Source organism: Manis pentadactyla, chromosome 7 (genome assembly GCF_030020395.1).
Source record: "Manis pentadactyla isolate mManPen7 chromosome 7, mManPen7.hap1, whole genome shotgun sequence".
NCBI classification, from domain to species: domain Eukaryota; kingdom Metazoa; phylum Chordata; class Mammalia; order Pholidota; family Manidae; genus Manis; species Manis pentadactyla.
In genome coordinates, this window is record NC_080025.1 from 109,578,806 (window position 1) to 109,650,894 (window position 72,089).

At 35.0% G+C, this 72,089-nt stretch overlaps 1 long non-coding RNA gene across 1 annotated transcript; it reads left to right on the forward strand.

Moving 5' to 3' along the window:
- Nucleotides 1-24,827: 24,827 nt before the first annotated feature.
- LOC118918563 (uncharacterized) lies at nucleotides 24,828-40,676 on the forward strand. The gene is made up of 3 exons (XR_005027186.2): nucleotides 24,828-24,946; nucleotides 28,659-28,822; nucleotides 36,379-40,676. It is a non-coding gene; the product is annotated as an uncharacterized LOC118918563 (long non-coding RNA).
- The last annotated feature ends 31,413 nt before the right edge of the window (nucleotides 40,677-72,089 follow it).

A 72,089-nucleotide genomic window follows, 5' to 3' on the forward strand; every position in this document is an offset into this window, starting at 1 on the left:
CATTTTTAAGTTGGTCCTCCCAAACATTTGATTCATTGTGTAGGGATGAATTATTTATGTCAGTTTTCAAATGGCACTTGTGACAAGTGCAAGGTCATAAAACTATTTAGCAGAAGCACTTAGTAAAGATGTTATTGTATGATGCCAAACTGAATCTAAAAAATAGTCCTGTGAGAAGTGGGAGGCAGTTCATATCAAATTATTTTTTAGTTTACCTCAAAGTCTACATAACTAGCAGTTGAAAATGAGTGCTGATGAAATGAAGATGCATTTCGTTTCTTTTTCCCGAGTCTTGGAGAGCTTCTTTTTCATTGTGAAATTTTAAAACATGTGACTTCTGGACAAATACTTGAATGCAATCTAAAGAAAAAGGAACAAGAAGAGGACTTTGTGTAGGATGAGAGAGGAAAATGCTAGTATAACATTTTATAAGGAAAAAACAAACTTACAGGAGAAAGAAAAAAGTAAAGTAATATTGAGAGATGTTTATTCCATGAGAATTGTAACTAAAAATGGTCCTATCTGTACTCAAGGCTTATTCCAACATAGTGTGATGGTCAGGATGAATAAACATCACATTCTACCTCTCACACCCCAGTAAGCCTCTCTGATATCTGGTGGCAGGACCTAAGTGAGATGCTATCAGTCAACCTGTGAGGAGGGAGGAATAACGATGAGGGCCGTAAAAATTATTTGGTGGTCTCTTCCATAGCAACTTTGCTACTCAACAGGCGCGGGGTCCCGAGGGAGCGGTGAGCCTCTGCTCGTCCGCAGCGTGACTCTGGCCTGGTTCTGGCTGCCCTGGTCAGCCCTGGAGCCTTAGGGTAGAGGATCCCTTAGGTCCAAGAGTGAACATCCAGGAAAGAGAAAGGATGTTGCTGCTTTCCGTAGTTTGACTCTAAAGAGAACAACAAGTACATTTAAAAAAAAGTAATTTTTTTTCTTATGGTGTTTATTATTCCCCTCAAAACAGGCAGATTATAAAAATAGATTCAGAAATGTTTCAACTACATTTATGTTAGATGCATATTGATTGTTAAGAGAATCTAGCATGTTTGAAAGGTTTGGAATCTGAATTAAGAGCAGCTCTCAGGGTACCTCCCCTAAGCTCCTGGATGCCACAGGCAGAAATGCTGAATTGGGCTGTGTGGAGCCTTTAATTGCTATATGGAAAATGGGTAGAAGATTAACAAAAGGGAAAAAAGGAAGAAAATAAATGTTCATTTAACATCCAATATGTGGTGGATTCCAGGTTGTTCTGGAGCCAGCTGGCCCTGGCTCACTCAAAGGAGTCCATTGTTAAATTTTCAAGAATTTTTTGAGCCAGTTGTTAAAAACATCCATTATTAAAAATTAAATTGTAAAAACCAACACTTAAATAAAATATTAAAAACAAAGATAATAAACACTCAAAGCTCATCACTTACAAATTATTTTCCTGCATTTTACTGTTATCTGTGCTGTTGAGGTTACTTATACCTATTGCATCTGTACAGCACAAATCCCATATAACAGTGTGCTAATTCACATCTCTTCTCACATCTTCATCATAGTGGTGGCTGGAATTAGCCACCATTGGGAAACGCAACAAATGAGGTATTGATTTATTGTTTTGTTGATTGTCTAATTTAGGAAATATTAATATGGCATATTAAAGTTGAAAGTGTTTTATGCAGTTACATTATGAATAGTATAAACTTGAGCAAGTACTCATTTGTTATTGGAGAACTGTTGAGCAAAGAAGTCATTCATGTCATGGATGCGCAAGTGAGGTTCTGACACATCTTGGTGGTTTCACTTTCCTCTTAACTCATTAAAGGAAACAAAAGTATCAGCCAGCATTCATGTCATATGTCAGATTTATTGATTATACATTTATTGGGGAAAGACATAGCAGATTGGGATCTGTAATTCCTGAGGGGAAATCCTGGGACAAAATACTTTTGAAACTGAAATCAGTCAAAGGGAGAAATAAAGTGGGAGAAACCCGTTTTATTGCCTACAAGCAGTTGCCCACTTCTGCTCTCCCGTGTTTCTCACAACCAAGATGCAGAAGAAGGGACCCCACCCAACCTCTCTGGTCCAGACATGCCCTCGCTAGCCCTGGTATTTACCTTTTGATACGGAGATGGACTACTTCTCTCCACTCCTTAGAAACACCTATTGATACGGAGATGCACTAAGGCCAGGTGAGAGATTCTGGAAATAATTGCAATTTTACCTACAGGATCCAACTCCATTTGTCAAATCCTGGCTAAATTGTAGCCATAATTTGGCTACTAATACAAGAGTTTGGAAAATATCAGTGGAAGCATTCTGTTAAAATCAATGGATTATGTGAATTTACAATAATAAGGATTTCTTATTGTTACTTATGTCATACGTCTTTTATGTCAGTAAAACTTATAATAAACTTATGTACAAATACCTGCATTTTTTTCCTTCAGAGTCCACTATTTAATGTTTGTTAGCATACTACTTTCAAGTACTGTAATTTTCTTTTCTTCTCTTATTTAATTCTATAACAATTTCTTTAAGTAGGTATTATCTTTGCTTTGTAGGTATGGAGAATGAGGTCCAAAAGCGTTTGGAAATAGTACCCATGACACAGAGCTGGCACAGAATGTGGTTGGGATGGGTTCTCAGGTCTATTCTGGCCAAGGCTGGGCTTTCTTATCACCACCACTCTGACACTGACATTACTAATTACTGTAAGATAAATTTTAGCGAAAATAAGCAGGCGAAGAGAGGCAACAAAGGGCCAGGTAATTTATTTGAATACTCCCGGGCGAGGTTCCGTGGCCTTCCTGTCACAGGCCAGGGAAGTCACACCCAGTCAGGGAGGTGGGGGGCTTATAAGGGATTAGGAGGGGGAGGAGTGGGCAAGCTATCCTAGGGGGTGTGGAAAGGTATGATTGGTGACATAATAGACAACTAGAAACTTTTTTTCCTTCTAAGAGGGAGGAGGCTGACATCCAGGTCTTAGTTGGCACATCAGAAGGATGGAATTCAGGGAGAGCTGTCCCCTTTCCATATAAGGCACGGACTTTGGGGTCTGGTCTGTTCTCCCCCTATGGCATCCATCTGTTCTGTTTGCATGTCCTTGTTTTTCCTTTCTCCAGCCTAACAATTACCAATTCAGTTCAATTGTTTGGGCTACACTATGGCCTCAGTATACTCCTTCATGAAAGGAGAACCATACTATCTATTCATTCTTCCTCAGAACTGTGGTGAGTATCAAATGTGAAAATAATTTGTAAAATTAAGGGACTAAAGTAATATGTAGTTTTTTTACTGAAGAGATAGATCACATTTTGCTTGAAGAGCTTTACCATCTTGAGTCTGACTCAGGTTCTTTGAAAATAAACTTTTCCATATACTGCCTGAAAACTGGAATGGCATTTCATTTTCTCTTGGAAATACTTTGTATTATAAATTGCTAGCTATTTTCCTGCTCTGGACTGCTTTGCAAATCTCCAACACCTTTTTATTTAAGGACTGTTAGTTTTTTCCAATAATAGATTGATAACTTCTTAGTGTTTGGCAACTCTGTATGCCCGAGTTTTTCTCAGCCTAGAGCATCCCTGGAGGTAGCATATAACCAGTGGATTCTGGGGAAGCAGCCAAAAGTTAGAAACCAATTTATAAGTGAAAAATAAGAAAAATGCATTAATTTTTTTGGAAAAACAATCAAGTTATTTGCATTAGAGTATTGTTACTAATAACCTGGATAATTTAAAGTTTTTGGAGACTGTAAGCACATTTTAATATCCTCTGTTACCTAGATATTAGACTGCTGTATGGATAATAGATCTTCTGGCTTATATTTGTCTCCATTGCCAAAGTACTTCCAGATGATGACATTATCTGTTGCAGTTTGGAGTGCTTATAGGCCTTGATTCTGCTAGGAAATTATAATATCTACCATGGTATTAAGGCTCAGTGCATGAGCTAATTCCATGATATGGAATAATCAAATTTGAATGAAAAGGTCATTAGAAAGTTAAGTGATTTCACTGATATTAGACTAGCACACCATAAGCAAGAATTATACTGCATTGTGATATAATAGATCCTGAAATTCAGTCATTAGTTACCTCACTAGGGATATTTAATTATTGATGTGGTTAAATACCTAAGCCCATTGACTACCTTTTACTTTTCAATTCCACTATTAATACTTTTAGCTCTTTGAAAATCTATTATGCAACATTCTTAACATATACTTATGCTTCACCTCAATTATTATTTCCTATGAGCTAACTATAAAAATAAAAATTATCTGATCAAATACCAACACATAGAAAACTCATATTTTATAGGGAATTTTGCATACATGTAAAGGGAAATTGTTCTTTTTATGGTAAAGTAGGTGAACTTCCTAATACATTAGAATCATATCCACTTTCTCAGGGGAGCCTTAATGACCTTCTGTGCCGCTATCCTTGACCAGAACAGACCAGATTAAGCCTCTGTGTAGAAAAGAGCTTTGAGGAATTCTGGGTAATTTGAGGCAAAGAAATGGTGCACAGTCACCTAATGCTGAATGTCCACTTTCTTTGGTAAGATAGTGATGTCATCTCCTTTAATTAAAGCTCTGTATCACAGAAAAATATTAATCTTGGTTTAGACAAGACCTCAGGGACACTAGTAGCTTCCAGTTAGATTATCTGCATAACATATATTCCCATGATTTCCTTGACTTCAAACAACAAGGTTGCATTTCTTGGATATGCCTCTGTCCCTTGTCAGTTAGCTGTAGTCTGTTGTATGTCTCCTCTGTAAGGAGCTAAAGCTGACAGAGGCTCCACTGTAACTTCCATGATCATCATGGTAGGGGGAAGCGCATGCAGTGAATTACACACTTAAAATTTCCCCAGAGTTATAATCTTACCATGTGCCTCAAAGGAACAGGACCACAATATTTGTGCCCAGCAATAATAACTCCGAGCCATCTTTACTAAAGACTTCAGTGAAGGGAACAAGAAAAGGGGCAGGTCTCACAAAACTGTTGAATCTTCTCTTGCTCTGTGTAGTCACCTCACTTCAGCTAAAATTCTGTAACCTTTCAACAGTATCAGGTGAATCAACTGAGCCTTTTGGGTGATGTATGTGTTCTTTTATTCTGTGTCATCTGTCATCCATCTAAGATGTTTCAGTCCTCCTGTTACATTCTCACTGCATTCTTCAGTTCTCATATAAAATTTATCAAAATAAAAATTTTATTTATTTGTATAATTATGAGGGAAGGGACTGTTATTGCAGCTTTTCTACAGCATTACACTCAGGGTCAAGCTCAGAGTAGTTGCAAAATAAATATAGGCTATGTGAACAAATTAATGAATGAGAAAATACAAATTCCAGCATATTGAAGGGGGTTGCAATAGAAAATATTTGATATTTATTTCTATTTTATTTCTGTTCTGATCTTTAAAATTTCTTCCTTCTATATTCTTTGGGCTTAATTTGTTATTTCATGTGTTTAAGCTTCTTAAAGTGGGAGCTTAGTTCTGTTTACTCCTATCTTTTCTAATATAAGCATTTTAAGTTACACATTTCCCTCTAATCATTTCTTTCCTTACATTCCAAATATATAGGTATGTCCTGTTTTCATTATTATAGAGTTCAAAATATTTTATATTTTCTGCTATATTTTGTTCTTTGATCTATGTGTTATTTAGAAGTTCTTGTTTGACAGGCAAATATTTGAGGACTTTTTGGATATCTGCAAATGAATATAATTTAAAATCATTATTTGATCATTATGAAGACATCTTCTGGCTGAGCATATGGTATCTTTGTGAATATTCCATGCACTTGAATTAGATGTGTATTGCTTAGTAGTTATTGTGTTCTATAATTTGCAGTTAGTCAAATTGATTGAGAGTGTTGTTCAGGTCTTTTTTATCTTTACTGGCTTTTTTCCTACTTGTTCTATCAACTAATGAGATATGGGTCTTGAAATATCCAAATATAAATACATCCTTCTCCATTAGTTCTGATTTTAGCATTTGTTTGTAAAATTTATAAACTTTTTTATTATGTTAGTTGTAAATGGTTTATTTTTTCCATTTCTCTTAATGCTCACTTAATTCTCTTCTCTCCTCACTCATAGTCTCTTGTCTCTCTTAAAAAGTATTTCTTGGTGCATTGAGTCACTTTTTTAAATCACTGTGTTATAAGCCATTTTGATCATTTTTTAAATGTTTAATTTGTCTTAAATTTTACCAATGGAAGTCCTTTCAGGTAATCTTCTGTATTGTTTAAATATGTTCCATTTTGTATTTGAACATATCTTTGATTTCTGATGCAGAAAATGTCTCAGGCTCACCTTTTAAGAGGCTCAGTGATATCAGTGATATCAAAACCTCAGATTCACCTGATAAGAGGCTCCCAAACCTCTTATCTCTTAGTTGGAAGTGACATTTAAAAACCAAGATCTGGGCATTATATTATATGTACTCATTGCTTTGGGTGGCATTTCTTCTGAACCCTTCAATAGAGAATTTGAAGGTGCATATTAATGCCTACACAGCTAAAAGTCATATAGAATAAATAAATGATACAGTGACTATAATTTGAATAATCCTAAAGAGAGAAGGAAAGGAAGGAAAGAGAGCTAAAAGCAATGCATAAATAGATGACAAATAACAAAATGTTAGACATAAGCCCAACCATATTTGTGCCTACTTTCAATTTAAATAAAGAAAAAGAGCAATTAGAAGGCAGAGATTACCAGAATGGGTAATAAAAGCATAGTTGAGCTATATGCTGTCTATAGTAGATACATATTAAATATAAAGATAAGGTACATTGAAAGTAAAAAGGATGACAAATTATATATTATGCTAAGAGTAAACATAAAAAAGCTGATATATCTATATTAATATCAGATAGGATAGACTTCAATACAAAGAGGATTGTTAAGGATAAACAAGTATTTCATTATGATAAAAGAATCATTTTATCAGTAAGGCAGAATGTCAAAGTACTTAATCAAAGGCCTTCAAAATACATGAAGCAAAAACAGGCAGAACAAAAGGGAGAAATAGACAGACTATGATAATATTTGGGAATTTTAATACCCATTTTTTAGTAATAGTTAGAAGTAGACAAAAAACCAGTAGGCATAAAAGATATGAACAAGAGTATCAGCCAACTTGATGCAATGAATATTTAGAGAAAATTATACCCAACAAATGAGCAAGGAATGTTCATCAGTGCAGGTCAGTGCCATGTATGGACCATTTAATTGGCTATTAAATAAGTCTTATGACTTTAGAAAAGACTGGAGTTATATAGAATATGTTGCTTTGCCACAATAAAATAATTAAATATTAGTAATTAAGTTAGAAGTTAATAAATATGTATAAATCCCCTAATATTTGAGGGAAAAATAACACAGTTCTATATAACCCAGGGGTTAATGTTGATATCAAATGAGAAAAACAGAGAATATTGAGAGCTGACTGGTAAAAAAATTCAATATATCAACATTATATAATAAAGCTACAGGATACTCAGGAAATTTATAGCTTTAATTAAAAGGAAAAGATTAAAAACCAATGTTCTAAGCAAGCTGTGACCTTAAGAAAACAGACAAAATAAGGAAAAAGTAATAATAAGAGAAGATCCATATGATACGAAATGAACAAAAAATAGGAAAAATTAGTCAAAACTGGTTCTTTGAAAGATTAATAAAATTGATAATCTTCAAAAAAACTAATCAAGAAATAAAGACAAAATAAATAACCGATATTAGGAATGAAAGAAGCATATCACTATAGATTGTATAGATATTAAAAGTACTAAAGGAGAACTATAAACAACTATAAATTTGACATCTTGTGTGAAATAGACAAATGTTGAAACATCACATGTAATCAAACTGATCAAGAAGTAAAAATTCCTGAATAGCTATATATCATTATAATAATTAATTTTGTAGTTCAAAACCTTCATACAAGTAATTTTGGCTTTCCTGGTACACTCTAACAAGAAACAATAACAGTATGACACAACTTCTTTCAGAAAATAAAGGAGGAAAGATGACTTCTCCAGAGGTTTTATGTATCCAAAATATCAGTGATATCAAAACCTAAGAATGACATTATAAAAAAATTTAGAGAACAATATACCTTAAACCAATATACTTTATAAAAAAAAACACTAATGTAACAAATCCGTTGTAACAATATAAAACAAGACACCAAAATTACACTATAACCAACTAGTTTTTATCTTAAGAATTCAAGGTTAGTTTATCATTCAAAAATAAATTAATCCAATTGAATACTACTAAACAATAAAAAAAAACAAACTGTTGATATGTAAAACAGCATGAAAGTACCACTAATGTTCTATACTGTATCATTTCACTTAGCTGACAGTTTGGAAAAGGGAGTAATATAGAAAGACACCAGATCGGAGGTTGCCAAGAGTGCAATTGGAGTTAGATTATGCATGTAAGTGGAATGTATGAGAAAACTCTTTGGGGTATAGAAATGTTTCTGTATCCTATCTCTGATTTTGGTTATGAGAATTCAGCATGTGTAAAAGCTCATAGTACTTTAGACCAAAAAATATGGCTTTTACTCAATACAAATTAAAATAAATCCAAACAATCTAATTTTTTGTATTAATAAAAGAAAAACAGATAACCCATTACCTTAACAAAAATCAGATAGTCCATCTAAGAAAAGTCAGTATCCCTTTATGCTAAAATATCCCCACAAATTAATAGTAAAATGTCAATATAACTTATCTAGTGATGGCCTAGAAATGCGAGAAAGACACTTTAAAATAACCATGGTAAAAATGCTAGTTTCTAGTAGAAAAACTAGCTAACATGAGGAAAGAAATGATGAATTTTAGGACAGAGATGGATGCTATAAAAACAAATAAAATACTACAAATGAAAATTATCAAAAATAAAGACTATATTTTGATGCATTTAACAATACACTGGATATTGAAGAGGGAAAGATAGGTAAAATTGAAGACAATTCAATAGAAAATATTAAAACTGAAATAAAGGTTAGAAGGGTGAAATAAAAACAAGATAAAATATCTGAGATCTATGAAACAATGCTATGTAGTATGAGGTGGGGTCTCCACACCTTGGGACTGTGAGGTTTTGGACCAGGTCAGTATCTATTGTGGATGGCACCGTGCATTGCAGGCCATGTAGCATTGTCCCTGGCTTCTGCGGACTAGATGCCAGTATTAAATCCCCTTTTAGCTTAGACAGTCAAAAATATGCCTAAACATTGTCAAATGTTTCTTGGGGGACAAAATTGTACCTAGTTGTTAACTACTGGTATGTAAAGAATTCCCAGATGGAAGTGAAGAGAGAACAGGTCAAAGAAAATGTTGGAAGACCTGCTAGATGAGGACTTTCCAAAATGGTTGAAATACTTCAGCCTATATTCCTAGAAGTAAAGTGGGGGAAAAAAATCAGAATAGAAAGAAACCACACATTAGTATTTTATAATTGATGACAAAGAGCAGATATGAAGAGTAAATAAAAAACACAAATGGCAAAAAGACATGGATTCATATAAGGAAACATGAAACCAAATACTGCTGACCACTCAACAGAAAAAAAAATAGATCAAAAAGCAGTGGAACATCTTAAATTGCTGAAAGAAGAAATTCTGCCAACCTATAATTATGTCTCTAGAGAAATAGCCTTCAAAATGGAGGGGAATAAAGTATTTAAGCATCAAAATTTGTGAGAATTTGTCTGGAGCAGACCTGTACTACAAAGATGCTTAAAATAAGTTATTCAGGATGAAAGTAAATAGTGCCAGAGGGAAGTGTTAAGATGACTTTGTAAGAAGGAATAAATAAATACAACTCCAAATAAATCTAGAGATTTGATATAATCCATACCAAATGCCAGCAGGCTCTTTTGAAAGACTAGACAAGCTATTTTCAAAATTTATATAAAAATGCAGATAATCTAGAATAGCCACAACAATGATGAAAATGAATAAACTTGGAGGACTTTCACTAGCTTCTTTCCATAATTAGTATAAAGTTACAATAGTCAAGATAAGTGTGGTGTTGGTATACTAGAGATAAATAGCTCAAATTGAATAAAGAGTCTAGAAACTGACCTCCACACAAATGAGCAATTGATTTTCAAGAAGCCATCAAGGCAATCCACTGGGAAATACATTTAAAAAAAAATAAATGTTACTAAACAGCTGGTTGAACATGTGAAAAATTGGATTCTGACTCTAGTCTCATTCTAGCCACAAAAATTAATTTGAGATTAATAATAGGCATAAAATGAAACCCAGAACAATAGAGAATATCTCCAAGATTTGAGGAAACGTTTGCTTGGTCCAAATGCAGACTTACTATAAATGAAAAACACTGACAAAATAGATTTCTGTAAACATTATAATTTCTGCTTAAAACAACATTATAAGATCAATAGAAAACTATAATCTAGGAAAAATACATTCTCAGCCCATATATCTAAGAAAAACTTTTAGGCAGACTGTATAAAGACCTACGAAAATCAACAATAAAAAGATTCACAACCCAATTTAAAGACTGACAAAATAGCCATTTCACAGAATACATATGAGTGACCAATAAGAAAATGCAAATGCAAATTAAAACCACACTGGTATACTATTTCATAACACAAAAATGGAAAAAATTAAAAAGACTGACATCACTAAATGTTTTCATCTATTTGGAGAAATAGACTTCTCATACATTGGTGGTGAGAGTTCAAAATGATTCAACTGGTTTGGAAAACTGGCCATTTCTTACAGCATTCAATATAATCTACCCAATGACTCTGCAGTTTTACCCCAGATACTGACCTGAGAGAAATGAAGACATATGTCTACAAATGAATTGTGCAAAGAAGCTTTTAGTGGCTTTATTCACAATAGCCCAAAACTTGAAACAATTCAAAGTCCATTTACTATAACCTTATTGTGTATACTTCTACAAAGGAATACTCCTTAGGAATAGGTATTTTAAAAAATCTAATTGTTCAGGCAGCACCATGGATGAATTTCAATATGGATTAGTCTTGTGAAAGAAGCTAAATACAAAAGAGTATAGTGTACATGATACCATTTTTATAAAGTACAAGAACAGAAAACTAGAAATCAGAAAGTGCTTGCTTTTGAAGGAGTATGAATTTACTGAATAGGAGAAGTTGAGAACTTTCCTTGATGATGGAAATGTTCTATATCTTAAGTGGATTGGTGGTTACACAGGTGGATACAAGGGTCAAAAGCCATTAAGCTGAACAAGTGAGAGTGGTGAGTGTTGATTTCATCTCAATATAAAAGAGAAAAAAGGCTAACAACCCAACAAAACAAAAGGGCAAGAGACTTGGCAGTTTGTAAAAGAAGATACACAAATGGCCAAAAAGCACAAGAATGATACTCTCCTACTCCTGCCAAAATCAGAGGCTGCCATGGTATCTACTAGTTAAAACACTATGAGGTGACATGGGGAGAGCTGCGATCCAGAGGTCAGGAAACTACATCAGTAGCCACCAAAGAAGCAACTTCCCCATGCAAACATGGGAGCTAGTGATTGATCCCTGCAGTTCATCGTCTGGCCTCAGTTTGCCCACCTCCTGCCTTGCATAAGCTGGGGTTACATATTAGAATATTACTGCAGAGAAAGCCAAAATTTACATCTCCATGTCCCTGTTTTCAGAGCCAAAAGCAGCAAGAAGGTGGTCTTTGCCTCACCCTCATTTTCAAACATCCTTTATTACATATTATTGGTAGAGTATGTCTTGAATACAGATGAGTTAAAAGAGAATATGGGAACTATTGTTTTTTTAGTTCAGTGTCTCCAGAGGAAGAAAGTCCACCAGAAGGATGTAGTAACAGAGACCTAGTGCCAAACAGAATTGGTACCATTATTTACATTTTGTGGATGCCAAGCCTCAGAAATAGCATTTAGTTTGTTACTAAGGCTGGGAATTGAATAGTAAAATTTAGGTTTCCAATCACTAAGCTGTACTTAATAAGCTACACTCAATTTTTTCTTGCATCTTGCTTAACTCACCTCAACATTTTGTATGGTTTTTGTTCTTAGGTCTATGATCTAGTAAATAATGGCATTGGAAGTCTTGTTAGGAATATTTGAGAAAACTTCATCATCTGAGGCTTACTGTTTTTTTTAATCCAATAATTTTAGCTACTCATTTTCAATTAAATGGAACATAACTTTATGATTAGGCTCAGGTGAGCTACAGGGAAGTTCACGAGTCTAATTGAAAGTAAAAACTAATTGGAAAGCCTATCTATGATGCCTGAAACTATGAGAAATGTATGCTTTAGCTTTATCAGTGATTTTGCCCTGAAAGTAATTCTTGGCCTGCAAATGCAAAGCTCATTGTAGAGAATGGTATTTCAGGATTTTACTACACATTCTGAGTCCATATGGCAAGTTAATAAAAGACATCATTCTGGGCCCCTCAAAGTCATGTTTCTTATTTTACTTTGCAAATTACTTTTAAGTTCATTCTCCCATCTTGGCATGAGATTAGTTCAGCCTCCTGAAGGCTATCAGCAGTGTTTCTGAGTGACAGGCTCTGCACTGCAAGTTAAGCTTCTCAGTTTTAATTTGCACTTCAGAGCATTAGTTTGCAGGTAGGGGAAGTCAAAGACCTTTTGGGAGCCCATTCTGTCTTGTTGGAGATAGTTCCTAGATACTGCAGTGCTTGAATGGTGTGCTTGTGCGCACTGCCACCTCTTATGGATCTTCATTTCCCTCTGATCCACCTCAGTTTCTTAGGTAATGAGAGGATGATGAACTGTTCTTCTCGTAGTATCCTGCTCTGCTCCCTCACTGTTACTTGTGCTGTGTTCTAGAGGGGAGAAAATAAAATCCCAAAGGAGAAGGTGGGTTTCTTATCACAGGTGAAGACAAATACATTGAAAGAGTGACTCCCTCTCTAATATCCATCACAAATTTTGTTTTATTTTTAATCAAAGAGAATAATTTTTTTTTAGGATGAGATTTGGAATTACCCTCAAGTAATTACTTAGTTAAGCAACTCTGCTGAATACCTTAATCAGTGATGGCAAAGGAATTTTGTTGAGAAAGAACTTAGTGCACATAGAATATTTATGGCTGGTAAAAATATTGATAATTAAGTGCATGGAATATGAAAAATGAAAAATATAATATGTTTCATTAATGGCCTTGTGAAAGAAGAGTGAAGACAAAGGGATATGAGTAATTGCTTATTAATTTGAAAAGGTAGTGGAGAGGTGTGGAAATTGTTTCTTCTATTTATTTCTGTCTATGAATAATAGTTGTTTTATTTTTTAAATATAGTACAAGCAGGAACCATGGATAGAGAGAATGAATAGCATGAGCCAGAAAGTTACGGAAAAATACAGGAAGTATAAGGATAAGAGAAAGTTACCAGTAGAATTGATTACTAAGTATATGTTGCCAGTTATGGTACAGCCTGAAGTCCTCAGAATTGACCAGGTAGACTTGATTTCCTATCTCCTAGAGTACTAATACCCCGCGTAGTCCCACCAATGGGACAGGATGCCACAGTCAAGAAAGCAAATCACAAACTAAGGAAGGGCTTAGTAAATTAGTAAATAGTTCTTAAAGGATGTTTTATGTGATCAGAACTAGGACCATGTGGGGAATTAGAAATGTGGAATGTTAGGGAGAAAAAAGGATAATCTATCTATATCTAATAAATTTTTTGATTTCTGTATAAGCTAAACTTTCCCTGTTTGGGGGTTAAAATAGGCTATAGTTAATTAAACTGAAACTTGTGTACTTTAAGTCAGAGTTTCATGAAACTCCATGAAAACTCCAATCAATATGTAATTGCTACTTGAATTGCCCTAAGGGTATACATTGTGAAGATACCTTCAACCTCTGTGAGAATATCATAGTCAGTTATTTATGTTTGCAGTTATCATGAGAATGTCTGCAGTGATTATGACTTCTTATCCTCTTAAGACCTTTCAAAATAGATGGCTCTTATATAAGCTATGGCTCAAATCAGGCTAGGACTGAAAATTTGTTAGACTTCTAATGTCAAGCAGATATTGGGTCTGATGATGCACAGATAGCTATTGTCTGTATATTCTAGGGACTAACTAGAACCCAAATACAGCTTAAACCCAGACTTAAAGAATCTGGAGTCATATTAAATCATTCTTGGCTTATAATCAAAGAGTTGAGGAGATAGATTTAGCTAACAGACTTCAGAATGTTCCTGGCTGATAAAGGCTGGGATTGGCTGTATATGAGTTTCTTTTTAGGTCCCTGGTTTATGGATAGTGTTTTTACATCTTCTTCTTGGACTTTGGAATAATCCATAAGGACTTTATAGGGTTAAGGTAAGTCACTGTGTGTGCTCACCTGGGCTCTGATTGCATAGTACGACCAGCCTTAAGAGAATTGATTTGGAGGTAACAATTTCTTTGATAGTTTGCTTTTTTCAAAGAAAGGCTTGTAGGAAAAACAGGCAAGTAGTAGGAAGCTTTAGAATATTGGACAAAATTGGATGGAATTTGAGAGTCTGTAGGTCACTTTCAGTGATCCAGTAGAAATTCTGACTTTGGGGCTATGATGGACTTGTAAAACCAAAAGATACATAAATGAAAAGTGATTGATGCAACAATACTCTTAGCAATTTCAGTCAGAATCCAAAATCCTAGTGTCTGCTAGAGCAGGTAATTGATAGAAGTCTTAATACACAGATATTGATTTGCTATGGGAGAATGGCAAGTTTTTTAAATGGAAGGCTAGGAAACCAAGCAGGGTAATTGGAATGAAGTAAGGACTCAGTTATCAGTGTACTTTAATCAATGGATTGGTGGCATTGGACTAATAAGTAATACCATGAGGTTCTGTCTACTTTTCCACTGGGCCCAATTATAAGGCTGGTTAGAACCTGGTGAGAAAACAATGGCTAGGCTCAGAATCAAGGGCTGGAAGGATATAAAAACAAAAATCTGTCAAGAATTCCAAGTTCTGTTCAATTTTTAAGGGTCTTTGTGGATATAATTTTCACAATGTCTTTGCAAGTCTATTCCATTGATTAAAGAAGGTAAAATTAATTTTTATAGTTATATAATTGATTGGTCTCCTGGAGATAGAATTCTTCTTACTCTGTAGCTGTGAGTGTGGAAAACAGAGTTCTCTTGAGAGAATAAAAAAAAAAACTTAAATTAATTAGAAGCAAGAACTAGCCCTGAAGTCCACAGATCCTTACAGCTTTAGGAGTGGAGTTGAAAACCATTAAACTGGTAGCTCTATCATATATTTAATTAATTTTTCATTGTAGCATAACATATTTTATATCGTATTACATAAATATACAACTTGATGAATTATCTCAAAATATACACATCTGTGTAATCAGTGTCCCAAACTAGAAACATTGCTAGCATCTTCTAAGGCCTCCTTTGAATCCCTTCTGGTTCATCACTGATCCCCTAGCAAGGGTAACTGCTATCCTAACTTCCAGTTCCATAAGTTTATTTTGGTAGTGATATAAGTGGAACTCTATAGCAAGTAGTTCTTTTTGGTCTGTCCTGTTTTTCTTGTCATTTTACTTGTGAGATTTACTCATGTTATTATGACTAGTTGTAGATTGTTTATTCTCATTACTATATAATGTTCCACTGTGTGACTATGCCATGATTCATTAATCAGTTCTACTGTTGATAGACATTTAGATAGCTTCCAGTTTGGAGCTATTATGAATAGTATGTCTATAAATATTTTAGTACATGTTGTTTGGTAAATACATATAGGCATTTCTGTTGGGTATAAACCTAGGAGTTGAATTTTTGGATCATAATTCTAGAACCTCTACTTTCATCAGTTCAATTATCTTTCTAATTTCAATATTCTCTTTTCTATCTTTTCAAAATGGCATAGCAAAGCTGTGGTTTGAATTTCTCCCTCACTTTTTTTTTTTTTGCAACAAAAACATAGCAGTAATAGATTAAACATTGAAAATTTTATTAAACAATAAAAATTTTAAAGATATATCACTGCTCAAAAGAAAGATACTTCCTTAAATTAGAAATGGGAGGAAAAACAAGCATCAAGGTGGGATTTTAGGTCTAGAATCATTAAGAGTTTATTTCCTATGAGACGACAGTGTATAAGTGTATCTCAAGTAAGGTACAGGACTGGAGCTAGCTCACATCATGAAATCAGGTACTCAAGAAAGTTTGAAAGCTGTGCTTGATAATTGCCCAAGTTGTGGCTTATATGAACTTGAATACTTATGGAACAGGAAAAAGGTGATAAACCTTGTGTTCTTACTTCAGTGACAGGGACTCAGTATACCAGAGCTCACCGTTCATCAGGAGCTGCAAGTTGACAGTATCATTAGACCAAACTTCTGCTGGGGCAGTAGGGCAGGAATGTTAGGTAAGGGAAACCCCAAAGCTCCCAGAAGAGAATGGGTGTGCAGAGAGGGATAAAAGTACAAGAGAAGCAGCCACAACAGTAACAATGACAAAATCTGTTCTGAAGATGAGCTGACAGACCAAAGCTCCAAAATACATAAATTGAAGAGAGAACTAAAACAAATTTTTAAATGATGGTGAAGTACCTCAAATTTAGTATAAAAAGATACTGAGATAGAAAATGTAAAGGCAAAACTATGGAACAAGGAAATTGGAAAAAGAGTAACAAATTGCAACACACATGTATTAGATCAAGGAAAAGAAAACAAGGGAATAAAAAATCAGTATTTCAAAAAAGTAATGGCTGCAAAATTTTCGAAACAAAGAAAACCTGTAGCAAAATGCTGAAAATGCACACTCATTGTGCATCAGGACAGATAATAATAAAGCCACATCAAAATATTACCCTCAGACCAGAAAATATCAAGAACAAAATTGAAATTTAAGTGCAAGTAGGGAGGAAAGACAAATTATTTACATAGCAACTACCATCACAGTAGACTTCTCTCATCAGCAATGCTAAATGCTTGAAGACAAGGAAATGCTATTTAAAAATGCTGAATACTTTTAACACTGAAAACTATAATTCAAGAAATGGGTAAATTAAGATATTGCCAGAGATACAAAAGTGAGCAGTCTTCCCTCCTGCCAATATTTTTGGAAAGAATTGTTAAAAATGCAATTCAAAAGGAAGCACATATGGACATTCACAAAAGCTAGACCACATTTTAGATCAGGTACTAGCAAACTTTTTCTGTGAAGGGCCAGATAGAAAATATTTTGGGCTTTTTGAGCTATATCATCTCTGCAACTACCCAATGCTACTGCTGTAGTGTGAAAGCAGCCATGGACAAGACAGAAAGGATGGTGTGGCTGTCCCAGTCAAACTGTTTTTTTCTTTATTTCAATATAAAAGGTGACAAAGCAGCTATGACTCACAGGTTGTAGTTCACTGACCACTACTCTAGATCACAAAGAGAAACTAAAAAAAATGACAAAGAGAGAAATTTAAAAATGTAATTATCTCTCTCTCCCATCTGATCTGGTCCTATTCAGTATCAGAATTAGTACAGAAATGGCATAGAGTTCTCAAACTCTATATTTGCAACATCTCTGTGTTTAGATTTTATGTTACAACTTTATACTTGTTCTAGAATTCAACAACAAAATGCATATCTTGACCATCATTTTTATTTCTAATTGTGATTACCAATTTGTGTAAACTTTGACTTATCAGAACAGCTTTCTTGTGGTGAAAGCTCCATTGTGCCCTGGAATGTTGGGGCCTAGATGGGTTGATCTACACAGATTTTTGTGCCTTTGGACCATCTTCTGGGCTGAGGGCCACATGGAAGACTTTGTATGATTACTCAGATGTCTTTTCCTTCATTGCTGTTTCCATCTCTCATTTCAAGAGCCTCACTGCAGAGAAAAAAACCTCTCAGGGCTGAATTTAGCAGAATGTTTGGTCATTTAATTTCTTTATGCCCTTGATGTAAGGGGGTTACATTCCTATTACTGGCTAATTGCAGAGTTGGCAATTTTTTAAGTTAATTGATTTCCTGGCATTAAAGATTAGACTTTCAAAAACAGTTTTGTCATAAGAAATATGAAGCAAAAGCTGAACTTAAGTCCCTAAATCACTCTTAGGCTTCATTGCAACTAGTTCATTCATACAGTTTGAGATAGAAACTGGGGACCCAGGCAGGTAGTGCATGCCTGCTAATGTTGACAAAAAGGATATAATATGGCAAGTTCTTATTCAGTCTATTTCTAGAAATGTAGTTTTTTTTTCCTGGCTGTATATTCTTCTAAATACTCCTTATTGAGAAATAATGTTTCTTTTAATTCTTTTGCATTGTTTTCTGATATTAACTATGTAATTTTTTTTAAGTAACAGATATAAGGATTTGAGAGTTGGAAGAGACTCAACACGTCTGTCATCCAACAATGTTACCTGCCATCAAAACACTTCTATAACAGTCTTTCTAAGTAGTCACTTAGCTTTTGCTTGATTACCTCCTGTAAGGAAGAATTCACCACATACTATGACTGCCTGTGCCACTCTCAGTTCTAATAATTAGAAATTTTTTTATTGTAAGTGTAACATTAAGTGTTGAATCTGTATAGTAGGGATTTTACATGGAGGGTCAAAAGATAATGTTTGTTCAATAGGAATTACAGCTAGTGGGATTTTGAAGAGTTATGACTATGCAACTCTGGTTCATTAGCATAACAAAGGTTATTTATTCCCTTCATTGTTCCAAAACTGACTCAAGGAGCCTTAAACAAAAACATGACAATCAAGATGAAAAGTAAAGTAGGTGAAGAAAACAATCCCAACAGAAAATTAAAATTAAGGTAGAATTAAAGTTAGCATAAAATTTGTGACATTAGATACTTCATAGTTACTAATCCAAGCAGCCAAAATAAAGAGAGATACAATATCATTTATGGTTAAAGAAGAGCTATTGTTTTCCTTGGTAAACCATGGGTCTTTGTAATGTATATGTACTGTGAAATATGGAACAATGTTGTTCTCAACCATATTTTCCCAATATACATATCAGAGAAATCTTGCTGATAAAATATGACAGAAATCAAAGTGTAGATTTGTAAAAGTTCAATTGTCTGTATCAAAAAGAATAAAACACCTGTAACAAAGGAGGTAAAAAACCTATACCCTGAAAACTACAAGACACTCCTGAGAGAAATTAAAGAGGACACCAATAAATGGAAATACATCCTGTGTTCGTGGATAGGAAGAATTAATATTGTCAAAATGGCCATCCTGCCTAAAGCAATTTACAGATTCATTGCAATCCCTTTCAAAATACCAACAGCATTCTTTAATGAACTAGAACAAATATTTCCAAAGTTCATATGGAACCACCAAATACCACAAATAGCCAAAGCAATCCTGAGAAAGAAGAATAAAGCTGTGGGGATTACACTTCCCAACTTCAAGCTCTACTACAAAGCCACAGTAATCAAAACAATTTGGTACTGGCACAAGAACAGAACCACAGATCAATGGAACAGAATAGAGAGCCCAAATATAAACCCACACATATATGGCCAATTACCATATGGTAAAGGAGCCATGGATATATAATAGGGAAATGACAGCCTCTTCAACAACTGATGTTGGTAAAACTGGGCAGCTATGTGTAAGAGAATGAAACTGGATTACTGTCTAACTCCATACACAAAAGTAAACCCAAAATGGATCAAAGACCTGAATGTAAGTCATGAAACCATAATGCTGTTAGAAGAAAACAGGCAAAAATCTCTTGAATATATAAACATGAGCAGCTTTTTCCTGAACACATCTCCTCGGGCAAGGGAAACAAAAGCAAAAATGAATAAATAGGACTACATCAAACTAAAAAGTTTTGTACAGCAAAAGATACCATCAGCAGAACAAAAAGGCATCCTACAGTATGGGAGAATATATTTGTAAATTACATATCCACCAAGGGGTTAACATCCAAAATATATAAAGAACTCCCATGCCTTAACACCCAAAAAGCAAATGACCTGATTAAAAAATGGGCAGAGGATCTGAACATACACTTCTTCCAAGAAGAAATTCAAATGACCAAAAGGCATATGAAAAGATGCTCCACATCGCTAATTATCAGGAAAATGCAAATTAAAACCACATGAAATATCCCTGCACACAAGTTAGGATGGCCACCATCCAAAAGACAAGAAACAACAAATGCTGGTGAGAATGTGGAGAAAGGGGAACCCTTCTACACTGCTGGTGGGAATGTAAATTAGTTCAACCATTGTGGAAAGCAGTATGGAGGTTCCGCAAAAAACTAAAAATAGAAATACCATTTGACCCAGGAATTCCACTCCTAGGAATTTACCCTAAGAAAACAGGATCAGAGATTCAAAAAGACATATGAACCCCTGTGTTTATCACAGCACTCTTTACAATAGCCATGTCTTGTCAATGAGTTTCAGACCCAGAAAAGTTCACTATGGATTCAATATGACCAAAGGAATGACAGTAAAATGTTCTTGGGGTGAAAGGGTTTATATCCAACTTTATTTCCATGGTGGCAGGTCAATCACTAGAATTCTGTCCACTCAGAGTGAGTCTGTATGCAGCAAACTGGTCTCTGCCCCAGGGCCTCTGTTCTCATTGCTGCCACCACTCCAACCTCTGCTCTGCTCTCCTGCAGCCTTGCAGCTGTGCCACCTTGTCTCCCAGAGCACTAGGCAGGGCTTTTATATAGAGTCAATAACGATGCATTGCCCACACATGTGTAGTGAGCTAGCCAACCATGGCCAGGTGAGAATCCTGGCCACAGGAACCTTCATTTTATCCACAAGCCAATATAGGGAAGCAACTGAAGTGTCTATCAGTAGATGAACAAATAAAGAAGAGGTGGTACATATGCACAATGGAATATTATTCAGCCATAAGAAGAAAACAAATCCTACCTTTGCAACAACATGGCTGGAGCTGGAGGATATTATGCTTAGTGAAATTAGCCAGGTGGAGAAAGACAAGTACCAAATGATTTCACTCATTTGTGGAGTATAATAATGAAGCAAAACTGAAAGAACAAAACAGCAGCAGACTCACAGACTCCAAGAAGGTACTAGTGGTTACCAAAGGGGAAGGGTGAAGGAGAGAGGGAGAAGGGGATTAAGGGGCATTATGATTAGCACACATAATATAGGTGGGTCACAGGGAAGACAGTATGGCATGGAGAAGACAAGTAGTGACTCTATAGCATCTTACTACATTGATGGACAGTGACTGCAATAGGGTTTGTGTGGGGGTACTTAATAATAAGGGTGAATGTTGTAACCACAGTGTTGTTCATGGACACCTTTATAAGATTGTATATTAGTGATACCTTAATAATATAAAAAAAGTAGTTCAGCTGTCTTATCAGAGACAAATATGGCCATTACCTGGTAGTTTGGTTCGACTCATAATTTTGGAATACCAATAGGGATAGATGAATTATACATCCTTAATACTCCACAGAAGTTCTATAATTAGACTTTTTATATGAGTAGTTGTCTTGCCAATGGGTTTCAGTCCTGGTCAAGTTCGCTATGGATTCTGTGTGACCAAAGAAAATGACAGCAAAACACTCTTTGGGGTGAAAGGGTTATACCCAGCTTTATTTCCAGGTGGCAGGTCAGTCACTAAAATCCCGTTCACTCAGAGCGAGTCTGCATGCAGCAAGCCGGTCTCTGTCTTTGGGCCCTTCTGTCCTCTGTGTTGCCACCACTCCAGCCTCTGCTCTGCTCTCCTGCAGTCTTGCAGCCCTGCCACGGTGTCAGGCCCATAGCACTGGGCAGAGCTCTTTATATAGAGTCAACAGCCATGTGTTGCCCACAGGTGTGCAATGAGCTAGTCAACCAGGGCCAGGTGAGAATCCTGGCCACAGGAACTCTCATTTTATCCACATTAGTATAACAGAAATTCAGTGTCATATATTCTTTGAAATGATTTGAAAGTATAGATTTTTGAAATGTCATTAAAAACATATCCAAATGCTCTGATAATGAACTGGGCAACTGTGGGAATTGATGTCATTTTATAATAAAAAGGAACCTAATGAAGACAAGCTCCTGTGTAGATGACGCTCAAATGTGTTTGCATTTATACATTTCAGGTGGGCATGTAATTCACTGTTTCACCATGAAATCCTGAAGTGCTATTTGAAAACTAACCAGTAAACTTGAAACTAGTAGTTCTTAAACTTCAGTATGCAGAAGTACCTCTTGGGAACCTCATCAAATATGCAGATCTCCCCACTTCCAAAGGTTCTGATTTGATAGATCTGTTTGGAACATAGGAGTGTGCATTTTGAAGATGATATGTAGACACATTTTGCAAAACATTGCTCTAGACATAGTAACTCTCTACTCTGGAGCTGAGTGTATTGTAATGTTAGCTAAAATTATCAGTGGGTCATTTTCAACAAATTTTGTTTCATTTAATTTTTCCCCATTTGGAGGTAGAAGATTATGTCTCTTTATCATAAGATTTTTATAAAACTGCCTTCACTTATTTAAATAAAGCTCAATGCTTAGAGGAAGATAACAGAGATTTCCTGGGGTAACGAACATCTTTCCTTTTTAAGAATTTTCAGTGAACCTCTACCCTATCACAAAATTGCAAGGCAACAACTTTAATACTGTATTAATATATAGTTCATTGAGTTTTAGTAGTATTATTCCTGGAACTTCTCTTTATTGTTCACAGGATGCCTGAGGGAGACCATGTTATTTATACTTATGTGATTATAAGCTTATTGAGAGACACAACCTGTGTCACTAAGTATGCAAAAAATGGGGCATAGCTGGGTGGAGGGGGCAGTTTTGCTTCTGGCAACCCACTTACTTTCCTATATATGCAGGTGACAAATGGATCATCTGGCTACCTGCTTGAGTAGCTCAGGTGAAGAATTTGTATATTTCAGCTCTTCTATAGTCTGTTTATTTGCTTTCTTAAAAACAGAGCTGCTAAAAACAATGTCATGCTTAAATTCACACTGCCAGCAAGACAGAGAATGAACTCTTTATCTGCCTTAAACTTTGGATTAATTTACCTAATCACTTTCAACATTCCACTTCCAGAATCAAACACTGAAGAATGTAAAGCTCTTTGACTAAAATAGCAAAACTGACATGAATTCATTTTATGATTTGCCAGGTAGTGTGTTAGGTTCTGGGAAAAAGGGAATTAATAGGACAGACAATATCATCAAGGAGCTGATATTGAGCACCGTCACCTCACCACTGGTCTCTCTACTGCTGTATCTCACCTGTATCTACCTAAGTAAATTCTCATTATGAAACAGGTCATTGGGTGAAGAAATCACTTCATCAGTTTATTTTCTATTCTCAGGGTTTTAAAAATATGGTGTTTTGTGTTTCTAATATCATATAGTTGAGGTAGCAAATGAAATCAGTATTTTTAGAAAATATCAGAAGAAAATGGGAGAAACAGACTTGGTAGTAAAGTGGCTACAATAGTCCTTTCACCTAGGGAAAACATAATCACAGGGGTTTCCTGCTGCTTATGTTGATATTCTATGCCTTCTTTCAAGGTGATTGAGATGCGACACTTATGTTCAGATGATGAGAAATTCTGAGAACGTTGAGAGTATGTTTTTCATTAGTTAATAGACAATTTTCTCTGCTTGAAAGAGTGCCCTCAAATGAAAGACAGTGAAATGGCTTTAGATGCAAACTTGATTATAGTTTCTGTAGAAAAGCCAAGTGTAAGAAACATTCAACAACCAAGAAGATATTTGATGAGTTAAAATAGGGTGTTTTATTCTAGCGGAGTGGTAGTAAGTTAGGCTCAGTAGTAACTAATATTTTAACATAGCCTCAGTGAGAAAATTAGGTATGTATCCTCAGAATATTTAATTTTTTTTCTAATTTATATATCATCTATGTAAGTATTTTCAGTGATTTATTTTGGTGTATATTTATTTGTTTTATTAAAGGCTAACCAAACAAACAGAAGCATGAGCTTAGAAACATGCCATATATATCTCCTTGTGTTAATGGCATCTGTGGTTTGTTTGGCTGTTAGAACAAAGGTGTATGGAAAAGGGCCACTGATTTAACCAGCTAAAGGGTGTAGGAGGAAATAGCTTTAAGCAGATTGGTTGTAAGTTTGAATAAGAAACCTATGCTGAACATGGCATCTTCAGGCATGCAAATCATAACCTTCCAAGACTCCTTCTCATTTGCTTTCTTAGAACATTTTTTTTTTCTCCACATGGGCTTTGCCTCTACTTAATATTCACTTCAAATCCTTCCTCAAAGCCTCTGTCCTGCAGGGAGACTTCACTGAGTCACCCTTCCTGACCCGATCATCCCCTTCCTTTAGCTCTCCTGCACTAACATATTCCACATGTTTTAATTCACTGGCTTTTTGCTGTCTGTGAGATGACACAGAAAGCGCACCCAAAGGACAGACAAATGTAGTCTCTCCCTCTGCAGTCTCACAGCTCTTCTCAGAGTGTAGAGGTTGTGAACAGAGCACCTAGCGAGGGATCAGGATGCCTGGCCTCTAGTCCGCACCGCAGCCCTAGTGAGCGGCGGGAGTTTGGCTCGTCAGTCATCTCTCCAGTCCATAAGGGGTATTAAAAGATCAGCTGAAACACATTAACATTCTTAAGAGTTTATGTGAGGAAAAACTAGATGAGGATTGCGCAGCACCAAACAAGGCTGTTGGAAGCCCGCAGAGAAAGTGCAAGAGGAAGGCAGCTGTTTGCATGGCTACCACGTAAGACGTCCGTCCCCGTTTGTGATTGGTTGTTTCTTAGCGTTTTGATTGCGTAGCCTTCGTAACTTGGACGCATTTTCAGGCAAAGATTTTCGGTCTTTACCTTTTTGCCCGGCATTAGAGCCCCCTCAGTCTAATTGCTTCCTTGTTTAGTCAATGTAACAGCGGAACAGCGGCCCGCCTGAAATTGGTACTTACGTGGCAGGTGAGGTAAAGGGTGAGAATGTGCCCTGAGTGTGAGGCCCCCTTTGGGGCCAGACACTCTTGGCCCCCCTTCGGACTCAGCCAGTACACAGGCAGTGTGGGGTAGAGAAAGGTCTACTCAGCCAGCTGGCCGCTTGGGAGCTGGGAGGACTGCTACCTGAACTCAGGCTTGGTTTCAGGCTCTTTTTATGCTGGGGAGAGAGGGAGTGGGAGGCGGAGCAGGTGACAGGTAACTGCGGGCATCTGGGCGGCAGCCAGGGTCTGAGGAGGGTCAGCACAGTTCCAGGCATGACGCTACTGAGAGCACTTGCTGGGGCAATTCTTCTGTCTTACCTCTCAGGCTGTAAGCAAAATATTAGAGCCTGTGCGCAGAGCTGAGGTTATTTTTACAAATGTAAAAGGGAGTGTTGATTAAGGGTTTTGTGGTAACTTTCAGTTCCTCTCTGTGTTTTGTCTTTGGACTGTTTCTCTCTCTAAACACCAGGGTCAGAATAGACAATGTTGCCCTGTCAATCTGGTTACCCTTACCTTGTTCTTAGTGGCCCACAAGGAGATGGAGGCCAGTTTTTAACTCCTTCAGGCCCAATTGCACCGTGTTTGCAGCACTGGACATGCATCCTGTGCAGTCACTTAGGGCCCAGCTCTCAAGACAGCTTTGTGCTTAAACGCTTGACTGTTGCCATCTCAAATTCTTAACAGTATCTTTTACCACCTTTTATAAGTGAAACCCAGCGGGAAGACAGAGCAGAGGAGGAGATATACAGAATATGCACAATATGCATGTTTGCTGCTTTTTGTTACCTCATTTGCATATGGTGCAGAATTTCATAATCCTTGGGAGCAGTGCTCAAAGCCACTAGGAAGTAAGGTGTTAAAACTATGACTGAGTAAAGGTTAGGGAATGGGAACTGGCCACATCTAGTGGCCCCACTCTCCTGGTGAACCAAGGCTTGTTTCTAATACAAAAAGAAGGCAATGATGGCATTCTAAAACACACCAACAGCCAAGGAACTTTTCATACCCTTTCATGCCTGGGTTGCTTCCTTGCCTTAGCCATCCACGTACACTGAAAATAAAGAAATGAAGAGAAAAAAGAGGGCTTCTAGTTCCTTTTCCTTTCAGTTCTTCCTTACATGTAAATCAGCAAAAGGTAGAGTGTTGGTAAAATATGTGGAAATCAAAAAGTGAGAAAAAGATGGTGATGGTTGTACGATTTGAATGCGACTGACATCGCTGAATTGCACACTTAAAAATGGTTAAGATGGTTGAATTTGTTATTTTACCACAATTAAAAATTAATTTTAAAAAGTAAAATAAAACTAGTTAATTGAGCTTTGTGGACTGTTTTTGTTGTTCTGGTGAGAATGAAATACATATACAAGGAAGGCATACAAATTGCGTAATTTCATGTTGTATAGAAGTTAAATCCTCTCAGATTTTTATTTAAAATGATGTTGCGTAATATAAGGTGAGTGGCAAATACATTCAATTTAAGTTTCAATTTTTTAAAAAAAGTTAGGATTATGTTGAAGAACAAATAATAAACACCAGAACAAGCTAAAAGAGACTGCAGAAGGGGAAAATTATATTTTAGCACTTTTAAGGGCACTTTTTTTCCACTTCTTTAAACAAAGGCCCTACATTTTCATTTTGCACTGGGCCCAACAAATTATTTGGCTAGTCCTCTTCAGCTGTGCTATGTATACATTGGTGAGGAATGTTTTTGGAAAATGTAAAGAATGCATGTAACTCCGCATAGTTTTGTGGTGTAAAGTGCCCAGTGAAGTGCTCAAAATAAAGATACACACTTTCAGTTTGAGCCTTTACTCTTGTCATGTTAACAAGCTTATTCTGTGGCTTCTCTGTGTTGCTTTTTTCTTGGATTCATTTCTTAATATATGTGCTATTTGAGAGACATAGTCAGTGTCTCAGTCTGGCATTAATCAGCGACAACATTTAACAATGAAAAGCTAGTGAAACAATTTTAATTGTTCAAAACCATCTTTTCATTTTTACTAATTGCTTTGCAGCTTTTCCGTACATCATCTTTAGATTAAAAGAATTCTCAAAAAGAAAGGAAAACAGGAAGGGAGGGATGGAGGGAGGAAGGGAGGGAGGAAGGAAGGAAGGAAGGAAGAAAGAAAGGAAGGAAGGAAGGAAGACTTTTAAATTCTCACATGGCTTTTCAAGTCCTTACCAATTCAATAGCAATTAAAAGAAAAAAGAATGTTTCCTACCGGTCTGAAGACCTCTCAGTGCTAAGTTAGACATTGAAAGTTGGTCTATTTCCCTTTTAGTCACCCTTTACATCTGTAGTTCCTTTTTATAACTTTTCCTATAGAATTTGTCTTTAAATCTTCCTGTGCTGATATTTTCATATTATTGATTACTAAGTTTCTTTCTTCACTGTATTTCATTTATCCATTTTATTCCCTCCTCTTCTGCCTTCCTGCACCTATATCACTAACCCAAGCCTGTCATCTTCAAAGCATTCTCAAGGCCCGTGTCACAGCTGCAGAGAACCAGGCAAAGATACTGAATCTTAGAACCTTACTGTTTTTCAAAGTGAAAGGGTCTGCCCATTCAGTAGGTCATTCTAAACTTAAGCTGTTATTTTCATTTTTAAGGAATATAAAATATGCTGCCTTTGATATTAAGAATGGCCCCTCTATCAATAGAGACTGCACTTTGAATTGTATTTCCATTTGGAGCAATGATCCATCCACATTCCTTTTCATAATCCACGCTGGGACAAGCAGAGCCTGCTGTGAAAGGCAGACTTGGGATGATCGTTGCAGTCCAGTCTGTGGCTGAGAAACTGATTATCCACAGCCAGCGTTATTAGAACCTGATTCCTGTTCCACTAAAATGCTCTATCTTGATAATTACCGAACCTAATGGACACTTTTCTATGCTTGGTTAGCTTTATTTTGTAGCATTTGAATGCTGACACCTACTTTTTCTTTTTTTGGTTTCTAGGTAATCATTTTGTCTTTTTCATTCTTTCTCTTTCTGGTTGTATGACTGTTTCCAGCTGCTCCTTCTCTCTGCCAGTTCCTCTTCAGCGCCAGTGGTGTCCGACACTGGAGTCTCAGCTGTTTCCCCTTTATAACCACACTTGGTGATCTCATTCAACGCAGGGCTTCAACTGCTATGTCAACCCTGTTGACCTGTCTCCAGCTTGAACCTCTTTCTTGAGTTGTTTTCTTTATATTCACTGTATCAATTTCCTTGTATGTAGGAATGTTTGTAATTAACAGGAAATGTGACAAATGGCTGAAAAAAATGGGGCAGAATTTTCCCCACATTCCAAATAATATGTCCAGAGATAGTCAACCCGGATTTTGCAGACCCTCTAGTCATAATGATCCAAGTTCCATCTGCCTTTCTACTCCAGCATATTTATCTTACTGGCTTTGTCCTAATGCTTGTTGCTACCTACTCATGCAATGGCTGCTGCTTCTCCTGGCATCACATCCATTATCCAGAAAGGAAACATGGAGGAGGGAATAAAAGGCTGCAACAAAGCAAAATATTCACTAGAAATCCTATCAAGCATTCGTGCAGGTATATCTTGTATAAAGTGTCACTTGGTTATCTGTAACTGTAGATTGACTATAAAATTGATTATTAAACTCTTTTCTTCTATAATGGAGAAAGGCAAGGGAGGATGTAGTTATGAATAGCTAAGTTCCTTGTTTTTGTGCTTTTAGCCTGAGGACGAAGTTCATATCTTGGTGTAGAGCAGCTGAAACTTCCTGGGAAATATTTTGGATTTATGACCAGAAGAATAGAAGGCAGAGTCTATGGCAGCTACAGCTAAAGGAAAGTGATGAGTTGTCCCAGAAAGGAGAGAGCCAGAAAATGGAAGCCCCAGGTATGTGTGTAAACTCATAGTTACAAAGTTATAAAAGATAATAGTACCTATGATTTTGTAAATTTGTTGATACAAAATGTTGCTAGAAGGGTTGAGGTTGAGAGAAATTCAAGGGAGGCTCAGGGTGATTATAAGAAAGTCAGGAAGACTTCCCTAGTAATTGTAGCACTAACTGGATTCCAAAGGATCCACTTTGTTCTTTCCAGGAACGATGACAAAGATTCATGCCCAGTGAGCCATCAGAATCAATAAAACTGCTAACTCCTATAGCTTACATCTTAGGGAAAGCAGTGTGAGGACTCTTATAGACATTCCTGGAAGGAAAGTTTGAGTCCCAGTTGCTTTTGAGAAATTCTTTAAAACTAAAACATATATGAAGTCTATACCTGGACTTCTAGACAGAGAATGAAGAAACATCTGATTAACACTCTGCTCCTTAATTAGTGACAATGTAAGTACATTAATGTCTACAGTTGCTGCAAGGTGGAAGAATGTCAAGATAAGGCCGAAGGGGAGAGAGTAACATTGAGCATTGTGTTTCTTTGTCAGAAGTATTGGTACCAATAATAGTGTGTAAACTGCTCAAATCTCTGGCTGGTCTGGATAGCACATGTAAGGATAGCCTCAGTGATCTGAAAGAGAACTTACTTGAGATTTTAGTTGCCATTTACTGCAGGTGAAACAGAGTTAAGAGTTTGTTTCTAACCATATTAATTGCCTTCATTTTCTGCTAAAACAAAAACATCAACATTCTTCAACATAATATATACATGTAAGAATAATATAATAAAATCTCAAGTCTCCACAACATAAATTGTGTGATGGTCATCTGGAAATCCATTTTTACTTGAAATACTAAGAACCAGGAAAATATGACCTTTTCAGGAGAGGTGAACCGCTGAGTAACCCATATTTTTGACTTTTCAAACAAGAACTTTAAAGTAGCTATTGTAAGTATGATTAATTAATGAAAGAAAAGATAGTTGTAGACAATCAATGGAAAATACAAGAAGAGCAAAAAAGGAATTTTAGACCTGAAAATATATTTGAAAATTTAGAAAAATTGTTGCACAGGTTTAGTAGCATAATAAATATGACAGAGAAAGAGTCAGTCAATGGATTTGGAAAAAAAAAATCTAAAGATGGGAGAGCAAATGTATTAAAAAAATAGAAGCATTTCAGAGACACATGGAAAAATCTCAACAAACTTAAAATACAGCCAATCAGATTGTAGAATAAAAGGATAAAGAGACTGGATCAGAAAATAAGTAAAAAAATAATGACCCAAACTTCCAAAGTTTGCATCCCTAGGGGCAAAGCAGGTAGGCAGCTAAGAAGGGTCTTCTAAATACTGTTGTTAAATACTAATAACTCAAAACATAGCAAGAATAGATGGGTTGAGGGGGGTTTCCCAACAAAAAGCCAGATCCTTTTCCCACTTGTCCGCGACAGTTCTTATACCCAGAAACATTTGACTGTGAGGTGGCAGTGTCCACAAGAGGGACAACCCTGTAGAACTATGGCAAATATATTTTGTAATGCCTCCAGTCCCTCCCCAAAAGGACCCATAACTGTTTACTTGGGAAAATGTACACTGGAGAAAGAGGAATACCCAGATATTTTGAGGATTATTAGACACAGACTTTAAGTTGATATTGATATCTAAAGACTGGAAGAGGCATCATTGACTCACATTAGAATAGGAACTTATGGACGTAATAAATGGAGTCCTGGCCAAAATCTAGTTTGCAGTAGGCCTGTTGGGTCCATATACCCAGCCAATGGTTATTCCCCTGGTTTCTGAATTATATAGATGGGACTGACATAATTATTAGAATAGGTCCTACTTTGAGCCCTTCACCTATTGAGAAATATCAATTATAGTGGGGAAGGCCGTCCTCCTTTTATGTGCTAAGAGAGAAATAAAACACAATTATCTCACCCTGCTTATATGTGTGTGGGGGAAGGGTTAGCAGAAATTTGTGCCTTTTTTAAGAATCTTAAGGATGCAGGGGTGGTATTACCTATTGTATTTCTATTTAATACATCAGTCTGGATCCTGCAGAGGTCAAAAGGGTGTTGGATAATGACCATAGACTTAACTATAAGCTTAACCAAGTGGTAGCCCTAATCATACCTGCTGTGTTACACATTGTTATGTGTTACTAGAGCAAATTAAATGGCTTAAGGGTTGTAAAAGAATGAAGGCATTCTTTTCTATTCCAGTCAGGAAAGAGGAGGACTGTTCACATGCACATGCAACAGACAAAAATATGAACTTAGAATTTTGTCCTAGGGTTATATTAACTCTTTCATGTCTAAGATTTCTTGAGTAGGGCCTACAAACATGAAGTATAAAGAAAAAACAGGATGAACTGGATGTTATCAAAATTAAAAGTTTCATTCTTCGAAAGACACCATTAATAAAATGAAACTCAAGATGTAGAATTGAAGAGAATATACACAGTAATATATCCGACAAGGGACTTAAGTCCAGAATATATGCAGCACTCTTACAACTCAATAATAAGTCAAACACCACCTCCTCCCCAAAACAACAAAAACTGGTTAAAATATCTGAACAAAGAAGATATATAAATAGACAAAAGCACATGAATAGATGCTCAACATCATTAGTCATCAGGGAAATGTTAGTGAAAATTGCAGGCACATAACACTACATTCCAATTAGAAAATAGATAATAGCAACCTTTAGTGATGAGGTAGAGCAACTGGAGTTCTTATCGCAATGTACAGTTATATGGCCACTTTGGAAAACTTTTGCAGTTTCTTAAAATGTTAACATAAACCTACCATATGCACCAAACACTCCACTTCTAGATACATTTTAAATTAATTAATTAATTAATTTTCTTGTCATTAATCTACAATTACGTGAATATTATGTTTACTAGGTTCCCACCTTCACCAAATCCCGCCCACATACCCCATTACAGTACTGTCCATCAGCGTAGTAAGATGCTGTAGAATCACTACTTGTCTTCTCTGTGTTGCGCAGCCCTCCCCGTGCCCCCCCCAACACTATACACGCTAATCGTAATGTCCGCTTTCTTTTTCCCCACCCTTATCCCTCCCTTCCCTCCCTTTCTCCCAGTCCCTTTCCCTTTGGTAACTGTTAGTCCATTCTTAGGTTCTATGATTCTGCTGCTGTTTTGTTCCTTCAATCTTTCTTTGTTCCTATAGTCTTTGGGTTTGAGGTGAGTCTCTTGTAAGCAGCATTGAGATGGGTCTTGCTTTTTTATCCATTCTGTTATTCTGTGTCTTTTGATTGGTGCATTCAGTTCATTTACATTTAGGGTGATTATTGAAAGATAGGTACTTATTGCCATTGCAGGCTTTAGATTCATGGTTGCCAAAGGTTCAAGGTTAGCTTCTTTAGTATCTTACTGTCTAACTTAACTTGCTTATTGAGCTATTTTAAACACTGTCTGGTCATTCTTTATTTTTCTCCCTTCTTATTCCTCCTCCTCCGTTCTTTGTATGTTGGTTGTTATATTCTGTGCTCTTTTGTGCTTCCTTTAACTGCTTTTGTGGGTAGTTGATTTTATTTTTTGCCTTTAGTTAGTATTTGGTTGGTTTGCTTTCTTTGCTGTGATTTTATTTTCTCTGGTGACATCTATTTAGTCTTAGGAGTGCTCCCATCTAGAGCAATCCCTCTAAAATACCCTGTAGAGGTGGTTTGTGGGAGGCAAATTCCCTCAACTTTTGCTTGTCTGGGAATTGTTTAATCCCTCCTTCATATTTAAATGATAATCGGGCTGGATACAGTATCCTTGGTTCATGGCCCTTCTGTTTCTTTGCATTAAATATATCATGCCATTCTCTTCTGGCCTGTGGGGTATCTGTTGAGAAGTCTGATGATAGCCTGATGGGTTTTCCTTTGTAAGTGACCTTTTTCCTCTCTCTAGCTGCCTTTAAAACTCTGTCCTTGTCCTTTTTCTTTGCCATTTTAATTATTATGTGTCCTGGTGTTGTCCTCCTTGGGTCCTTTCTGTTGGGAGTTCTGTACACTTCCATGGTCTGATCGATTATTTCCTCCCCTAGTTTGGGGAAGTTTTCAGCAATTATTTCTTCAAATACACTTTCTGTCCCTTTCTCTCTCTCTTCTTCTTCTGGTACCCCTATAATGCGGATATTGTTCCTTTTGGATTGGTCACACAGTTCTCTTAATATTGTTTCATTCCTGGAGATCCTTTTATCTCTCTCTGCATCAGCTTCTATGTGGTCCTGTTCTCTGGTTTCTATTCCATCAATGGCCTCTTGCATCTTATCCATTCTGTTTATAAATCCTTCCAGAGATTGTTTCATTTCTGTAATCTCCTTCTGAACATCATCCCTTAGCTCTTGCATATTCTCTGCAGCTACATCAACATGGTCATAAGCTTTATTTTTAATTCTTTTTCAGGAAGACTGGTTAGGTCTATCTCCTTCTCAGGTTTTGCATCTGTGATCTTGGTCTGTATTAATTCTGCCTTTTCATGGTGATAGATATATTTGTGGGGAGCTGATGTGTGTGTTGGGTAAGAGAAAGTCCCTTCTTTCCAGTTTGTAGCCTTCCTCTCCTGGGAGAACAGTGGCCACTAGCGGCTTGTGCTGGGCAGCTGCGTGCAGACGGGGCCTCTGATTCTTGCCCGGCGGCTATGGAGTTGATTTAGCTCTGCAGTTGCTGTGGGCGTGGCCTGCCTCAGGCTGCTTCTCCAATATGGCGGAGCTGCATTGGAGGGGGAACAGGCGGGAGGCTGTTTATCGCAGTGAAGGGCCTCCGAGCTGCGCTGCGGGGGTTCGGGCGCCCAGAGTTCCTGAGATTCCCAGCTGCTGGGCTAAGTGTCCTGGGGCACTTCTGTCCAGCTGTGGGGTCCCTGTCCCTTTAAGACTTTCAAAAAGCACTTGCTTTTCTTTGTCCCGGGTGTGCCGGCTGCGGGACTTGCTCACAGGCCTTACTATCCTGTTTCCCTAGTTTCCAGCACCCCATGCACGCACTGTGTGTCTGCGCTCTGGTGCAGGTGGCTGGGGCTGGGTGTTCAGCAGTCCTGGGCTCCCTCTCCCTCCCCGCTCCGATTTCTCTCCTCCCACTGGGAGCTGGAGTGAGGGGCGCTAGGGTCCCGCCGGGCCGCGGCTTGTATCTTACCCCTTTCACAAGGTGCTGGGTTCTCGCGGGTGTGGATGTAGTCTGGCTGTTGTGCTGTATCTTCTTGTCTCTCTTTTAGGATTAGTTGTATTTGTTGTATTTCCAAAAATATATATGGTTTTGGGAGGAGATTTCCACTGCTCTACTCACACCGCCATCTTGGTTTCTCCTGTCCACTTCTAGATATTTTTATAGCAGCTCTGTTCACAGCCAGCACGAAACTGGAAACAACTATTTGTTCCACACCTGCAAATCCAACTCATCTGTAGAGACAATGAGTAGATGAATGGTTGCTGGGGGCTGGGTTGGTAGGGAGAGATACATTACAAAGGGACTTGAGGAAATTTGGTGCAGTGATAGAAATGTTCTGAACTTTTCTATAGTGGTATTTATGCAACTTTATGTATCTGTCCAAACTCAAAAGAGTATACTTCATTATACATCAGTTATACCTCAAAATTGATTTAAAAAAATTTACAGTGATTTCCAGTATCTGTAGGGATAAAGGCCAGATTTGCTTGTTAACTAAAAATTCTTTCCTAATTCAGCCTCACAGCTAATTGTTCTTCTTATCTCAAACATTGACACTTTTACATAATAAAGCACAAATACTTACACTTTTCAAGTGCATCGGGTGCCTACTATCTAGAGCCCCTATCCCTGTTTTTCTACCAGAATAATTTTTACTGATTCTTTAAGAAACTGCTCATGCATGGTCTTCTCCAGGAACTCTTCATTGGTTCCCTAGTGTGAGTGGATGACTCTTTCCTGCTCCCATGGACCCTGCACTCACCTCTCATGTAATAGGCTGCATTATTACTGTTACCTTTCTTCTTAGTCTCCACACTAGATTTTTAAACCCTGTAAGGACAAAGACCACACTGTAGTCATCTTTTTATCTTCAGTATCTGGCATGGAGTAGATATTCAGGTGTTTAGTAACTACTTGATGAATAAATTATTATATGTAAAGCTCAAAATATGATTATATGTAAAGATCAAACAACTTTACATTGTTATTATCTGCAAGTTAGAGGAAATGGACAGTGTAAGAAACTTTTGGAGGGAAAGGTTCATGTGTGAATATTATGGAAAGTAAGAGTATCACTTCTGAACTCTGTCTCATTTTCCTATATACTTCCTACTTGTCCTACAGAACTACTCTGTTGGTAAAAACATAAAATAGGTAAAACTTGACTATGGCCTCCTCCTTAGAGATACTGTTCTTTTTCGCAGCAAACGCTCCTTCTCAGTGTCTTCTGAGTACCCTGTCATCTTGTTGAAGTATGGCTGGCCTCCTGTGTCTCCTCCCCCCAGACTTTGCTCTTATTTCTCCTGGTTCTTGTCTATCACATCATATACCACCATTTCTATTCTTGTTTAAAGGCTTTTGCTTTTTTTAATCAAGGTTGCTTAACTAAAAAGAATGGTAGGATTTTAGGCCTGGTACATGGGAAGAGTGCTGCCTGATTAGGCTGAGAAGTGACATACTTTAGAACCTATTGTTGATATCATTGTTAGGAACTTCAGAATTGCATGAAATTATAGTAGCATGCACATCTTTGGGATAAATAATGTCTTTTTGATGTTGGACATGACAAGCTCCAGGCTTCTGAGCTTTAATCCTAGAAAAAACAATGGTTGTAGAAAGAAAAGGTGCTAGGATTATATGTTCCTTATGCCTTTTACCCATCAGCTGAAAGTAGCCTCTCTCCTTTTTCTTGACACATACATGATTTTTTCTTTCTATATTTGTATTCAAATTTTTAATAGCACTTAATAATATTTTTCTCTTTTCACACTTCTCTGTTTTTTGCCTTCTTTTTTTTCCTAATCTCTCTCTCACTTTCTCCCACAATGGCATCCTAATGAAGAGATCTTAAAATTTTTGATGTATACTAGTTTCTTTTGTGTGGATCATTTTTAATAGTGTTTTCTGAAGGGTAAAAAGAAACAACCATTATTATGGTTGTAAGAATAATAATAGTAATGATCATTAACAATTACAACAATAATAATAAATGTTAGCATTATTTAACCTTAAAATGATGATGTGACTATTTTAGTCCATTACTTTATAAAGTGCTCCTTTGAGGGAACACTCGCCTTATATAAAATATAGCAATTGTTCCTAGTATTTTGATTAGCATTTGGGTAAAGCACTATTTGGAACAAACAATGATGTGTGACTGTTTACTTTATTTTGTATTGAGAATAAATCCATATGATTAATTCTAGCATATCACTGTTAAGTTATATCAATGACTCAATTTTTCCCTTTTAAAAATAGTTTCAGATGAAAAGCCAGAGCCTTTATTTTGTAGGGTTGTTTGAATGTTTCTTAAACAAACCAATTCTCTATATTGTAAATATATACAAAAAATCTCGTATATATATATTTTTTGCAGTATTCAGTGTAGGACCATCTGTCAATCCATAACTCTCGTTTGTGATAGAACATGGAAAGGTCATTGGAGTTGTTTTTTTTATGGCAAACCTGAATGATGAACTTCCATTGGTTCAATTTAGAATCTCTCCAACTACTAAAAACAAACTTTTTGCAAAAAGGCTAAAATCTGAACAGAAACAGCTTCATTTACACTACATATTTTTCAAGATGTTTAGAGTTGTGTAAATATGCTCTGTGGAAGATTTCTATTTTCTTGAAAATACAGTTTGACTCCATTATGGTATTATATATAGAGAAAAGATGGCCGTTTAACCTGCACATGTTCATAAATATGCAAGATATGTTTGCAGGAGTGAAATTTTTTCTAAATTAAACCAAAGATGAAAATGTGACACCAAAATAAAAGTACTTTCCTTGCCAACTTGAACAAGGAAACTAAAAAATCCTCATGCATAGGAAAAAATGAAAAGGAAATGGGCTTTACTTGTACCATTGATTACTCAGCTACCCTGAAGATTAAAGTGAGGAGTCATTTAAAGGAGAAGAATCTCAATGGCTAGATCAGATGAGAGGTTTTAGGAAGCCAGTGAGGTTGCATGGTTTAAGTCACAGGCAAAGAGATGGAGATGGTCTGGCTGTGAGGGCATAACAAAGAAGCTTGTCCAGGACAGAGAGGAAGAAATGTATCCAAAGACTCAGTTGTCTTATCAAGAACAAGAGAAGTGAATTCATAAAGGCAGGACAATATAGGGCAAGTAATTTAATACTAAAGGTTACCGACACACTTGTTAAGCTTCCATTAAGTGTGCATATTTGAAGGTGGGTTATTCCTAGTTGGAGGTTAAATTTTATGATACATTAATGTGTATTATAATTTGCATGTAATTAAAATAACATATACATGCTCATATACATTTTTAAAATGTTAAACTAAAATCCCTGTTATCCCTAGGGATTCTTCCTTTTACATCAAAAAGTAGAAATTGAAACTATCATTGGATTTATATATTTACTGTGTTTTATCTATTTGCATAATTATCCCACTACATTAGATTTTTCACTGACTTTTTTTTTTTTTCAGTGTGCAGGGGACAAATAATAACAGCACGGCCAGCAACCTCTTCAGGTCCCCAGGAGAAATAAACTTTTCCTTCTTTATCCTTGTTTTAAATTCAGCCCTGTGTTCTTTTCTTTGGGACCTAGGTGATTGAGAGCTGCGAAATTCTTGGTGCTTCTGCTCTTAACCCTTCTTTATTTAGCCAAAATACCCTGAGCACCTGTTCTGTACCAGAGAGAGAATAGATCAGGGAGACTTATTCTGGGTTCTAGGGAGAGAATAGATCAGGGAGACTTATTCTAAAGGTAAGAAGCCAAAAATAAACACTAATTGAATTTCAAATACTGCTGTCTTCTGTGGAGACAGTAACACAGGTAGTGTGAAAGAGGACTGGCCTGGGGAATAGGAAGGCTATAGATTGAGAAACAGATTTCTTACAAAAGTGAGATCTGGGTCAAGTTTTCCAAGCACCTCAAAAAGCAAGTGAAAAGGCCTGCAGGTAGAAAAAGCTGAGTATGATCAAGGGCAGAAGGAAGGCCAATAGAATTATACAATGGCATTAGTAAGGCTGAAATGATGCCAGAAATATAGGCAGGGCCAGATCATAAAATTGCCCATAGGCTGTAAGGAATTTGAATTTTATTCTAAATGCACTGAAAAGCCATGCTTTGTTGCTGTTGTAGAGGTGTGCTTAGCTTAATCAAGGTTGTGATGTATTCTGATTTTTTTTTCTTTAAAGATGGATTGGAGAAGGGCAAAAAGAGAAGCATAGAGATATATATGCTGGACACAACTGGTTGACTTAAGGACAGATGATAAAAGTTAGCATGAGGGGAGATAAAAATTGATCTAGGGGGAATAGCCTTTGAATGGGCCTCCACTGTCTAAAGACAATATAGGTGGTTGTTACCTACAGAATTTAGTTTCAGTACTCACAGTAGTGTTCAGTGAGGATTTCCTCTTTCCTTTGTAGATTGAAACTGGTTAAACAAAATATATCATTAGTCATTTATTGCTTGGACTAAATTCTCCCTTTGCCAATGCAATTAATTTTCTGAGGGATCCTATAGTAAGACATAAAAGTCAATTCAATAATCATAGCATTTCTTAAATATCATAGAAGCTTCCCTTCACTAGAAAAAAGCAGTTAGAGGGACAAGACAGACACATAGGAAAACTAGCATTACATGTTCTTGATCTACTGATTTGCAGAGACTACTTCATTGAATTTTTCTGTATCTTTTCCACTGCAGCACATTTTAGCTACTGAGAAAATGTTTGTTGATAAATATTGCTGTATTTTCCAGCATTCTCATCTTAGTTTAATTATCTAATTCTCCCATGGATAAACCCATGTGGATTTTTCAAGAAGCCTACTTTTTGGATATTCAGCTTTACACATGAAGAAGCACTAGATTCTTTTTTCTGAAGATTAATCAAAGACTATGATGTTTTTGTGGGACTGGCTTAAATTGAATTCCCGTGGTTCCATCATATAATATTTGGCTGTCCTGCCATATTAAGCAAGGCATCACATGTTTTATGAGGCACAGCTTAAAAGATGTACAAATTCAACAACGAGAGATACAAACACCAGGCAAAAGGAGGGATTCAATCAGTGCGTGAAAGAGTATTTTTAAGCATCTGTTATGGGCAGACATACTAGGTACCTTGCAGAATATAAGGCCTTGGGAAGACTACATATAACATTTTTGACTACTTTAAAAAGTTTTAAAGATAATGTTATGTAAATTTTTGTAAACTGGTTGATACAGACTATTGCTAGAAGGGTTCAGAGAAATTCCAGCAAATCCAGGTGTGATTATAGCAGGGTCAGGTAGACTTGCCTAGAATTTATAGTGCTTCACCTGGATTCAAAATGATCTATGTTGTTTTCCCAGAGAAGGATTACAAAGATGCATGACCAATGAGCCATCAGAATCAATACAACTGTTGGCTCATTCAGCTTCCGTCTTAGAGAAAGCAATGTGAGGACTCATGGACATCCCTGGAAGGAAAGCTTGAGTTCCAGTTGCTTCAGGGAATTTCTTTAGAACTAAAACATATATGAAGTCTATACCTGGACTTCTAGACAGAGAATGAAGAAACATCTGATTAACCCTCTGCTCCTTTATTTAGTGACAAAATTAAGTACATAAAACATCAAGAAGTTGCTGCAAGGTGGAAGAACATCAAGGAAAAGCCAAAAGAGAGAGAGATACATTGAGTATTGTGTTTCTTTGTCAAAATTTATGGATACTGAGAGTAATGGTTTACCTTTGTTTTCCTTCTCTTGTTAATCACTTAAAAATGGTTTTAAACTAGTGACACAATGATTCAAGCATAGATGCAAAATATAAAAAGAGCATAAATTCAAATTGTGCTCTGATGACTATGTTCAATAGTATACTTTTATTTTGAGTCTGGTATAAATTCCCTTTCATTTTGGTGGCTTCTATAGTAGGGAATCTGGTGATGAGTAGGTCAGCTTTTTCTGTATGTGGATGAATATCTTTCATTCTGTAAGCCTTTCACAGATTTTATTTAATTTTTTTATTTGAAAGGAACACATATAACCTGGCACTTATTCAATTCTCTTTAAACAATAACGAAAAACTGCATATTGGTGAAATTTAAATAGAAGAATTATATCCTGATGAAAAGAAAGTATTTAATAATGTTTTGTTAATATTCTGCAAATAGAAGTATTATTTGCTATTTTAGAAAAAAGTCCACACATTTCCTCTATTCTAAGCCAAAAGTAAATGTTTATTGGTATTACTATGTGGAATCGACTGGAAAGACTATAGTGGTTAACAAAAAACAACTCATTATGATTCATGACTTTATAAAAGCATGCACTACTATAGGAGAATGGTAAGCCCATAGAGCAACAGAGACAGGCAAGAATACAGGGATATAATACAGATAATTTATCTTCACTCTTATATTACATTTTTTGGTTTTGCCCAAACAAAAGTGAAATAAAACTCCCCTTTAGGAGTGGCAAGTATATTAAAGGAGACATAAAAGGAAAAAAAAAAAGATTTACAGAGATTGTTTAACTCTTAAGTGGTAGGAAACATACACATTTTTGCTTATTGGATTCACATTTCAATAGTGAGAGTTATAGAACTCTGTGTTTTTAATCCTTATTTTTTTCTAGAAAGAACTTGATTTGTTTTTTAAATTATGTTTTTAAAATTATGGCGTGCAATAATTTAACTTCTCTTGAAAAGCAAAGATGTATTGTGTTGAACATTAATATGGTCCCTAATGAGTCAATATTGAATAATTGCTAAGTAGAATGAATCATGAAGAAAAGAAACCTATTTTAGACTCGTAAACATGTTTAGCATTTAATATATGTTCACTGTTCCTTTTATTTCAACCAGGAACATACAAATTCCAGTAGTAACCAAAATTTGCCTGAAATCAACTGATACAATCTTGCTTTTTTGCTTTTTTTTGGCTGCTATAATACATTTCCTAGAGGAATATAGGGGAATATTCTCTTCTTCCTATAAGCTTTCCTCTCTAACTCTATTCATTCTCTGCTCAAGTATCTGGTGTAAAATAATTAATAGTGCTGACGTGTGGAAGCACAGCATGCTAGTGCTGAGTGTGGTGATGAAAACTGTACCAAAGGGATTCCCTAAAGAGAATTGGATCCCCTAAATATAAGTGACTATCCACAGTTATGCATAAGCTGGTGGGCTCTCCCTTATGATATGGCCACATGTGACTTGAATGGCATAGACTCGTGTAGGAGTTAAGAACTGGAGTGAATAATAGTAGTAGTAGCTAATATTTAGTGAGTTTTTAATATGTGTTAAACATACAACCTACTATTTTATGCATATATATATATACATATGCATATATATATTCTTATTTAATATAAATAATTTTACAGTGTATGTATTATTAACTCTCCAGCTGGAAAGTTGAGTGTAGTTTCATTAAGTAACTTGCCCAAATTCACACAAGTGTTAAGTAGCAGAGACTGAATTCAAATCCAGGCCATGTAGCTGCAGAGCCAAAACTGCTAACAATGATGCTATTCTTCCTTCACTGGTGAGGTCCTAAGCTCCTTCTATCTGTGAGAGTATAAACTATGATACATGTTTTCTCCTTCAAGAGTTCAACAAGGAGATATTTCTTAACAACAAAAATATATATTTTGGGGAATATGTATTTATGTATGCAGGCCTGGAAACATATCTAGCTAATGATTAGGGTTTTGACAGTAGAGAAGAGATAGTATTGCACATTATTTTAGTGATTTACTTTAGTTAGGATGTGTTAGTTTTTAATAACCATAATTAAAATGATTCACAATCACAGGCCAGGATATTCTTTGCTCAGAGAGGATTTGTATGTTTGTTAGTATCTGATGTGAATCAAAACAAATATAAAATGAAAGAAATACTTAAAAGTAAATGTCTCAAAATTTAAAACTAGAAGTTCACTTTACAACAGTGAGCATTGCCAAATTATAAGGTCATATAATGACATTAGAGATTAAAAAAATATTTGCAAGCTATGGCTACAATAATATTTTCATTTATTGGTGCTTACGTAACATCCTCAGAGGCTTTAAAAAACAATTTGCAAACAGCTTGGAAATGTCCTAACATTTCAGTAAGGTAAAAAGAAGTATATATACTCATTTGGAATATAGAGAAACCATAACCAAAAGAAAGATTAAGTAGTATGTACAAAATCATTGAATAAATTGGAATTAGCATGCTGAATAACTCTTCTTATATAAATGATTTTCATACAACTTCTCTTGAACCACAGTAAAAGCCTATCTCAAAACTCAGCTCAAGTTAGTGCCTCTATTTATCTTGTTAGCCAGGATGGCACTGATTTGCATTAAAAATCACTAGCTTGAAGAACATCTTCATTTAAATGAAAGGCAAAGAAAAATATGCCACAAGCAATAATGATGAAAGGTAATTAGAGAGGAGGAAGACTATGAAGGGTATGCTATGAAATTGGATTTCGCGGTGTTGAAAGAGTCATGAAAATAAAGAAGTCAATGGTGTAAAAAACTTCTAAGCCAGCAAGTAAGATAAAAGCTTATTAGTGCATGAATTTTAGAAAACAGGAGGTATTTGTCAATCTTGCTGAGTTTGAGTTTCAGTAGAGTAGAAGAGATGGAATCTAGATTTGTATAGTGGGGAGAAGAGAGTCTCCTCTTAATTAGTTTGCTAAAAGGGTAGACAATAAGTAATTAGAGATAAGTAATAGCTAGAAAAAAATTTTGAAATAAGAAAATATTTCTAGAATTCTGAAGTAATGTTAATTTCTGACAGTGAAATGAAAAACATAAAATTAATTATTTATAGAACCCAGTCTATGCAATGGTTTGTATAAATGAAAACTTAGGAAATGTACATGATCTATCAAGGCAATTAGTGCATTTCTACATAACTGGAATGCTACTAAGAAGCTGTAATCTGCCTAGCCTTAGTTTGTGTGCTAATGGAAAGCTGGTAGGTGGTTGGGGTATTAAAAAAAAGAATAGCTCACAGATAGTGTTCTGTTTTGTTGTGAAGAACAATGATAAGTACATATGTGATATATATGTTATATGTAAGTATAACAGATTTTATATAATTTATATAATTATATATAAATATATGGCAATGGCATAAATATAGTCATAGTTTAATAGAATAAAATAATAAAATGATATATATAGATATAGAACACAATTACATATATATTATATTGTATTGCCTAGGACTGATGGAAATGAGTAGCTGCAAATATATGAGTGATATAATGGTGTTTAGAGTCATAATGGTGTTTAAACTGCATTGTGATGATGAAATTATCATTTAAAACTCCAGAACTTTAGTAAAATTCATTGAATTGAATAGTTACATTGGGTGAATTTTATGCTATAGATATTATAAATACAGCTAGTAAAATAATCTTTCTCTGACTTTCTGAAACAAATATTTAGGTTATTGATTTTAATCTTTCTTTATTTTCATTATATGAATTGAGAGCTCTAAAGGACACCTAAAGCACTGCATCCTTAACTTATTGGTATAAAATTTACATATTGTCAGTTCTGTCATTATATGACATGTGTTCCTGAAAAGCACTGTGCTTTGGAAAATTGTTCAACAAGGAAATGCAGTGCTTTGGGAAAAACAGGTTTAGAGATGAAATACATTGTGTCATAATATCAATGACATGAAAAATGGTAAGAAACTAATAAAAATATTAGCAGTTTTATACATGTTAAATGTATATAAAAATCAAGTATGACACTTTAGTTTCAAAAAGACCTCATATTTGCCTTTAGAAATGGGCTTCGAAAGGGTTTTATCTTATGAGTTATTGTGTAGTGGTAGAAGGCAGGTGTATTAGTTTCCTAGGGCTGCTGGAACAAATTTCCACAAACTGGGTGGCTTAAAACAAATTTATTCTCTCACAGTTCTGGAGGCTAGAAGTCTGAAGTCAAGGTCCATGCTCTCTCTGACTGTTTTAGGGAAGAATTCTTCCTTGCCTCTTCTATCTTCTGGTGGTCATGCTGGCACTCCTTGGTAGTCCTTGGTTTGTAGATATGTCATTCCAGTCTCTGCCATTGTCTTCACATGGCCTTGTGCATCTGTTTATGTGCAAATTTCCCTGGAGTTAGAGGCTCACTGTAATCTAGTATGACCTCAGTTTGACTTAATTACATTTGCAAAGACCCTATTTCCAAATAAGGTCATATTTACAGACACCAAGTGGACATGCATTTTTGTGAAGGACACTACTCAACCCAGTCAAATGGATCATATGAAATTAGGAAGGTGTAATACTACATGATGAGCTAAGACAAATGGTTGATGTTTGAAGTATGTGCATTCTGTGCATTATTTGGCTCAGTTAAATTGGGCGCTCTTTTTGGCATTCAGCTAGTGTTTTTCATGGAATAAATCATGCATAAGCAAATACAAAATTCCATTCCTGTTACTCGCTAATGTGTCAGTCATGTTGATATAAATTAATGTTATCAAAAAAAGTGTTGCAGAAGATCTGATCGTATAATAAAATGCATAATTTTACTCACACTGTTTGTTCAGCTTTGACAAATACATAAAAATGTGTAATCTATACCTTTCTCAAGACATGGCACATTTTCACCACCCCAGAATGTTCCCTTTGTGTTTCATACCAAGTTGTTTGTCCAGCCACCATTGCTCTAATTTCTATCATGATTGTTTTGCCTCTTACAGAACTTCATATGAACGGGATTATGCAATATGTACTCTTAAGCATCAGGCTTCCTTTGTAAAATATCATGTGGTTTAGGTTCGTCCATGCTGTTCTATGCATCACTACTTCATTCCATTTTTAAAAATTGAGGTCAAATTTACATAACATAAATTTCACCCTTTTAACCATTAAAAATGTACAATTCAGTGGTTTTATTGCATGTACAGTGTTGTGCAATCATCACTACTGTTTCATTGCAAAATATTTTATCTCCCCCAAAAGAAATCTCCTATCCATTAACAATTACTTCCCATTCCCTTTCCCCCTTCTCCTAGCCCCTGGAAACCACTAATCTATTTTCCATCTCTATGGATTTGCTTATTTATTATTTGTGGATTTTCTTTTCACTCTTTTGATGGTACTTTGAGGCACAAGATATTTTTGTTTTGATTTGATGAAGTCAATTTTTTTATTTCTTTTGCTTGTTTTTTGGTGCCATATCCATATAGCCATAGCCAAATCCAACATTAGGAAGATTATCTCTGTATTTTCTTACTTTTTATTGAAGTATAGTAGACACACAATATTATATTAGTTTCAGGTATACAACAAAGTGATTCAGTTATATATATAATGAAATGCTCAGCATGATAAGTGTAATCATATTGCATTGTATATATATGCTGTATCTTTATCCTTCATCTGTTGATAGACACTTAAGTTGCTCCCACATGTTGGCTGCTGTAAATAATGCTGCAATAAACATAGGGGTGCATGTATCTTTTCAGTTAGTGTTTTCCTTTGGGTAAATATCCAGAAGTGGAATTATTGAGTTGTGTGATAGTTTGACTTTCTATTTTTTGAGGAACCTCCATACTGTTTTCCATAGTGTCTGCATGAGTTTACATTCGTACCAACAGTGCATGAGGATTCCCTTTTCTCCACATCCTCACCAGCACTTGTTATTTCTCGTCTTGTTGATATTAGCCATTCTTACTAGTGTGAGGTGATAGCTCATTGTGGTTCTGATTTGCATTTCCTTGATGATTAGTCATATTGAGCCTCTTTTCATGTGCCTGATGGCCATCTGCATGTCTTTGGAAAAATGATTCAGGTCCTCTCCCCTATTTTTAATCAAATGATTATTTTTTATAGAGTTATTTATGTATTTTGGGTATTAGCTATATCATTTGTAAGTGTACTGCACCATTCTGTAGCTTGCCTTTCTGTTTTGTTGATGGTTTCCTTCACTGTGCAGAAGCTTTTTAGTTTGATGTAGTCTCATATGCTTAATTTTGCTTTTTTTCCCCTTGCCTGGAGAGACATATCCAAAAAAATTTGCTAAGGCTGATGTCCAAGAGTTTACTGCCTGGTTTCTTTTAGGAGTTTTATGGTTTCAGATCTTATATTCATGTCTTTAATCTATTTTGTGTTTATTTTCTTTCAAGATTTTTAGTTTTAACTCTTAGATTTAGGTGTTTTTTCCATTTTGAGTTAACTTTTGTGTGTGATAAGAGGTAAGTGTGCAACTTCATATTTTTGCATGTGGATTGCAAGCATTACTTGAAGAGGTTATTCTTTCCCCCATTAAATGGTCTTGTTGCCTCATCAAAAATCAGTTGACCATGGATTATGAGTTTATTTTTGGATTCTCATTTTTATCCCACTGATCTATAAGTCTGATCTTATGCCCATATGTTATTGATTATGGTACCTTTATAGTAAGTTTCAAAAACAGGAAGTGCGAGTCCTTCAACTTTGTTCTCCATTTCCAGATTGTTTTGGGCATTCAGAGTCTTTGGCAATTCCAGTGGATTTTAAGGATTAGCTTTTCCATTTCTACAAAATGGCATTTGGAATTTTGATGAGGAATGCATTGAATTTCTTGAGCACTTTCGGTATTTCTATCATTTTAACAAAATTAAGTCTTCCAACTCATTAACACAGATTGTTTTACCATTTATTTGAGTCTTCTTTAATTTCTTTCAACAATGTTTTATAGTTTCCACTATGTAAGTCTTGAACCTTGTTTATTAAATTTATTTCTAAATATTTTTTGATAGTCTTGTAAATGGAATTTTTTTCTTAATTTCCTCCTGGATTTTAATTTCTAGCATGTAGAAATATAAATTATCAGTAGAACTCAGATTAGTAGACATTTTGTGATACCCTGGCTTATGGATGATTAAGATCATTGGAGAGTTCTATCGAACACCATGAGCAACCTGCCACGTTAACCTGGGATGTCCTGCACATATTACTTGAGGAGTGAAATGGGAAATACATTTATTGTACATCTAAAATCATCTTTTATTGTCAAATTGTACAAATGATGTTGATTTGACCTATTTCATGGGTGCTATGACAAACTATTCAAGAATGTGGACTTATGTTTGCATGCATCTACCAAAACCAATGAAGGGTGAAAAATTGAGACAATGAAATGGAGTTTTACATCAAATAGGTTTATTTTTCTTCATTGAATTACTTAAATTTTTCACTTTTCAGCAAAGTCATTGGTAATGTGCAAAAGTAACAGATCAAAAGAGATTTCACTTTGATATTTCAGTGACAGGAAAGAATATAAAGAGTTCTTATAAATGGAAAACATCAAAATAATATTTCTAAAGGAATGTTTTGGAAATTCCTCTAAAATAAGTGTATTTCCATTTATTATGTAATTCAGGCATATATAATACTCTCAGAGAAAAAATGAAAGCACCAAGAAAAAATTCCTTTGAAATGTTATAATACTAGTTTATCTCAAATTACTTTTGCAATGAAAAATTTCAACATTGCTGTATTTTAAAAAGCAATGACATATATACATTGTAGAACACCACCATTAGTATGTTCTGCTCAAGTTAGAGTTTAAAAAATTTAACAACAACATAAATGTTCCTATGGAATGTCTTATTGCAGAACTGTCTTATATTAAAAATTCATTTGAAGTTACATCATGTGGCTTTCTTAGATTTCAGTGTAGAATATTATGCTTTGTAGTAAGTATAGTCTGTTTTTAAATTTCATGTATTGTTTAGGTTATTATATTTCTGTAAAGTAACTATGGAATTTATCTTTGTCTTAATTATTCAATGTCAAACAGGACCCACACAGCCAAGATATATGCTTAAGGTTATTTAATAACTGTTAAAGAGACAATTTTGATACATAAATTTGGAATGCCATCTATCAACCTAATGAAAAGAAATATTATTATCTTCCATTTTCTTTTTTTGTTATTGATTTGTGGTGCCCAAAGAGTATTTTAAAAATGATCAGTGTAGTCCTTGTCTGTCATGGAAACAAATTCATTCCTTGGATGGCTGAGCAACATGAGGGGAAATAAATTTCTCAGAAATGTATCCCCTGAAGGTTGCTATCCATTATTGTTAGAAGTTTGCAATGGAAATAGCTTTATTGCTGCATAGAGAATATGATAAAATTTAAGGCTTGTGAAAGATTATTAGAAAATAAATATACATACATAATGTATTACTGACAATATATCACCATACATGATACATTTATTTATTTAGACAATGTTTTGAGTATACCAAAGTAAATGTGAAACAACTCAAATCTGAATGCTAATCCAAAGAGTAATAAAAGTGAAAAATTAATGCCCACAGGGAATAGGGAATTAAAATATTCTTCCTTTCCAACATAGAGCTAGTTTAGAGATTGATTACTTGTACTAATTCTAGTATAGAATGTTGAGAAAAAAAAAGAATCTAGACACATCTAACTCATTCTAAGCTCCAAAAATAAAGAGAAAATCTTACAGTTTCTTAGCCTTCCAGAAGAAAGAAAGGGTTACCTAAAATGGCCTAAAAAGGGGTCACCTTGATATTGTACTTCTCATCTAAGATTTGAAGCTAAAAAGCCATGGAAAATCATCTATTGACTACTGGGAGGAAAGATCTATAACCTATAATTACAATGCCCAACCTAGATAAGATTGAGCCACCAGGGTGAATGAAATAGGAGAGGCAAGAACTCAAAAAGTAGTTAACGTATGTTCCCCTTTGAAGGAAATACCCGGAAAATATATCAGGCAACAAATAAGACATAGCAGATGTCTCTCTTTCTCTCCATCTCTCCCTGACTGGACACACATACATACCTACCACACAATTTCTACACATAATTAAATGTGAACTAATAAGAAGAATAAGGGTTGATTATCTGGCAGTGTAAATATAGTGCTTACTGAGGAGTGTTTAGGGAGGAGGCATAGTTTAAGGAAAATATATAGAGTCTACAAATAAAGAGTTTAACTGTATCAGCAAAATCACAGGAGTTCAATTGATGAAGGAATAGGAAGAAGTAAAAAAGTGAAACTTTCAGGGGCTCCCTAGTGAAGAAATAAGAAATTATGAGGAGGAAGGAAGAAAGTGAAAACGTTTTAAAGATTCCATCTTATGGGAGTTAAGCAGTTTCAGATGAGGAAGAATTCTTGATGTAGAACACTGAACCTTCCTAGGGAAGTATTTGGTATGTTACTTAAAAATACTTACAGAGAAATGTGTGCTTGACTGTAACAGCAATAAAAGGGAAGGTATTTATGACATCAAAAAGTAGGGCAGAACTTTGAAATTAATTGTAATTAGTAAAAACTCTGCCAAATCAAAAATTTAGAAAATGAAAATGAATTAAAAATAATATAAAAAACATAATACACATAGATAAGATGGGCATAGAGATGTTGTATCAGATATTATGGTACATGCAAATGAACTGAAATTAGATTCAATTTTTTAATTTATTTTTAAGCCAGTTATATTTCTGCAAGAAACCCACTTTAGTAAAATTGAAAAAAAGTTGAAAATAAGGTATTGGTGGAGAAATAACAGAAAAATACAAACAATAGAAAAATATATATGTCTCCACTATATTGAAGAGGAATTAGAGCACTAAACATAATAAAGACATTGCATAATGTACATGCAATGTTTATGATAAAGACAAAGTTTATGATAAAGGTGTAACAGAGTAGTATGCACTCAAAATAAAAAAACCTAAATACGTGCAAATCTCTTTGAAGAGCAAAGAGAAAGTGATTAAAAATAAAGTACAATTATAATGATAGATTTCATGTCTGAACCATTCTACTTGTAAGAAGACTTGGATGAGTAGAATTGTACATACACATATATTAAATCTGATTAGTGTAATCTATCTCTACTGCAAAATTTTTATAGCCATATATAGGCAGAACTTCATATTCATCAAATGAAGAGTATATATTTGTTTTGAATATTTATTAAAGATTTTTTAAAATGGTGATGCACTCAGGCATTAAGAAAAACATTTAAAAAGTAGAGCTTTGATTATTTTACATTTTCTGCAAAATTATGAATAAAAAGTAAAATGCTGACAAAATCTTAACTTCTTGAAATTAATGTTGCTATCAAAGGGTAAATGAAAGGAAAATTAAAAACCACAGACAAAGTAAAAAGAATGTAATGATATCTACACCATGGGATGAAAGCCATATTTAGATAAAATTTTATAGGCTCTCAAGAAAGAAGAAAAATAAAGGTCCTTGGGACTAATCATAAGAAATGATGAAAAAAGACGAAAGAAACTGTAAGTGGAATTGCTGTGGTATGAATGTGTACTGTCAATATTCATATGCTGAATTCCAAATGCTCAATGTGATGGTATTAGCTGGTGGGGCCACTACGAGTTGATTAGGTCATGAGGGCAGAAGCCTCATGAATGGGATTAGTGACTATAGAAGAGGTTCCTGTGACCTTGCTTTTCTACCATGCGAGAATACAAGAAGTGGGCTACTGAACAGTGTGCCCTTACTTCTTACTAAATAAAAAGCAGTCCCTTATCATCCCTTTCAATTGTAAAATATGTACCTCAAGCTGACCAAATAGTAGATGAGTGTTTTGTCTGTAGAAAAAATCCAGGTAATAAGCATACAAGGAACAATTAGATAATGATATTACCATATCACCAATAATTTTGCAATTACTAATGGGTCTTTGTAAGAAACATCAATGGCTGCTGACACCAGTAAGTTAAAAGCTGATGGGTAACTTTAATGAATGGGTCAAAGTGGCAATACCTGAGTCCATAGTTCAGTCATAAAAAGAGAAGCAACCAGCTGTTAGGTGGCTTCAGATAGGGTGCATTGTCTATAGGTATTTTTGCCAAAAAAGAAAGAAAAAAAATAACATAATCTGTTAGTCTATCAGTTTATAGGAAGTACAGGAGATAGAGAAACACAGGGATGCAGTCAACAGTATATATACAAAATGTAAGAAAAGTGATCCAGGTTCTCTAATAAAGATATTGAAGTATGAAAATGAGAGAAGGAGCCTACAAATGAAATGTAGCAGACATACTAAGTAAGAAATTCAACCAAAGTGCAGGAAATTGAATATTGACTAAATATTTGATGATGTATGGAAATTATTATTAATTTATTTAGGATTGTAATGATACTGTGGTTATGTTTTAAAAAATAGTATCTTAAAGATACATAATAGAGTATTCACAGAAGAAATTCTAAGATGTCTTGGAATTCTTTCAAAGTAATTTTGAAGTGAGAGCAATAGATAAGCAAGATTGGCCATGTGTTGAAGATACTTAATGTGTACATGAAGGTCCGTTACATTATTCTCTTCACTTTTGCATGTGTTTGAGAATGACTCTAATAAAGCAGGTTAAAAATAAAACGTTATGTTTATATTAATACAAAATGCGATTATATTAGGTAGAAAAAAAACTTTGTGTATTTCTAATTTCAAGGAAAACTGCATATTCTATAACTACAAATGGAATATAAAGATAAGTAATAAGGGAGAAACATGCAATTTTTATTTCATTGAGTATTTCATTGGATAGAGTTCTTTTAAGTTTGTAATTATGGTGATAATATATTCTGAATATGTGAAGTACTTTGTAAAATATGTACATTAGTAATACACAACTTACTTTTTCTCAAACAGAAAGCGCTTATCATCAAATGTTCTAAGGTGCAGTCAATTGATGAGGTTTATTTGCCTGTGAGGACATATGCATCAAAATTTTGATGCATAGGGAAGTATATACATATACATACAAGTTAATCATTATGGCTTTGCCATTTTTGTCTTTTTCTATGTTCAGTTTTATAAAAATACACATTTTTAGCATTTTTGAATACTGTCTAGCAGCAGATCTATAACAAATGATGGGTCAATACTTACAGGCATTAAGTGTATGTTGAATGAAGAACAATTATCCAAATGTACACGATGATGACACATTTATAAATATAGATTCTTTTGTTATTTCAACAATATTAACATTTTGAAGCTCAATTTATTAATTATAACTTGTTGAAGATTTGAACAGTGCATATCATGTCTATTAGCAAATCTCAAATGTGCATAAGTTAATTATATAAGAACAGAAAAATTTCAACCTGGTTGTGTGAAAACCATTGACTGAGTTGTCAATATTTTCTGCTTTTAGTATTTTGTAGACAAACTCTTTGTTGTTTTCCTTTAGGGAACAAAAGCAAGCAACTGAATTTTCCCCTTATATATGAAACATTGGGGATAGGCTGTAAAAATTAATTAAAGAAATGTTTAGTTTTTTTCTGAGTTAGAAATTAGGAGAGCCTAAAAACAACTTAATCAAAACCTTTAAGCAAATAATTGTTCTCAGTAGAGGGTCCCAGAAGTTATTTGTATAGCTAAAGGAAGAGACTACAGGAAATATTAAATTTAAAAGTGATGAAAAAGGCAAATTATTTGGCATATCTGTTTCCAACACAAATGGCTATCTAATTTTGTTTTTTTTCTATTACAGTAAATGTCCTTCCTTTAATCTTAAGTCTCCTCTAAGAACATTAAACTGAGCTAGATGAGTAGTGTTCAAAGTCTGGCAGTGAGCAGCAGTATAACTTGGAGCTATTCACTCTTTTAGCTTCAGTTTTTATCTCTTTTTACTTTCACTTTTACTTTCTATTATGATAATAAAATTGTCCTTTCATTAGGGTTATTTTAAGATCAAATCATTATTTGCATGCATATATTGTAAATCTAGGGACTATGTCAGTGTTATTTAGTATCAGTTTGTAACCTCACCCTGCAGCTCTGCTGAGTGATTGATGATCAGGCTGGGCATATGCTACGGAGGATTGGACAGAAGATTAGATGAGCCAGTCATGTCTATGGAAATGGAAGAATGGTGTTACCTTACCTTCAGGACCATACGTTTAGTAAAGAAACGTTCCTTTTCTCAACACAGAACTTGAGTTAAACTTTAAGCTCTGTGGTGCTTAAAGAATTCCTAGGAAAAAGAGTCCTTCATAAAGAAATATTTATTCTTGAATGTTTTTCCTCTTGCAAGTTTTGGGGCCAGAGAGTGCCTTTTTCAGACAAGTTAATTATTGCTTTGACTTTTTCATATTTTCTTTCTGGCTTCTCTACTTCATAGTTGTATGGACTTCAAGTAAGTTAATTTACTGTCTAAACTTCAGTTTCTCCTCTCTGGATAGTAATACCAACTGCTACTGTTAATTGGAAAAACAATTCAATAGGGCATACTCATTAAGGAATTTTATTTTCCTCCCACTTCCATTTGTAACCTTGGTGAATTAGTTGTTGGTCTCTTCTACCATGGAATTTCAGAGAAGTCCCATGACTTTTGCAGTCACTCTTCATTTAAAAAAAGAAAACTGCGTACTTGTAGTCAAAAGAACACTGTTATTTCATCAAAATGTTAGTACAGTTGAACCATCAGAATCCCAACCTTCATTTGTGGTTAAAATACCTCCTCCCCTCCCACACCTTGAATATTTTACAAAGTGGAAACCAACAATAGGTAAGGCAGATGTGGTCAGCTTCTGGACTTCCCTTTCTCCCGATAATCCCCCTCTTCTTATCGTAGAACATTGCATTTCCTCACTTATTAGTTTGCTTCTGGCTTCTCCAGTATTGGGGTAGGTCCAGGGAGAGAGAAGAGATAGGAGAGAATGTCAACTTATGAAATAGTATTTGTTTTCTAGGCTTGGCAGGTGTTGAAAGCTGACTCTTGCCTCAGACATTTTTGGCTTGTCAGGGATTCCCTCCCTATGAACCTCTAACTGTTCTCCCTCTGATGCAGCCAAAGTACTTTTACTAGCTGGTCACCTCAGATCCCATGCTGAGCCCCTGGCTATCCCTCTACTTGATTTTTCTTACCACTCCTCATGATTTTATTTTTCTCTAAAGCCCTTTTCACAATATGACATATTTATTTGTTGTTGTCTGTCTTCCCTTGATAGGGTACAAGATTTTAAAAGGCAAAGGTTACTTATTTTTAATCATTATTGTATCACCTGTGCCTAGAATAATGCCTGGCATGTAAATATTTGTTGAAGGAATGAGTAAATAAATGAGCATGCCCTATTCCTTATTTGGTATGATACAAAATAAACCCTTGCTAGCTTCTGTCAAAATATACATGATTAATTCCCCTGAAACACTAACATTTTAAAAGTGAAAGTGCAGCTACTTCCCAACTAGCAGCCTTGGGGCAGCTAGATAATCACAAACTCAAATATTTGCAATTTTTAAGGTATTGGTCTGGTACTGTCTCAGTGTCCCATAATGTACAAAGTCAAGTTCTGTGAGTACCCTTGAACTGGCTGAAAATGAGTGTCTCTCTCTCTTCACATGGATATCATGGCTCTTTACCACCTGTCTGCAGAGAAATCCTCTCCAAAACTCCTTCTCTCTCCCCCTGTCTCCACCTCCCTTTACAAGAGTAGTTCTATTTTGGAATCCCATTACATCTACTTGAAAACTGTTGTAAATGTGTAATGAGATCAGGTAAATCAGTCATTTAACAAAATGCTTAACATAAAACAAATGTTCATTTTTTCTAGATTCTCTTCCCTAAATTCATTACTTTCTGTTTCTACTAAAATAATATAACCCTGGCCCATAATTACATGTCCTGGAAATGTTTGAGCATAGGAAAAAAAAAAGGAAAAAGGCTAATAAATCTCCTTGAAAATTTGAAGAAGAAAAGAAAAAGGTAAACAAGAAAAAGCCCAAAGTAATCATAAACATTTCACATGTAAGTTAAGAGTTACCATATTTATTTTTTCCTGACAGGAGTATATCATCTCCTGTTGCTAATTTTTAAATTTCGTTTTAGAGGTGCAAGCTAGGCAATTTTAAATTGTCAGAGTCACATAAATTACTGGCTGACTTTAATAGCAAGGGCTATTTTCTGGTATCCAGTGATTAGACCTGAAATAATTTTATAGCAAAGTATGAGATTAAATAGTTTCACCTCTAAGTGTGGTATGCACGTGCTTCTTCTTTAACCCTCCTTAAAATTAAGTTTCATGTTTAGCAGAAGTGAAATTCATCAGGGACAAAGCACTGCAGGTGAGCTCATTTTCCTGTTACCTTGATGTATGGAATTATTCCCTCAGGTGCAAATCTAATCAAATGTGACCACAATTCATCTAGTACTTTTCTCCAGATCTGTGCAGACTTAACAGTATTACCAACTAATGAATTCTTCTACAGAGACACCTAGTGAAATCCTTCAGTCACCAGGTAATTCTTCAGCAAATTGTATTTTATTTTGAGTCTAAAAGTAGCTTTATTTGAGTTATCAATACTTTAGGAATTTGGCACATCACTTTGTATACTTAAGTATTATGAAAATGAATTTAAAAATTTATCTCCAATGCTATGAACATTTACAGATTTGAAATGAGTAACTTGCATTAGAACAAAAATATAGAGTATGACTTAAGATATTTGGATATACAGTTTGTGAAATATTTCCCATATTTGAAAACAGTCTCTCTAATAAGTTGTCCACGTGTATGAATCTTATATCTGAAATGCCTTTATTATAAAGGCACTTTTAGAGATATCCCAATTCCATGTGTTAGAGCACCTATTTAAAGTCCTGAGACAAAAGACCTTTGCAGGAAAGTCAAATGAATAGTTCTAAAACTTCTTTCACTCCCACTGTTATCAAAAACAATGCACTCAAAGAAACTTTTCATGAGTTCTAGCAATTCTTCCTGTATCACTGAATTACAATAGTCCACACCATTTTTAACAATGCAGATTCCTTGAAACTCCTTTGGAGTCTTTGTGAAGGTTTCCCTAAATCAATATTCAAATATCTATCCCTAGCCAGTTATGACCTGGGGCAGTCTGCTAACCCCAGTCTGTTAAGGTAGCCATTAGAATGAGTGAAAGCTACTAATGTGACAGATACCCACTTAATAAAGAGGCTATGATGGTAGAGTTGACATGACAGTGATGTCCTGTTATTTTGATGTCCTGAAATATGTGGAACTGGTCAGGGAAAGTCCCTGAGTTTTATATGGGGACATCCTGTGTGTGTCACATGAGAATATTGATCATAATTTCTAGAAAGGATAGTGGGGACAGGTTCTTATATACTGTATAAAAAAATCTTTATTCCATAAAGCCTTGTTATATTGCTTTATAACTCTAAGATCCAGAACAGAAATAGAGAATATGTAATCATATGCTTTAATACTTCATTCCTGCTTATGACTGAATAATATTCCATTATATATGTATATATTTTATTTATCCATTCACCAACTGATGGACATTTGGGTTGTTTCCATCTTTTGGCAATTATGAATAGTGCTGTTGCTGTGCACATTTGTGTACAAGTTTTATTTGAACACTGAATTTCAAATTTTAAATACATACCCAGTTGTATAATATATGGATCATATGGTAATTGTATATTTAACTTACTGAGGAACTGTCAAACTGTTTTCCACAGCAGCTGTACCATTTTCCATTCCCATCAGCAATGTACAAGCATTCCAATTTTTCATTATCTTTGGCAATACTTGTTTTTTTGCATTTTTGTTTTTTGTTCTTTAAATTTAATTAAGTAGTATTTCATTTTTGCTTTGATTTGCATTTCCCAAATGGCAAATGATGCTGAGCCCATTGGCTATTTGTATGTCATTCTTGAAAGAATGTTTATTCAAATCCTTTGTGCATTTTTAAATTGGGTTGTCTTTTTGTTGAGTTGTAAGTACTCTTTATATATTATAGATACTAGATACTTATTGGATATACGGTTTACAAATATTCCGTTCTGTGTGTTCTTTTCACATTATTGATAGTGCCCTTTGATCCTTTCCTTGTTACCTTGCCTCTGATGTCTTCTTTCCCTGCTTTCTTGCAAATATGTTCTTCCCTCATATGTAGATGAGCAGTTTTTCTGCACTCTGGCTGACAGTCATCAGTCTAAGTATAGTCAGGCACTGGGGATGCAGGATTCATTAAGGATAGTATAGTCTCTCAACAAAAGAGAAATTTCATATCAGCAGCTAAGGAAATAAACTATTTGCCATATTGTTTTACAGAAAAAAAACTTATACACAGAGAAATGATTATTTTCTTTCAAAATATTATGCAAAGTATTAAGTTTTGCTACTACAAAATAGTTTTCCTAGCAAAAAAGTGGATGTCATGATTGTTTGTGGGTTTTTAAAGAAATTGGTAACTTACTCTGGGAGTGTTAACAACCTGATACAGTTATACCAAATATAATCCTCACAAGGTCTACACTACGGATAAATCTTCTCTACAGAAAAGTAGCCCTTTTGCAGAGTAGTTGTCCAGAAGTCTTCAAATATGTGGTGGGATTGGGCCAAGTGTGAAATACTAGATACCTAGGCTACTCAAAATACGAGTGAATTAAAAATGTATAATAGCTTGTGATTTACTCTTAACCAGGATAAATAATAAAACAAAAAACATGTTGACTTTATGATTCAAGGTGGAAGCATGAACAATCGTTTACTGTCAAGACATTTTCTCTACTTTCAAATATATTCAGGGCCATCCTTATCTCTGTGCTATAAAACATTCTTCTGATATGTCTTTATTTTAACATCGTCTATCTCTCAAAAAGCGGATTTGATGGTAGTAACCTAAAGAACAAATATCTGATACCTTTATTGATAGTAACAAAATGGTGCATGCAAATATAAACTCACTACCCCCGTAAGGATCAGTTATTTTCAATAGTTTTATTTCCAGTGCATTAAATTTGAAAGGCACTCTCCAGCAATTTGGGGGAAGATTTCTTGACTCTTATTAAACTTATTTTATTGAATACAATATTTTATTAGGTTTAAAAAGCTTTAAAATATCATATATAAGTTGAATTTTAGCACCATTAATGAGATAAATTTTGCTCCATACTTTTGATTATTAACAGATTATGTAGCTATAGAATGTCTGCAAATACACACACATGTAGATACAGTCCAATTAGTAGGCTGAATGGAGGCATGCAAAAAGATTTGTCGAAGTCTTAACTCCTTGTAACTATGAAGGTGAACTATTTGAAATAAACTCTATTGAAATAAATAAGATATAATTAACTTAAGAATCTCAAGTTGAGATCATCCTGAATTGCCTGGGTGGGCCCAAAACTCATGCACAGGTTTCCTTATAAGAGTGAGTCAGAAGTAGATCATATAGGCAGAAGAAGAGACACAGATGACAAGGTGATCTAAAGGTAGAGGCAGAGATTACAGTGATACATCCGCTAGCCGGGGAACGCCAAGGATTGCTGGTAGCCACCAGAATTTGGAAGAGATAAGAAAGTATCCTCCTCTAGAGACTTTGGAAGGAATGTGGTCCTGTTAGTACCTTGATTTCAGATTTTTTGCCTCCATACCTGTGAGAGAATAAATTTCTGTTATAAGCCATTATGTTTCTGGGCAATTCATTTTGACAGCCCTAGGAAACTAATACAGATTTTCGTACGGGAAGTAGAGTTGCTGCTATAAAAATTACCGAAAAATGTGGAAGCAGCTCTGGAATTGGATAATGGGTAGAAGCTGGAAGAGTTCTGACATGCGTAACAGAGCAAGCCTAGATTTCCTTGAAGAGACTATTGGTAGAAATGTGGATTTTAACGGTGCTTCTGGTGAGCTCTCAGAGCAAGATGAGGAACATGTTATCGGAACCTGGAGAAGTGTTCCATGTCAGAGAATGGCAGAAAACTTGGCTGAATTGTTTTCTATTATTGGGTGAAAAGTAGAACTTATAAGCAATGAACTTGAACATTTAGCTGAAGAGATTTCCAAGTAAAGAGTTAAAGGTGTGGCCTGGTTTCTCCATGTTGTGTATAGCAAAATGTAAGAGGAAAGATAAATGAAAGAAAGAACTGTTAAGCAATATGGAACCAGAACTTGATAATTTGCAGGGTTCTTAGCCTATCCAGATTTCTAAGGATGCTAAAATGAGGCTTTTTACTAAAGGGAAAGCATGCCCTGGAGAGAGGTTCAGAGGTGTGGCTAGACAACTTTTGTTAATCAATTAGGGATATGACTCGTGGATCCAATCAACCCTGTCAGGCGTCAGAACAGATGTGGAATTACCTAGGATCTATGGAGGACCCTTTTATACAGTGCTATAGATCCCTATGACATACATGGGAAACAGACTACGTTTTTGAGACTGCTGTGCCAGCAGAGACACTGCCAGCTTCAACAGAAAAGACAGACAGGATGACGTAAAGGATGGCTGATGGAATTATGAGATTCTACAGGCAGGAAATTGGCTGCTAGAGCCCAGTGGCTGCAAATACATGCTATCCTTCAGAAAAAAGGGGAGATGACTCCAAGGCAGAGCTGCAGGTGCAGAGGCTAAAGACAGAGAGGTAGATGCAGAGGAAGACGGAGACACTGATATTGCCAGAGCCTCTGTGAGAAAACAAGTTTATATTGTTTTAAGCTAGCAAGTTTGTAATAATTTGTTACGGAAGCCTTAGGAAACAAATACATTCACATTTTCTGGAATTTGCTGGTAGAATATGCATTCTATTTGGATAATAAACCATCTTTCTCAAAAGAATATGTCTGGAATTCTCTCTCTGTGTTTCTCTATCTTTCTCTCCCCCTTTCTCCCTCTCTAACCTTTTCTAATGTACATATAAAAGCTAGACAAAAGCATAGCAAAGTAGAAGACAGAATGGCATAATGGAAACTGTATTACGATTTAAGTCAAACTGGGTTTAAAGTTTACTCCTTTAACTGTGTGTCATTCAGCATCTGAATTAACCTCTCTGAATCTACTTTAACTGTAAGATGGAGATAATAAAACTGACAAGAGAATTAAAGTAGAAAAAAAATATATATATAAATTGGAGACTCCCTTTCCCTTTTTCCTACTAGGAACATTATGAATAAACAATAGGAGAAAGTAGCCCTGTAATCATGAGTTTAATACTTTCAAATTTTGAACATGTAGCAGTTTTAATTCACATGACAATTTAGGGAGACTCATCAGAAAGTTGCTTCTTAAAGCCCACTGTTATTTAGACGTATATCTTTTATGGCTCAGGGAATTCATTCCCCCAATGCCTACTTTTTAAACTTATGTGTACAAAAATGATCTACAGTCAGAGGAAAAGAAATAATCAGTGGTAAGAGAAAGGCTATGTATGCTATAGTCTTTGAATTTTCTGTTTCTTTATGAGTTCTTTCTTCTATAACTGATCCTAATTATTAAAACATACTGATAAACTTATGGTTTCCTAAAATGATCTTAATGTTGGATAAATCTCTGTATCTATACTCTGTGCTCACATTTGAGGTTTCATTTTTGAAGACACAAATAACACATTTTTGAAGACACTGTGCTCACATTTGAGGTTTCATTTTTGAAGACACAACACATTTTTGAAGACACAAATAACATTGGGAAAGAGGTTTTCATCTTTCCCAAATTAAATCCTCATTACCCTCACGTGAAGCATGATAAGAATGCCTTGAAAAGTTGTATCTATATGTATTGATTGCTTCTCTAACTTTAATATTCTGATCTTTCTGATCTTGAGCATGTTCCAGATTTCTGAAGTTGAAAAATTGATTCCTCAAAGTTATACTTAAGTAAAACCTCAAATGAATTTGAAGTAGTCATGCAGTAAAATTTCCTGAAGGAACAGGCATCTCTCACTTTATATGACATCTTTTGAGCATTTCTGTTCTCACTTAGAACTTCCTCTTAGAACTTTACATTCCCTCCTCTTCCTCAGGGATCTCACTCATAGTTGTGCATTAGAATCAGAATGTCTGGAATTGGAATGTGTGTGTTAAAAAAAGTAAACATGTGGAAATTTTCTAAAGAGAATGGTATGTCCTATCATCATGCCACATGCCCATTACCAGTTTCAACAGTGAACTTATCGTCAACCTTGTTTTAACTGTACCTTTACCCAACCTTGGATTAAGCTGAACCAAGTCTAAGCCATCAGACAATTTCTTCTGTAGATATTTTACATAAATATTTCCAATGGAAACTATTTTTAAAATTACCTTAACATCCTTATCATATACAAAATAACACTAACTGTTTAATATCGTGTATAAGTGCTAACATCTTCCCAAATGTCTTGTATTATGACTTTGTACAATTTCTTTTAATTAAGGGCCAAAAAACATTTATACTTTCTAATTCAAAAATATGTTTTTGAGTGTTTTCTGTAAGGTTCCCTTTCCTCACTTGTTTTCTTTGCTATTTAGTTATTGAGTAACTGTCATAAAGAGCTATATGATCTGATATAGTAGTCCATAGCCAGATGCAGTTATTTAATAGAAGTAAATAAAAAATTAGCGTAAAATTATGTAAAATTCAACATGTCATACTAAATATCTTTCAAGTTCTCAATAGCCCCATAGATTGAATAATGTAGACAGAGAACAATTCCATTGTCAAAACTTCTATTGGAATGTCCTTCCCCACAGTAAACCCCTGTATTTAACATATATTGGCCCCTGTATTTCCTATAAATTGATAATTATATCTATAGTCTTGATGGATTTATGTTCAACATTTTCCCAAAACTACTACATAGTTTTATTGTACATTTATATTAGTAGGTACATAATATCTGGTTTTATTAGTAGCCACTGATGATCATTGCCTAACTTTAATAAAATGGTGTATTTTGATTATGGCATACTTTCTTTTTGTTTCCATGCCATGCTTACCTGTATAATCATAACATATTTATTATAAGGGAATGGTTAACATTAGATTTTTATTTTAGCATTTAGTATTCCAAACCCCTGTCTTTCTCCTGAGGGGGAAAAAAAATAGCCAACAATTTATCATTGTTGTAGATCTTAGTCCACATTTTGTATTATTTGGATCAAGACAATATAGAACCTACCTTTCTTGATAGAAAATCACTTTTTTAATTTTTATTATTTTATACATATAAATTTCTCCTGGAATTTTTATGCTGAGGACAGATTAAATACATGTATCTAGTATCAATTCTTTCAAATTTCACTGAAACTATAATAAAGGTTTTGTTTTGTTTTAAGACATAGACCCAAAGATAGAGAGAACAATTGAAACAGCATTTTGGAAATGAGAAAGCAGATAGGCAAGGACTACCCACTTAGCAAACACTAACCTTGAAATAGAAAAAAACTAGAAATAGAAAAAGAACCAAAATTAAACTATATAATCTTCAAAAACTGCAGAACTGGCAGTCCTTATGGTCTTAGATGTAAGCCAGTTTGCTGTTAAAGATCTGATGATATTAAAAACAAATCCTAGATAACCGTTCCCATTTCATTTGACTGACCCTTCATTAACCTGATAGTGCTGCAGAGATTTTTTGCTGGCAAAGGTTAAACTATTCCTGGACTGGACTATTGAGAGTAAATGCATAACATTGTAAAAAGAAGAAAAAATAGACCATATACATATAAATGCCAAGGTTCTTGTCCCTTACTTTACTTGGCTCCCAGGACATGAGCAACCAGACTTCTCTTTTGACAGGAGACTGGACAATCTGTCTCTGGAAAATTTGCCTTCCCAGAAAATAAGGAAGCAAAGACGATGACATCCAGGTTTTCGTAATAATTGCCCAGGTCTCCCTCCAGTGAAGTTGAAGTTTGCCAGTCGCCACTTGGATGCTCAGAGCTTTGAATCCGCATCTCACTTCCCACTTCCAGCCACTCGTAATCATGTACCTTCAGGTGCATGATTTTCAGGTACCTTGGGGAAAAGCTTAAAAGGGAAGATTGAAACAAAAATAAATAAACCAACGTGGAAGTAACTAATCTGCAGGAAAAAAAAAGTAATGTTGATACCCTAACAGTGATCATAAAGGCTATTGTATTTATTGTATTCATAAAACAAAAATAGGATGCTATGAAGAGGAACATTCAGTGAATATCATAAAAATTAGAAAAATGACCACAGGAAAAAAATACTCTCCCAAAGAGGAAAATAAAAAGAGCAAAATGAAACAAAAATAAAATAGAATAGAAATTATACACAAAACTACAGTACCAGTAAAAGTTTGGGATTTTTCAACAGCAGTACTGGAAGCAAGAAATTGTATAATGCCTTCAAATACCTAAAAGAAAATTATTTCCAACTGACAATTCTATACCTGACCTAGCTATCAAGTTTTATTTTAGACATGCAAAAAAGGAAATATTTAATTTCCCATTCCCCTTTCTTTACAAGGCTCTAGAAAGTAAGTTTCACAAAAATGGGAAAGTTAACAAATAAAGATATACAAAGACTGATCAAGGGCAGGAAATAGGAGATCCAACAGGAAAAAAGAACAAAGAACCTCTAGGACAATTGTGCAAAGGAAATCCCAAATTGATTGCTATGTTCTAGACATACATGACCACCTGTGAAGATGGCTGCAGTTTGGAAAATTAGTGGCCATGTATAATGTAGAACTTCATATTCATAGCAATTCATCCCACAAAATGGACTGATTGGCATAATAGATTTCAGTGAAGCTATCTGTTTTATTGATCTGATTCACAATATTGAAGATATAACAAAGCCTGGATAAGAAGGTAATTAAGATTGTTACTATCACAGGTGGTTATATTGAAGCCTAGTGTCCCTTTCAACTAACAATATGGTAAGACCCTCTGCTCCTCATATTAAAATGGGGGGAAAAAATTCTCTAGGTATGAATTCTCTAGATATGAGTTCTTCTAAACAGAAAAATCCATTTGCATATACATAAAATTCCCCCCAAATTCATACCCATCTGGAATCTCATAATATGACCTTATTTGGAAACAGGTCTTTGCAAATGTCATTAGTTAAGATGAGATCATACTGTTTTAGAATGAACCCTAAATCCAGTTACTGGTGTCCTTATAAGAAGAGAGGACATAAGCACAGGGAAGAAGGCCATGGGGAGACAGAGGCAGATTGGAGTGATGCATGTACATGCATAGGAATGCAATTATTGCCATCAACCACCAGAAACTAGGGACAGACAGGAAGGAATTGTCCCTAGAACCTTCAGAGGGAGCAAGGCCCTACCAACAACTTAATTTCAGAATTCCAGTCTCCAGAACTGGGAAAGAATAAATTTCTACTCTTTACCCAGTTTGTGATAGTTTACATGCAATTAGTAGGTTTATTTTCTAGTTTCAAAATTTCAAGTCCATAAAATATACATAACAGGTGGACACTGAACTTTTGATCTGTGAACATAACTTATTCTGTTGTTTTATTAAGGGAAAAAAATCATATCAGCTGATCTCATTTTAACTCATGGTTCTAGTCCCAAATATATAGTCTTCTCTAAGTGTGAAGACTATTTATATGAAGTTGTGATCTGTCCCTCTGATCAGGCTGACAATGCAAACTGTAAAGGGATGTGATCTCTGTGAGAATTGATGGGGGAAGATTAGTTCTGACTCCCTTCTGTCGTTGCCCTCTGGACCCCTAACAACTGCCCACTATATCCACACTGTACCTTTAACTTACTTTCTGACTGTTCATATGCTGTGACTGAGGTGTTTTCATTACCTCTAACACCTTCATGAGACTTCACATTCCTTTTTCAATAGTTCTGTAGATTTCATGTTCAACAGTCTCTGTTCTATGCCTTTTAAATTATTTTTATCTTTTAATAGGGAGCATAATTCATAAACCCTCATCCTGAATGGGTCAGAATATTCACAGAGGGTGGAACATTTATATTATTTTAGGATAAGAGAATGTATACAGGTTGAATGGTTTATGATATTAAAATCTTTTTTGCTATCCAAGAATATTTTTTAAGAAGTAAAAATTTTAGGCATATCAAATGTGATGCAAAGGATATTTCCCAAGTGAAAGCCAATCTGCTGAATGGCACCCTAATGGGGAATTGAGGAATTCATTCTGATTCTTCTGTTGGCACCTTTTCATCTTATGTACTCTAAGTACTCCTTGGTGTTCCTTGCAGGAATAAAAGTATAATCATTTTTCCCTGCCTTGAGGAACATTAGGAGGTTTTGGAAAGATGATGCTCTCTGTAAATTCAAAGTGGCATAAAGGGTTACTGCCAAACAAACACACATGTTATGCCAGTTTGGAATTCTACCAAATTCTGTAATTGGTGTTTTAAGGTGTGTGCAAATGGATTCTTTTTTTTTTTCTCTCTCTCTCTGCAGTAGGATTTGGATGTAACTTATTTTAGTTATGGAACCAATTTGATAATATATAATCTAGGCATAGGTGACAATAAAATAGCAAAAGGAAATATTCTTCTGTGGGATTGTAAAACGCCACAGACTGACATTGCCTTGACATCTTCCCTGCTGTTATGGCAGCCATCTTCACCATGCAGATAGAGTTGTTTTGTTTCCCAGACAAATGGGTTTCCTGATAGCACTTTGCCAGGAAGTCAATTTCCTCATCGGCTTTTTTTTTTCCTGAGAATATAAGTAAGCACACCTGTCCTGTAGAAAAGAGATAAAGGAAGATGTCATCACTGAAGTTAGTGGATCAATTGACCATGTGGTGGACTGGTATAACCTGATAATTCTCTGTTGGGGCAGATGGTCCCCACAGATGCTCTCTTAGGTGAAGGGTGCAGAATGGATGAGGAATGTAAATGAATACAGGCATATAGGAAAACAATAGAGAAATTACAACACATAGAAGGAACTGAAAAGCAAAGATCAAGAGGCATAGGTTAATCAAAGGAGAAAAGTGTATTGTAAACTGAAGAAAAAGAAGAAATTCAGGACAAAGTAATTAGCAGTTCCAGAAATCTTAAATAAGATAGCTTAAAGTTTGCCTATGGGACTTGGTAATAGTGAGTCAATATTACAGTAAGATAAGTAACAACATAAGATAATAACTAGTGTCAATAAGGACTTTTGGTGTAATGAGAGAGCATAGGTAGATTGCACTGGGCTAAGGAGTGAATGGACAAAGAGAAGGTACAGAGCAAGTGCCAAATTCTCTTTCAATAAATTTTTTTATGGAGAAAAGAGTAGAGCCATTATAATAAAATAAATTGCGGCTTTTAGCATCTAGTGAGTTAACACTGTACAAGAGGAGACAGAAACACACTTAGTATAGTAAATGATAGGATAAATGTAGCCAGTCTTCGAGAATTCAGAGAAGGCCGCTTAATAATCCTGAAGGGGAATCCCTTGTGGTCAAGGAGAACATTCTGTGTAAAACCTCAAGAATGGGCCAGCCTGGATGGGTACAACTTCAGTTTCTTCTGAAGAATACTGTTCTAGGCAATTGGCTTAGTTTCTTGTGGAATGGTAGTTTGCCAGATTAACTTGAACATTTCTCTCCATCTTTTCTTTCTCATAGTTTGTCACTCCCACTCACCATAACTCTTCTGAAAAAGTGGCAAAGATAAAAAGGATTTTGCCAAATTAAATGTGAGATAATGATTCTCTTCTTAGCCACTTTCTTTACAGAGTTTATTTTTGTGTATTACATAGGAGTGGCTTACAGTAAGGGAAAGATAATGCTGAGTAGTGACAAAATTTAAATTGGAGAGGGAATATATTTTAGAAGGAAAATATACAATTGTTATTAATTAATTAATTAATTATTAGTAGTAATAGTATTAGTAGTATTGTCGTTTTACTACAGATGACCAGGTGGGATAGTTGGAAGTAACTCAGAGAATGTAAAGGCCTCAAATATAGTGTGCAACCCGCCTTTAGCATTTTTGAACACTTATAAACCCTTCCTATATGTTGTGGCACGAGAGGATGGATGGGAACATGAATGGATGCCTCTCAAATTAGTTGAAACTAAACTTAATCAGGGAGACTATTTCTATAGCAGGAGCAGTAGTGGGTCAATACTGCTCAAAACCTCAATGCTGTCATATATAAAATGAGATTGATAATATTACCTACCACATAGTGTTATTTAGAGCATCAGGTGATATAGTATCTAATATATCTTCTGGTGGAGAAATGGATGAATCCTGTTTGGAAAGAATTAGTATTACCTGGCAACTCTTCAATTTCTTGTACTGCGTCCCATATTTAGTAAACAAAAGCCAAAACCAAAATAAAACCCCAGAAATATGAGTATACAATGGATTTGACTATGCACTCAAAGAGAAAAAAATAGAAACAGACCCATAAGTGACCTAGATTTTGGAATTAGCTAACTAGGCCTTTATAAGAGCTATAATTTATATGTTAAAGGGAAAAGGAAGAAAAGATTAGCAGGTAAAGAATTGCAGTAGAAAATGTGAGTTTGTTAAAATATCAAATAAAAATTACATACCTGAAAAATGCAATGTCTGATATTAAGAATTCAGTAGAATACAGGATTAGGGAATTGGAAGGCAGTTAAAAGAGAATATCCACACCAAAGCCCAGAAAGGATAAAAAAGATGCAAAGTAAATAAGGGAAAAAGTAACGTGAAAATAGTGGAAAGGCATATAGGTGACAGAACAATGCAGCGATTCTGTTCTTCAGTGTATGTCCAGAAGAAACATATATACATGCATTTTCATCAAAGGACATGCACAATAAAGTTCATATAAGGCATATTTGTAGTAGTCCCAAACTGGAAACAAATGTGCATCAGTAACCTAATAGGTAATAGAATAAAAAAGTAAAATTATACACAAAATAATGAACAATTTTCTCAAACATAATTTAAGCTACATATTGTACAATTGCTTTTATATGAAGCTCAAAAATAAGCATAGCTTATTTGCTGTTTTAAGCTCAAAGAGTGGTTACCCATGGTGAGAAGAAGCGATGTCCAGATGGGTGTGCAAAGGGAAGTTTCTGGGGGTCTGGTGAGATTTTGTTTCTTGATGAGTTTTGGTCAAAATGATATGCTCACTTAGTGAATCTATAGAGCTTTATGTTTATGAATTGCATACTTTTGATGTTAAACTTTATAATAATTAACTAAAAATTTAAATATACATTACACACTTTGGTAGTCTAAATGTCAGTGTTTCCATTATGGTTAATACTTATGAATAGATACCCTGTAAGGAGTTGAATTACCAAAAGTTTCTTTTTTTCTTGATTTTATTTAGTAATGTAATTTTTTTCAATTTCTTGTCCTCATACCAAATAAAAACAAAGTACCTTAAGCATTAAAATGAAGGTGTTGCACCAATTTCTCATTAATCTCAATATTATTATTTACGTTTAACACTAATAAACAATACAAGAGCCTGCTGTCAAATTCAAATAATTTCAGAATAAAAGGAAACATGTTTTCTTGAATAAAAGAATCATAAACATAGCTGCTGAGAAAAAAATAACATGCACATTACCAAAATGAATGTACATTTTTGTAAGAAAAGCAGTTAAGTCTGTCATTTAGCTTCATTAATTTTTCAGCAGATTGTTATATTGTGAACTGACGAATGGCATGATATTTTACTTTACCATGAACATATGCATATGTTTATCTTCCTTTATTAGAACATATATACCAACAAGCCCTTCTAGCTCCAAATTACCAAGAATACTGGATACAACTTAACATTCTTTCAAGTGCAGACTGAGTTTAACTAGGAATGAAAAAATGTCTTGACACTAAGTGTGAGGGGTGAGCTGTCGTGCAGTGGTAAGCTAACTCTGAAGCTTGGCTCCCTCAGAATGTTTGCTATTCTCCTGAGATCCTAACAGCCCCTAGACAGGGGTGGGAGTGGAATACATTGAGATTGGGCTATTTCAGACTCCTCAGGCTTTCTCAACATGGACAATTATATCCTCAAAGCTCTACTCTACACCTTTAGGAAAACAAGACTGAAAGAAGTCTATCAAGGGAAAGTAAACTGGAAATGGTTTAATTCAGCTTGGGCTCTTGGAGTTTAAATTTTTAGAAAGGGACTTCCCACAGGCTGTTCAACCACAGTTCTGCCCCACTGCATGTGTGTGTCTGGGGTGGGGAAGATGAAACTTGGCGACCTCTTATTCTGCTGTTTTGCTGACTCCCACTGAAAATGTAAAGTTCAAATCTATATTACCCATGTGGTCTGGAAAGTTACAGCCTGAGATATTAACCTAAGTATTCCTAAGTAGTACTCCTGCCTGCTAGCAAAATATGTGGGATCAATCTTCAAAATACATTTAGTATTTTATCTATTCTCACAGTCTCTCCTAGTACCATCCTTCTCTTAGCCACCATCATAATCTCTCAACGGCAGTATTGTGATATCTGTGTAGCAAGTTTCTTTGCTTCTTGATTCCTCTCTTGATTCTCTACAGACTCTGATCATGCCATGTATCTGCTCAACTATCACACAGAATAAACTCGAAGTCCTCACATAGTTTGCCAGGCACCTTGCTCAGCCTCCCTCGGATTTGGTCCCCTGCTGCTTTGATCCCATCTGCTTATCCCCTTCCCCTCCTTTACTATGCACCATACACACACTGGATATAAGTTCTTTTTAAGAAATGCCAGGCAAGCTCCCATCTCATGACCTTTGACTATTCTCTTACCTGAAACACTCTTTCCCCCTGAAATTCATGTGATTATCTTTATCTCTTTATTCAAATCCCTGAATTATTATCTATTAATGGGTTGAATTGAGTATACTTGTCGAAGTCCTAACACCCAGTTCCTCAGAATGTGATCGTATGTGGAAATTGGGTCATTGAATATGTAATTAATTATGTTAAGGTGAAGGTATTAGGGTGGACCCTAATTCAGTATGATTAGTGTGTTTATAAAAAGGGCAGTTTGGACACAGACATTCATACAGGGAGAGCGCCTTGTGAATTCCAAAATGGCTATCTATAAACCAGGGAGAGAGGCCCAGAACAGAGCCTTCCCTTACAGTTCTCAGAAGGAATTTATTAGTTGACACCTTCATTTTGAACTTCTAGCCTCTAGAACTATGAGACAGTACATTTCTATTATTTGAGCTACCCAGTTTATGGTACTTTGTTACAATAGCTCTAGGAAACTAATAGGTTGTTTAATCAAAGAGGACTTCCCTCTCTACTTGATATAAAATAAGACTATGATTTCTTCACTCTTTACCTCAACCCCTTATATTATTTATTCTTGGCATCTGTGTTATCATTTTGTCAAAATAATGGAAGTACTGTAGGTAGGAAAACTTTGCTTACAGTCACTTTTTATTAAAAGCAATGCAAGAAGAAATAGAAAACTTGAATAGAGCTTCAAGAAATAACTTAAGACAGTAATTCATATATCTCCCTTCAAATGGGCAAAAAAACCTAAAACCATATCAATTGTCAAAATGTTCAAGTAATAGATAATTGAATAAAAAAATACTTTCAGGAAGTAGGGAAACATTAATGTCATCCATCTCATTTTAAGAGGTTGATTATAATTGATAATTAAAGCAGAAAGAAATCCAGCATGGTATTTTTATTAACATCATGAACCCTGTGTGATAAGCATTATCAAAGCATTTCATAAATGTTAACTCATTTAATCCTTTTACCAACCAACTGAAGTAGGTACTATGACAGCTCCCATTTTGCATATGAGGAAATGGAAGGAACAAAGAAGTTCAGTAATTTTTCTGAAATAACAGACATAGTAATTGGTAAAACATAGACTTAAACCCAAATAAGCTGGCTTTAGAATTCATATTTTTAAGCATTCATATTTTAAGCATTATATTTCAAATAGAAACTATATGAAAATTCCACTTATAGGTAAATGAACAAATAACTTAAAATTATAGTAGCTAATCAAATCTAGTAATGTATTAAAAGAAAACATGATTGAGTTAGGCTTATTCCAGTATTTGAAGAAGTATTTAATATTTGAAAATCATTAATGTAATATAGAAATTTTGTAATATAATAGTATGCTTATCTTATATGTGGAAACCTTTTTTATAATTCAGTATTCATTTATGATTAAGAAAAAATAAAACTCCTAGTAAATTTGTAGTAAACTGGAAAAATGTCTCCTAAAATCTTTGCAAATATCACACTTAATGGTGAAAGGTAGACATTTTTCATTTAAATTGGGAAAGGGACAAAGATGCCTGCTGCAACTATTTTTATTCAACATTGTGCTAGAGGCCCAAAACAGGGCTGGAATACAATAAAAATAGTGATGGTTGTAAGATTTCCAAAGTAAGGAACAAAATCTTCAGTACTCAGTGTGTTTGTATACCTAGAAAACTTAAGAGAGAAACATTTGGAATGAATAAATCGTTTCAGCAAGATAGCCATATATACAATAAGATCATAAATCCATGTTACTACATGCAGCATAAACAATAAGATAAAATCATAAGAACAAGACCTATAAAGCACTAATGTAAAGGAAAATGTGTAAAATGTTTAGGGAAAAATTATACAATTTTATTGAAAAGTATTAAAGAATTAAATATGGAGGTATTCCTATTCATGGCTCAAAAGGCTTAACAATCCATATAGAGTTATTCAGTAGTAATTGCAAGCAGTGGCAATCAAAATCCCTTCTTGGTTTTTATGAAATTGATGAGTTGATTATATTACTTATGAGGTGATTGAAAGGGCCAAGAATTATTAAGATTTAAGAAAAAGAATAAGTTGAAGGTATTTGCCCTGCAGATCATAAGAATAATGTAGAGGTATTTGTGTAGGAGAATAGATGAATGGAATAATTAAACAGAATAGAGAAAACATACATATCAAACACTTTATGATAGATGAGGCATTATAGATCAGTGAGAGAAAGAATTAACTCTTACATATGTAATGATGGTGGGATTGATTGTCTATATGAAACAAATAAAATACATATTTACCTTCAACCATGCCCAGAAACAATTCTAGAGGAATTGAAAATCTAATCCTGAGAAGAAAAATGTTCAAATTGGAGACAGCTGTTTTTTAAAAGACAACAGTAAATTAAGTAAAATGGTAATCCCATGGTCCATGGTCCTGAAGAGGTTAATTTCAAAATACACAAATGTCTAACAATAATTAGACTATATAAATTAAAAACAAAAATTTCAATGAAGGCTTGAAAATAAAAATGGGCAAACATGTGGAATAGCAATGAAAATAAGAAAAAATTAGATAGACCTAGAAGTATAGATATGAATGTGGATATATGCACATACAACATACATACCTAAATATATTTAGTGGTTACTCAGGAGGAGAAGGAGTATAATTAGATCAAAA